The following is a 72,089-nucleotide window of genomic DNA, read 5'->3' as shown; positions in this document are numbered from 1 at the left end:
AAAAAAAAAAGTTGCCTTGTTACATCTCCCTCTGTTCCACGCTGTCAGCTATGGGTTTCCCCGTATTTAAGTCCCAGGCATTCCTCATCAATGTGCTTGCTGAAATGCTTTTACCACGGGAGAAATCCTTTTCCCACATTGCTTCCAGTACAGTAAGGCAGAGCGAGTCCTTGCAGTTAAGGAAAATTCCCTCTGGGGAAAAAGCCTAAGTAAAGTGAAAGACTCAAGACCACCAAATAACTTGCTTTTGAAAATAACTGCGACATTTAAGGTGTGGCTGAAATTCTTCTTGTACATTCTGATCTCAGATATTATATGCACATTTCTGACAACGAAACCTCTAGCTGGCTGTATTTTTGTCTCCTTTGCAGTTATCAAGGAAAGAGTTTGGGTGTTTTGGCAGATCTCTACTGCAGGTTCTACCAGTGAGTTTATTCAAAACGACTGTTTTCTTTACTATGAGTCCTGATCTTGTGGAGAATCTTAGAGCTTCCTGTGCTTCCACCGCAATATTGCTCTACCTTTTATTAACCCTTGGCAGGGAACCGTGGGGTCTGTCTGTTCTTTCCCTGCCTTCTCCTGCTCTTTTCATTAGGAGTATTTGTTACAGACAAACACTCCATTTCAAGGCCGTTCGACTCAATTTACTCTTTTCAAGGTCAAAATGAAACCAGTTTAAAGTAGTTTTTTTGCTTATCAAAGAAACTCCTGCATACTAACAAACGAGAGGAAAATGACACATTGTTATGATGCTTTAATGATGTTAAATGTCTAAATGTGAGTAAGCAGCTGTGTGGGAGGCCTTCCCAGAGCACCCGCGGTCAGCAGGGTGCAGAGCTTCATCGCTGCCTGGTCACCCTTGTGCGCTGCTCCGGCAGCAAAAGGCAAGGGAGACTGCAGCGCCCTTAGGGTAAGTGGTAATACCGAAGCCCCTAAGTCTGCAGCTTGCTTTCTTGAGGCATGAGAGTCCCTTCTCATCATTCTGGCAGGGTGAATGTACTTTAAAGTGAAAACAATTCCATTGTTTCCAAAGTGAAAACAATTCCATAATCAGTCAAGAACTTGCATTACTTAAGATGCTGTGTAGAACAGGTCTGGTAGCGCCCATCTTTGGGCTAAACATGTAATTAACTGCCTTTTGCTGTCCCATATCCCACACTATCCTCAAACTGGGGCTGAATTTCCCATTTGCTGCCCTAACGATGCGTAGGGAGGCTGGCTGCTGTTGAGCAGGCTTTCTGTGGCGATTGAAGAGATCGCATGAGTAATTCACACACCATTTGCTAAAGTGCATGTGGATCTCTGAAGAAGAACATTTATCCTTTTTTATAAATATTGTGTAATTATAAATATGTACAAGTCTTCCCAAATGCAAGGATATATTGCAGTTATCTTTCTAGCTGATTTGCCTGTACAGATTTGGACAGATCTCCAACACTGATAATATCTTCTGACAGTGCCTGAAATTCTCCTTATATTTCCCTATATCCTTACATAGGATAATGGGAGTTGTGCCTGGGGATTCTTCCTCAGCCTCCAGCTCATCTTCTCCAATAGCAATGAGCAAGTACTCAGTCCTGTGGGAGTAACAGTGCATCTTGCTTCATGCAAGATTTAGACTTCAGCTTTGTGCTGAGACTTCTTCAAAGGCGGCCAGGAAGAGCAAGGCTGCCAAACCCCACTGCAACCCTAATGGGATTCAGCCATCCAGTTCCCCGAGGCTGCTGTGCAAATCCCACTCTCAGCTCCATATCTTGCTAATTGCATAATGTTCACACCCCCACGCTGTAGCCTGGCTAGCATCAGTCCCTAGGAGGCAACTTGTCTTTGGCTGTCTTTTAAAGAGCTGCAATTTAGTTGATGTGGCCAAAGAAAACACAGGAAACACATCAGAGTAAAGAAGGAAACCAAGAGAAAATCAGATAACAACACTCATCCTCAGCATCGCCTTGAAAGAAATGAGTTAGTTGTAGAGAACAGAAGGAGCAGCCACCAACTAAATAGGTCGGGTTACCAGCATGAGGCTATTTAGACAGCGATAGTAGGAATGGTGATCAGATATGCAAAGCTTTTGAGATGCAGATTTAAATTCCCCTGGTCAATGGCATTGCTCCAGATGTTCTCTAATGTAATGGGACAAAATTTTTCCACTGTAATCCTGCTTTCTCCTCCAGGTTTCACTGACCATAAACTTCTCATTAGTGCCCTTAACATGAGGCACAAAAGTCTTCGAACTAACACCTGCTGCATCTATTTTTATAAGCCAAGGGACTGGCTGGTTCCACAGGGGATTCAAGAATAAAACGTATTTAGCAGCCACAAAGGTTTTCCATTAACTTTATGTTTCTTTTCCTTTCAAAACTTGGGACTATATAGCCTATATGTGCCACCTGCCGCTGTTCCTTTTTGACGTAAACCTCTCTTTGTTTTGCTCCTTTAAACTCGGTGCCAGATTCTGCTCGCACTTGTGCCCGTGTAGATCAAAAATAACTCCTTGGATGCTAATGATGCAATTCCAGGCTCTCTCTGGGGTAACTGAGAATAGGAGCTGGCCCTTGTCGGTTCAAATTTACTGTTGATGCAACTTCAGTGAGAGTGAAGGAGCTGCCATGAGGATATTTTGGCCTCACCGCCTCATGACACCGTTTCCTGCAGGCTGCAAACAGTTGGAGGGTTGTCCAGCCAAACGTGGTGAGTGCAGCGGGTCACATAAAGCTCTGGAGCTAAACTGGGTCAGTGGAGGCATGACAGACCACATCAGCTACAGTGACCCGCGTTATTTATGTGGAGGAAGAAAAATACGTGCGGGCGCATCTGCCCAAACCTGTAACTGGAAGTGACAGAGGCGAGGGGAGTTGCCTGCTCTGCTCTCTCATCAGAGATCCTCGATAATAACCCCCGACGGAGAGAGCCTCTTCCTGGGCAGCTGCGGATTTAATTTCGGTCTTTGTCCAGCCCAAGCAGCTCAGATCTCTAAAGAAGTGGATTTTCTATACAATAGGGGTGGGATGCACCGAAGCGTGAGGAGGAGGCGGGACACCAGGTGTCTATGAATGAGCTAACGAGGAGCCTGAAATGCCTCCATATCCCTCCCCTGCCCCCTTGTCTGCCCTTGGACGGAGCAGCACAATGAATCAGTATTAGCCCCGGCGCAGCTGCAAGAGGTCAGGCCCTGCATTTTTGTACGGGCGTCTTTAATTTAGGCTCCTCAGGGACTCATTTTTCAATCGAGGAGAGGGCTAATGCTCGGGCTATCAGGGGAAATGACATCAGTCGGTGAGAGGACAGGCATTCAAGAAAGACAGCTTGTACTTTAACCTCTCCTACCACACCCTCAGTGTGATGCTTAGGTAGCCTTTTCTCCCTTGGACTCTTTTTAATAGCCTGTATAAACTCCATAGCTCAAATCTGTTTACCTATTCTGCCACTGCTTTTCAGGAACACAAAACTTAAGGAATAGGGAATTGTTTTGGTGGCATTCAGTGCAAGGTTAAGCCCAGAGGCACAAAGTCTGACAGTAAAAGAGGCAGAGAGAGATGTGTGCTTTTTGCTAACTGCATCGTAGTGAGAGTTAAGATTATCTTCATCCTGGTCTACTCTCCCAACCGCTAAATATTAAGCCCTTTTGATCGGCTCTGATGCTCTATGATGCTGCCTGCTACTTGCACACTATTATTTTCTACCAAATTTTGTTGACATGGCCTGTGTTATTAACCACAAGCTATTTCTCCAGGGAAAATTAGGTTGTCCAGCCAACCCACAGGGAAGAAAAGGGATGCCTCATGCACATGGAGCATGACCCGTCTGTCTCCAGTCTCTGGACAACTAACAAGGAGCATTAATGAACTACTGGAGGGTGCAGCCCTTCCTGGCTGGAACGGTGGTGGCTGTGATGGCAGCAGGAGGGAAATGCCGGTGAAGGCAACAGGGCAATCCTCAGCACCAGGAATGGGATATGCACTAGGGAAAAACATCCACTCTAAGGAGCAGGTAATGGATGTGGGCACTGAAGACCTGGCTGCCTTCTCACTGAGACTAAGGAATTCTGAAGTAAACATAGAAAAATCAGAGAAAATGCACCTGCAGAAAAAATTAAAGTAGGAAACGAAACAGGCTATGGAAGTTGTTATCTAGCATCTGTGCTGAAAAGCAAAATTAAAAATTTCCATAACTTACACCAGTATAAATTAATATTATTCCTACCAAAATAAGTGGAGTTACACTGGCATACACACAAAGGAAAATGAGGTCTCATAAAGAACAACGGTCTCTGGATTAAATCCATCACTGGTGCAAGCAAATACATTCCACAGACCTCAAAGGAGCCATGCCTGCTTGTACCCATGGTGAATTTGGTTCATTTTCCCCAGAGGCCTTTTTCCATTTTAAACATAGCGTGCACGCAGATGGCCAGAGCTACAATGGGGTGCCCAGCTTTGTATTAAAACAGGCAGCTTGACTTCAGCTTGAGCGTAGTGATATGCTTCACCGTGACTGTATTTTTAGAGCTATCAGTGAACAATATTTCAACTCCTTGTCAACTTGGGTTCAGATCCTCAAGCATCAACATAAACATAAAAGGATGTTTAATATTGATGGCTAATATTGACAGGATTCCTAGTATAGGTATTTAAGCAATATGAGCTTGCATGTGTACATACATACATACAGACATTATTGGTTTTATATATATTCATATATATATATGCTGCTGTTTGTTATACCACAGACACACACACAAATGCACAGAGTTGTTATTGATTATAATAATCCCTTGGAAATCAGACACTGCCATGTGTTTTGACTCAATTTATCTACTTTCCCTCAGGGCCAATCCAGCCTTCTCTTCAGGAGTGCTGAGTAGTCACTGCTCCCATTGAACGCTGTGGCAGCCATGCATAATCACCTCCTCTGAAAATCACATTTAGCTCTCACAAGTTTGCTTATGATGGGTCCTGGTCTGCTGGTGCTTCTCTTATTTTCACATAAAAATATTCCCATTATACGTCTGCAGTATCTTCCTGGAGGATGAGTCCGACAACCATACTGCTGCTGCTGTTCTTGAAATGGGACTCTGCAAAGCTTCACCTCAGACTTCACCTCAGGCCCCTTTGAGCTTTGCCTGTTGTGCTAAGAAACGTATTTTTGAAAGCATATCTCTGCCATTAGGAATGCTGGGTCTTCTGCTGCTTTTCCAAACAGTGGCACCTCAGGCATCTCCGGCTGTGTTACAAGTTTGCAGGCAGGCAAACAGAATGGGCACCGAGCACCTGCTTTATTAATTACAGGAGTGTTAGTCAGTACAGAAGAAGGTGGCCTTTTATTCCTCCTGGGGCTCTTTTCACCTGAGGAGCCCCCATGTAGGGCTGAGACACCTTTGGTCCCCCCTGTTCCTGGAGGCAGCAGGGAGCTGATGTTGCTGTGGCACTGCAAAAGGTCAGTGATGAACAGAAGCCTCAGTGTCCTCCTTTTTGGCCAGGAAGCAAGTAGGGGTCATTGGCCGAGACATAATGATACCTACAATTGACGAATGCCGTGATTAAAGGGGGATGTGATAGCTGAGAGACATATTACACAGCATGCCTTTCTAAGGGCTAATTACTGCAAATGCAAGGGCTTTGCTCCTGCATTGAAACCTGCTTAAATCAGTTTTACACAGATGTAGGCTGATGGTCTGGTCCCAGGAGCAGCCCTTTTAGTCCTATGAGTCAGACGTGTGGGTTCAAATAAGCCGTGACCAGGACAATACCAGTGGCCTGGGCAATGTGGATGCCCTCTTAAGCTAGGTGCTTGTGTGCTCCTGAGGACCATGTTGGGAGCTGGGTTTCACAAGGGACATCCCAGGCAATCCCTTTGCCTGCAAATCTCTGTGGCAGGGGTGAGCTTGGGCAGCCAAGCTGTTACAGGCCCCTCTCCATCACAAGAAGACTCGAGGCAAAGGAATCCTCCTTGAGTAGCAACCCTCAAGGTAGGGCAGCAACAGCTTATAACATGTCATCTGAAAAAGTTTCACTGATCATTTATCATATATTTATGGCACAGGGCGATTTGACACCAGGAGCCTTTCATGGAACGAAGAACCAGATCCTGCCTTCATTTCTGATCATATCCCCTTTCATAGCTGTTCAAATCTGATTTAAAAATTCACATAGAATGTTTTTTTCAGGAGATAAAAAGTAAATTCTGCTCAAAAAGCATTAAAAGATCTTGCCTACCACTGATTCCCGATACCACTTCCCAGTGAAAAATTTGTCAAACAAGGACCTGTCTATCATTCTGTGTTTGTAGCACTCCTAATGCAGTCAGGTCCTGGTTCACAGATCAAGACATCTGCTCACCCACAACAACAGATAAGCATTAAGGTTTTGTCAGTCTTCTGACAGCTTTGAGTGCAACACGTCTAATACTGTCTTCACCCACACTCTGGCCGGCTTCAGTGATGTTAATCCCAATTTACATCCAGGTTTGCATGCCGAAAATCATATTTACCACTTAAAATACTGTAAAGTAGTTGAAAAATGCTGCTGTGCAGCACTGCTGCATGCTTGTTGCGCAGGCAGATTTTTTCCTACAGATGCTCAACCACTTGGTGGTGCTACAGAAAGAGGCTGCTTCGCTTTCTAGAGCACAGCAGGTTTCTTGTCTTTCATGAACGGTATCCAGAGATCACATTAGATAAAGCTGTGGCAAGAAGCACCTTTCTTCCTCTCTCTTTTCTCATATGAGTATTGCCTTTGCAATGGTCAGGTTGAAATCTTAGAAATCGAGCTATCATATTTCCCCACTGAATGTGTGTGTAAAGTTACAACCTCGGCTAATTCATTTCCCTCTATCGGAGATTTGATCTGCACATTTCCAATGGAACTGAAAATTGCAGGAGAGGGGGCGTCCCAGGAGAATTCACTCATTTAAAAATGAATGTGCCCCACGCCACCTTTTGCTTGCTTTGCCTGACGATCCAGCGCTAATTTTTCTTTTTCTCTGGCATTATCCCTTGCAGCCAGCAAGCCTTCAGATGGCACATTCAAGAGTTCAAGCCGCAGTGACACAGAGCAGAGGATGTGTGTCACTTGGTGCAAAGCCAGCGAGATCCGGGCACCGACACCCCTTCGGCTCCTTGGAAAGCCCCAGGCACACTCTGTGGGTGCCAGCTGAATGAAAGGTGAAACCCCTCCTTTTTATCAAGCCAGGGCAGAAAGGCGATGAAAGCCCTGATGGAGCAAAGTTTTTGAGCTTCATGTCTAGGTCCTAAGGGGGAAATCCCCACAACAAGCCTGCTGAATCTGCCCCAGCGAGTGAGAGTGGGGTTGGGGACCGAGGGAAGGGAACAGAAGCAGGGAGGGATGAGACAGGAGACTTCAGACAGTATCATGGTGGGGGGGGGGTGAATGGAGAGGGAGAAGATTAGTAATTTCCAGCCATTTTGCAGCAGCGTCTGGTTGATTGTAAGCAGCCTAACTGGTGTCGTCTTTGTAGGCTTCGGTGCCGGCAAAGGCTCCTGTGCATGGAGCCCCCGCAGAGATTAGCACCAGCTGAGGTAAAGTGAGAAGGATTTGGCCTTGCTAAAGCAATGGGAAGTATGCAGAGGTCACGTTGCTCCTCTTATTAAATTTGAATACTTTTTTCATCTTGGTAACAGACTTTCCAACGTGTTCTTTAGAAATGAGTGTCCTGTTCCATTAAAAATAAATCTGTTTCTTTCTTATAACACAATTAGTGTCAGCAAAGCATTCTGCAGATCCTAGAAGATTTATTTTTGTATAATTCTTGGGAGGCAGAAAAGAGTATTCTAGTTCTGGAGGAGAGATAAGGAGACACAAGTTTAAAAGTGTTTTTAGGCCCTGGGCCAGATTTTCTGATTCGCCATAGCTCATGGAGGAGAGGGCAGTATCTCTTCAAGCCTCTGTGGACTCGCTGGGGAAAGTAGCTCTTTCCTACAGTTAGCATTACCCAAAGCGTTGTGCGCTTTGCATTGATACGGGGAGGCTGGCGGCATCAACGTGTTACTTTGCTTCTCCCTGTGGGGTTGTGGCTGCATCTTCTCTTAAGATCTGTGTTGTCTTTTTGGGGTTGTTGAACCCTGACTGCCTGTGGCCTCAGTGCAGGCTGGAGAAGCCTAGGGGTGGCTGTCGCGTGGACCAGCTAGCATCAGCTCTAAAGAAAATGACCTGTCATCTTAGCATAGCAAGAACATCTCTTCCCCACCCCTAAGCCCCCCCCACCCCAGCCCTGGCACTCCCCCTGCTGTGGGCCCGGCCATGAGGACGGCGTTGGGGTCAGAGGGGCTGTCACTGTCCTCCTGGAGGCCAGCGCACGAGGGGGTGGCGTCCTCGGCTCCCCTACGCCTGCTATGGGGGTTTCGGAAATTTGCAATTCCCTTTATACTGCATGAGAAGCACAAAGGAAACACAGAGAGCCACAAAACCTTCCCCCTCACAATTCCCTAGCCAGCGAAATGAAATTTTAATGCATAATGAGGCTTTGATCAAGTTGTCCCTTAGCCAATTTGCTATTGATTTAAAGAGTTCTCTCTGCTAGCAAACAGGCATAAAGGATGGGATTTTAAAAAGATCTAATGGAAAATTATGTCTGGTTCTTGGGCATCTATACGCGAACAGATTCATTTTCCATTGAACTTCTCTTTGTAGTTTGCTGCCCCAGATTTCTGGGTATGTCCTTTTCCTGTGGAAGTCGTACAGCATCGTTGGTACACATCCTAAAGCTGTAATATTCTGTCTACATCTTTCTAATCACTTGCCATAAAATGATTATATTGCTATTAACAGTTTTTATTATTTGACCTAATTTTATTTACAAGTCACAGACAACACCATTTTCTAAAGCCAGGAAGTGGCTGCAGACAAATGAAAAGTAAACAAAATAAAGCTAAAGGAAGCTGGCAGCCTCTGTGCTGGATCTATTTTCTAATTTAGTATTGTTTTGACTTTGACAAACTAATGATCAGTGAAGGAAAAATGCAGCCAGCCTTACAGCTATGAAGGCACGATGCACACTATGCCGAATTCCGGTATTTCAGTGGAAATTTAGAGGGAGGTGGGAGCAGGAGACGATTTCTCAGGGCCAGATTGCATCCCTAGCGTGGAGCCCATGGCAAGGGGTGGAGCTCTCCACCGTTCCCCAAAACACCCCCAGGAGGTGAAAGGGCTGCATTTCGGGAAAGCGTGATTCAGCCCTTGCTCCCCTTTGTCCATGGAGGGAAGGAGGTTGCTGGCCAGTCTGCAGCACATGGAAAGAGGGAATAGAGAGCCCCATTGCCATCTATTCCCCACAGGTTTGTCTCCTAACGGGAGTAAGGTGGCACACAGCGCCCTTTTCTCCTCCGCACTTGAACTGCATACCCACGCTGCCGAGCCAGGGTGGTACCCAGGGAAGTGAGGTGTGTTATCAGTCGAATACAACGAATGCTGTTCTTTCTGAAGAGGTACATTGTATATCTATCATAACATGGTAGATGTTATGTTCTAAGTGTCATGGGGTCCATTTTCAGTAACCAGGCAGGATTTGCTGTCATTGTCCCAGATACCTGCCACTCAGTGATAGTCTTGGGGAAACGCTTGATCAGCGCATCTGAAGGCATGAACATCCAGTAACTCATTCATGCCACATGCAGCATGAGTTTTAGCATAACATCTTGTGCTTAACATTCTTCACTCTAAAAAACATATATATTTAAGAAAAAAAAAAATCTTTTTTACTCCCTATATTATTGGAGTAGCCTTAGTCTTGTATTTCCAAGAAAACTGGTTATGCATCCAATAGCTGTGTGAAAAGAGCGATAAAATCTAGACACAGATCCACAGACCTCGACACGAAAATAAACATCTTGTGCAAAACATACTTTTGGTTTTCTTCATCACAGGCATCAGCGCAACGAACACCACACAAAAGCCACAACTGAGGCTAAAACGCCGCTCCTTGTAGGATCTACCCAGTGGCTGCGATATCTCCATGCGATCGGACAGGGCAGGAAATCCCAGAGTCCTGGAGGGATGTATCTGCCCCGTCTCATCCGTGAGTCATCCAGGATGAAGGGGTCAAAATGGCAAAAGTTCACGCTTCCCCATTATGTTCCCATACAAACGTCTCTGAGCGAGGGCCCCGGCAGCGCGCGGCTCCCTGGCGCGGGCGGGCAGCCCCCAGCAGGACGCTCCCGAGCCCGTCACCACCTCGGCCGCGTTTCGCTTCCCCGTTCTCCGCGCCGGCTGCCTCCCGGCCCCAACCCAACCGGTGGCCGCACAGCTCCACCCTTTCCGCCACAAACCACAGGCACTGCCGAAGTCTGCCCATGTTTACCAGCTAAGGGCTTGGGGCTGCAGCACCGAAAAACCAAGGTTAAGACAGCTCGCTTGCCCCACCACGTGCACTGCTGTGCCAGGGGAGTCAGGGCCAGAGGCTTTGTGAAATGGTGGCCGGGGGCGACTACTCTCGGTGATGCTTCGGAGAAGCTGTGTGTGTATAAGCTACACCGAGAGCGGTTGTTCCACATGTGGGAGCCGGCAGTGGGCAAAATGAGCCGGGCGGAGATCCAGCTGCCTACACGTGGCCTAACGTGTTGATGGTTGAAAGTGATGCGGCCATTCAGCCTCTCAAAATAAGGGCAAAAAACCAGAGGTGGCAGAAGGGAGGCAACCAAAGGCAAAGAAAGGAAGTGATGAGAGGAGGAGAGAGTGTTGTTGAGTGACTTAATTACCTTTTTTACTTCTCTTTTGCAGTTTGCATTGGTGAGATGCGCAATCCAGCGACCGTAGCCCGCCACAACTCCCTGCTCACGATGATGAAAGCTGCAGTGTTGGTTTTCCTGATTACAGCCTGCTGATGTATGTGGACTTTAATCCCGAAAGGATTAATGTGCAGGGGGAGGGAGGGGGGCTGGGAGTTTGGATTGTATGGCTCATTTATTTAATAAAAGTAATATATAAACAACAAAATAAACACACCATCACAGAGTTTTACTGAAAGAATATCTAAGCTGAATGAGAAACAGCAAAGCAACAAAAGAAGAAGGAATTGTGTGTACTCAGTCCTTCTGGAAACCCTGCAACAGAAGAGACCCTGAGCCTCAGCCCCTACATTTCAGTTTTCTCTGCTGTGCGGTTTGGGTTGTTTCTCCTCACTTCTCAGGTGGTGTTGAGTGCCCGAGTTTAGCAATAGTGGTGAGGAGCCCAGGTATCACGCAGAATTGTTGAGTGTAGAAAAACAGATTTTACATGGATAAAATCACGTGACATAAGCATACAGGCACACACATGTATATGTAAATATGTAAATGAATTTTCAGATCTGGAGATGTAAATTCAGCAGGTGATTGGTATCCTCTGTGCTATGGATATTCCAATAAAACATACCAAGCAGGAGAAGAAATAACCAGTATTACAGAAAAAATGATAACGTTCATTGTCTAAATTCTCAGTGAAAACCACTGAAGCAAAGGCTTGAGTCTTGGAAACGGAATTTTAAAAGATGTTTTATGGACATACAGCTCCTCTCCTATTTAAAGTCTTATAGAACCCCAGCCTAAATTCCAGAGTCCTCCCCTAACAGACATTACAAGTATTCCTCAGTTTCTTCATTGCCCATAAAGCTCCATAACGGGTCCAGGATCCAGACTCAGAAGGCTTAACTCCACCTAAGTCTCTGTATTTTCTATTGCATGGACACCTCAAGAGGACTAGAGGCAATCAAATAACAAGATGGATAAATTAATTTAGATGGAAGTTATAACCTGTGAATCTGGGCCCTGGATCCTGATCCAGGGTGTGGGTATTCATTACTTGATTGTAGTATTGTTTTAATAGTGAACTGATATCTGTGGGATGCAAACAAGACACACCTCAAAAGACCACTACTTGTCAAGTTAAAGTTTTTTATACGGCTCACTACAGAGAAAATCAGTGTTACAGTCTTAATCCTGAACTTGCGTGACTCCTGTAATTTTCATAAAGCATGCAATTTCAAGGATTGGATGTGATCTGGCAGGGTAGATAATACACAGATACCTGCTGCAGGGAACAGACGGATGCCAGCCGTCTCTGCCAGCTGCCTCTTTCTAAAGGATAATCCCTGTCATTGAGTGGAACACATTAACGTGCTTTCACTTCATCAGACCAAAAAGCTTTCTCTCAGCAGGTACTTATACAGAGGAGAAAGTTCAATTGAGAGAACATCCTCCGGTTTCGCCTGCCAGCATCTTCCAAATATTTGCAGTCATACCATCTTTAGATTTGCAGACTGGACAATGGTGAGCATTTCAGCTTGGTCCAGCAAATGCGTATGCCTACACTTCGCTTGATCATCAAGCGTAAGCAGTCAAAGCAACTCAACTGACTTTAAGACTATGGTTATATGTTTCTCCACATACAGACTAGAGCTCAGCAGAGAGGACTGAAACCTAAGGCAGCAGCACATTAGTATCAGAGAATACAGGTCTGTTGCATCCAGGAATCCCTTTAGTACTCATGTCTCCTCTTTCCTCTATCTTATGCTGTAGGGAACAGTCCAAGAAGGTATTCCAGCTCTCCAACAGCCCCCTGGAAGCCCGCCTTTATACGGGCAGTAACAATACTGTTCAGCACTTTACAAACACTGAAGAGTGCTTATGGGCAAAAAGTCTGTTTGTGTACAAATGAAACTGTCTCATCAAGGTAAGCTGCAGTATGCGTAAGTGTTGCACGGAAAGTACCTGGCCTCAGTTTGTAAAATAAGTTATTTGTAGCAAATACCTTTGGAATCCAGTGTTTGTCTTTTTTATTTAGCTAAATACATGGAATGAATTAACATCAGCTCTATGAATCTTATGTTTCATTACAAGTGTTTTGTAGAGTTTCTGAAGAGACCCAAACATTTGACTGAGAGCTATTAAGCCAGTGGTTTTTTATCCTGAGTGTCTCTATGCCAGATAACAAATGAGTTGTGCCATTTTGAAAGTTCATTGCAAAAATTAATCCTAAAAATATACTGGATTTTATGATAAATTTATATTCCTAATGTGTTGCAATCTTTCAAGATTGTTTTCCAACTCACACTGACTTCAGGAAGGTAAGCCTACTGAAACCAGTGGCTTTCTGGTTGTTATTTGATTATATCTGTATAGTTTAGATTTGGTACAACATATCCTCCGATACCGTTTTGCAAATTAGAGCCTAATCCTATTTCAGAAGTCTGCTGGCTTCAATGGGAGGATAATTCCTTTTTGTGAATAAGGAAAAGCATTTACATAAAATAATACTGTCAGAAATGAAGAATTCCCTAGTGGTGTCTATAAACTCAGAGAGCTGAAATTCTCACTAAATGTTTATTTCAGAAACAATGAAACACTGCATGTTTTACACGGACATGAACAGCCAGAATGATGCAAATTGCCTACAAAAGTATCATTATTTAAGATTTTCTATGTCCATTCTAACATTGTCTCGCCTTCCCTCTGTGATTTTTACTTCTTGGTATTCTTATACCTGTTGTGAAGGACACTGGTTTACTATTTGCTGTAATGATTTTATTCCTGTAGTGACAAGTATAATACTGATTGCAAAGCTGACAATATGCTAAAAATGAAAAGGAAATATCTCCATTATGTCGGTGATACACTCAATCATGTGTACTTCTATATCATTATTTTCAACTCCCGTTGCTATTTTATACAAGCACAGAAAGTTTCTTGTGTCCAGTTTTAATTCATGTATTTAATTTGCTGAATGCTCTCTGGCTTCACATTTAAGAGCATGGAAATTGAAAAGGAAAAGTGGTATTTCTAATGCTGCATAGTACCTGCGCTTTTTCCATTACAAAATTCATTTTTCATTTTGGAGCTTCTGGTATTTTATTATGCCTTATATCTCTCCAATCACAATACATAGCAATGATTCATGACATATTTCCTTATGGAACTGGTGATGTATGCTTCCAAGCAGCTAGAAGAGAATACTCTTGGGAATATTAACAACGCTCATGAGTATAACATAATGAAACCTATTTTCATCACTGGCATTCATGCTTTTCGGCTGTTCAGGAGGTGTAAAGGACCTGGATATAGGCTATACTGAGTTCCAGCCTGAAGGGAGCCTCCAGACAACTGTAGCTGGACACTCTTCGCTGCTGCCTCTGGGGGGACCGAGCCATTTCTGAGCTGCTCGCGCAGTCCAGCGCGCAGTCAGCTGGCACAGATCTGAGCAGGACCCGGGCTGCTCTCATCTTTGGTGGAAATAGGGCTTGCAGCGGACATGCAAAACCACCAGGCAGTTGTTACTGTCATCTTGACAGACTGCCGCACCCTTGGCACTCAGCAAGATCGAGACTCTGATTTAATCTATTTAAGTGAAGTTGCACTGAGGTGAACACACGCCAGGACAGTTTTTCACCGCTCCCGGCAGTCAAGGGCACCTCTCCTGTTCTCTGTGTTGCCAGCCCCTCTCCAAGCTCCCTCCTGCCTCTCGCTGCTGCTGCATCCCCATCCTGTTCCCACGCCAATCCCTACTTGCAGCAGGTCTCTGCTCCACGTGGATGTTTCTTGGAGTATCCCCCAAGTCTGAGAAGAGCTACGTAAGTAGGTTTCAAACTGGGGGCACAGAAGGCAGCCAATGCAGTAGCAGATCTCCCTCTCCTGTACATTCAGGTAGCCCAGGCACCACTCTATTCTGTGCCAGCTGGCAGGAATGCAATAGCGCTTCAGAGCATTAAAATAAAACCAAAACCCCATGAAAGCTACTGATGTAGTCTTATTTCTTACAAAGAGAAAGCCACAGCATTTTTGTCCTTCCAACAATTAAAATAAAGGATGGGGCTACAGGAGGACATGGCACTCTTTTTTTTTTTTATAGTAACAGAGTGAGGCTTCCCTTACCCTTTCTGCTTTGGAATAGCCAGTTTGCGGTGCACTCTGGAAAAAGATGTTAAATTTTATGCGCCAGGGCTTAAGCCAGTATCTGGCTCCCAAAGATCAAGCACCTAACGTGGGAGGAATTACCTCCCTCTGGCCACTGCAAGATTCTTTCTGTCTTCTTCAACACGTGCGGCGTGGTGCTGGCTCCTGCCAGGAACAGGGTACTGCACTAGACAGACTTGCCTTGAGCCAGTCAGGCACTTCTGCTGATCCTAAAATGAAGGTGCAGAGGTGGTAATTACAGGGGAACTTTCTTTTTTCCAAGTTTCTCAAGTCCGAGGGGCTAAAGCTGCAACCTCACAGCAGTGTGTTCGCTATCTCAGGAAGAAACCTTGAGGAAGTCCAGCCTTACACACCGTCCCGGCAAGCTAGAAGAACCGAACGAGAGTCCTCACCGAAGCCGGTGCCCGGATATCACCCATCACCTTGACACTCCTGAGTTAGCTGTCTCTGACAAACCTGAGCTTTCGCAGGAGGCAGTCATTCAAATCGGCTGAGCACATGGACCAACCTCCGCGTTAACACTCCCCCAGCGAGCCGGAGGGATGGGGTTACTGACTCCCTAAACTCTGTGCCTTGACATCACTGTGGCCACCAAGCTGAAGCCTGGATTTCAAAAATTCTGTGCGTTATCCTTGCAGAGCAGACAATCCCAGCTGTAACCCACACCTTAAGGACAGTCAGTGGGGAGAAGACACCGAGCCAGGACTCTCACATGAAGGCCTTTGGGTCGCTTCAGCAAATTGGCCATACTGGACCAGGCTGAAGTGATTTCACCCCACACAAATTTCCCACTTCTGCTGCAACAGAGACCATCCGCTTCCTCTGGCCCTGGGCTTGGGGATGGCTTCTTTTCCAAAAGAAACATCTGATTCATCTTAACCCTGGCAACAATTTATATGTCTGCATTGGTCTAAGTTTTCAAGATGTTTTTGTGAAAGAAACAACCACCTTACTTTAAAATGAAGAGTAAAACTGATGGATTAATTTGCATTTCAAAGTTCCGGAAAGCAGAGGTGAGGGCTCTGTCAGCTCTAGATCTTGGCGCCGATTTGCACGAACGTCAACCCCGGCAGGACTTGGGCCCAGGAAGGTTTCCTACAGGCAAAAACCTTCTGGAGCCGGCAAACAGCGCCTGCCCATGCCAAGGACGGGCAGGGGCTGGGCGCGCCCATGTTTTTCTGCCAGTTCCAGTGAGATGGAAACCCTACAGGAAACCCTCGCCCGCTTGGTCAGTGGGGAAAATTAAGCGTTTTCGGGAAAAACTTTCCAGACCTGGACTTGGTGCGGGCTCACTCGGGCCCCCCGCGCTTACACCCGGGCTCTGCAGGTGCACTCGCCAGGGGCGCGGGGCCGGCGCCTGCCCTCGGCCTCGCCCCAGCCGGGCCGCGCAGAGGCCGGGGGGCTCAGCCCCGGGGCAGGGGACGGGCCGCCCTCCCCGCCGCGCCGGGGGCCAGCCCCGCTGAGGCCCCTTCTTCCAGCGGCCCGGGAGAGCGGCGGCGGAGCGCCGTCTCCTCCGCGCACAAAGGAGGGCCCGGCCCAGCCCGGCCGCCCGCGGGGCCGCGCTCCCCGCCGCCAGCGCCGGCCCCGCCGAGGCCGCCCCCGCCCGGCCCGGCCCGGCCCGGCCGGGGAGAGGCGGGGCGGGGCGGGGCGGAGCGGCCGCGGGGGCCGCCTCACGCCTGTGCGGCCGCCGGGGAAGGGGAGGGGAGCGCGGGGCGCCGCCGCCCCCCGCCCCGCTCCGCCCCGCCGCGCCCCATGGTGCCGGCGCGGGCGCGGGGCCGAGGCAGAGGCTGCGAGGCCGGCGGGGCGCTCACACGCCGCGCCCGCCGCCGCCGCCGCCGGGCATGGAGGGCGCCGAGGCGGCCGCCCGCGGCAGCAGCAGCCGCAGCAGCAGCAGCCCCCTGCAGCCCCGCTGCTCCTCCTGCGGCTCCGGGCCGGCCGGCGGCGGCGAGGCAGCGGCGGCGGCAGCAGCGGCCATGGAGGAGCCGCTCGGGGAGGCTCCGTCCCCGGAGGTAACGGCGGCGAGGAAGCAGCAGGGGGTGAAGCGGCATCACCACAAGCACAACCTGAAGCACCGCTACGAGCTGCAGGAGACCTTGGGCAAAGGCACCTATGGCAAAGTCAAGCGGGCCATCGAGAGGTTTTCTGGCAGAGTGGTAAGGCAGGCGGAGGGGCTTCCCTTTGCCTTTCTGTTTTACTTGTATGTATAGATCTTATTTTGTATCCGGCACCGGCTTCGGGACGGAGCCGGCTGGGCGCATCCCCTCGGGGCGACCCCTCCGTGCGGGGGGCTGGCGCGGCGGCAGCCGGCGGGGCCGGGTCAGCACCCCCCCCCCGCCGGCGGCCGCTTCGCTCCGGGGCTTTGTCTGGAGCGCGAATCCTGTAGAGAAACTTTTTTTTTTTGGGGGTGTGGTGGTGGTGGTATTGTGGTAACACATCGGTACATTTTAAAAGGATGTGCTATTATTGGAAAAATAGGGTGGCTTATTGTTTTTGTTTTGTTTTTACATGCGGGTCCACTGTGAACAGTTTTTCTTTCCCCACTGGAAATTCACGGTTTAGCAAAACCTGTCACGTCCCCCGGCTAACCAGAGCCGCTCACAGAGTACTGTCAGAATGGCAAACGCTGGTTCTCCGGTTAAAAATGCCGTGATTCAGTCATACTTTTGTGACCTGAACTTTGCTGACACCTAAAAAAATTGCAGGGACTGCAACCCAGCCCCTTTGGTTTTTACAATCCGTTTCACCGCTCAGCGGTGCCGGCTGCCTGGAGACTTCAAGCAGCCCGGAGGTTGTCCAGCAGTAACTCGGCTTCAGCATTTCCTCATTGGTACAGTGCTCCAGCAGGGTGCAGAAATGCAATTGAAGAAATGTACGCATTAGTCAGAGTTATTGTCATTTTTCCTTCCCTGAAATATGTAAGTATTCACAGAGGGCAAGCGAATGAGAGGCAGGCGTTGCATTAAAGGCTGCCCAGAGAACTAGATGCTTTCTAAAGAGGTCTTAGCACTGCTTTTCATGTGAAGTAGACTAATTGAGTTTTCCCTAGACTTCATCTAAAAGCAAAACATTTCCCTAGTGACATTACAGGTTCTGTCTCATTTATCTTTCCCTTTGGGCTGCCTGGAAGCTCAACACGCACCCAGAGGCAGAAGCAACTGTAAAACAGAAAATGAAATTGCAGATGCCATGGCTTTAATAAGGGATACTTACTTTGCAACTAAATATCTTTGCGTCGACAGTGAAAATGAGAGTTTCAGCCAAGTTGTAGAGTCATATCATGTATGCTTTCAGTTTATTAGCTCATTTGGAGGCAGGCTAAAGAGAAACCAGAAATGGACATCTCTGCACATGCTCACTCCCAGTCCATGATTTTTAAAGTTTGCTGGCTTGGCTGTTTTACAATTTCAGGCTAACAAAAGCTCCAGGGCTATGTTATATACTAACTATTATTTTGTAAGTAGATTATTTTTTAGTTGCATTACAAAATGTAGTAAATAAGCCAATACATTGAAAACACCTTTTTTAAAAGACTTGATAAATTAAAAAAAAAAAAGGTGACTGTGTTGTAAATGAGATGTGGTTTTGGGAAGGGCCCTCTCAGAGGAAAGGATGCAGCGTAGATGTGTACCTCCTCTAAGTTAACAACACACCTGGTCTTTCCGTACTTTGCTAACTGTCAAGCACTTCAGCTACACAGATGAGGATACTTGGATGATACGGTCTGAACTGAATTTATACGGCTAATGCCATCTTGAAATGGAGAAGGTTGAAATCAGAATACCCATGCAATCTTAAATGCAGTAAAAATGTTACACTTGCTCTATCGGCTGGTATGCAGAAGCTAAACAAATCCTTACTGGGGTGTGAGTTTTATACTGTAGTAATACAAGCCTTGGCGTGTGGCACTTCATAATTATTAACTAGTCTGCAGGAGAGTTCTGGTGTAAGGTGTCTGTTTGAACTTTAACATATGTGAGCATATGTAAAATATCCGTATTTTGTCTGCTTGCAGAATAAAAGCTAGTTGTTAGGAATCCAGCCAGACCTAAGTGAATGGAAAACGCTTCTTGTTTTCTGACAGTTCCCTTGGCTGGCTGTTGCAGCGAAGGCTGATTGCTTTCCGTGGCTGAGACGAGAGCACCGACAGGATGACTGATCAGAGAGGGGCAGAGTTTTCCTTCAGTTTTTTTCCACCCCCTTTCTTTTCCCTTTCCTCTCCTCAGTTCTTATTAGTGGGCAGTGTTTGCAGCGTTCATGAGCAGGTCGGACTGGATGCTGCCCTGTGTCCAGCAGGGGATGCACGGAGCGAGCGATGTGGCCGGCACCGTCCCTTGCACCACTTCCAATGCAAATCATCTCGCAAGCGGCAGCTAGGTAGCGAGAGTCCCAAGGTCGCTCTAGTCCAGTCTGTTTCCTTCCTATTCTGCTACTGGTTTAGGTAATCATCTTTTTCTTTACTCAGTGGTAAGCAGGTATTTGAAGCTGCATGGTAACAGATTGCAAAGCTGGACCTTGGCAGCGGCATTGTGTTCCCAGTCATCGGCCTTGTCCAAGCGATTCTCCTCTTTGGCCTTTCTGCTTCTCTTGTCCATTAACAATCTCTTTAGCTGTACGGCACTTCATGAAGATACTTGCATGATTAGCCACGCTTTTCATATGAAGCATGAAATCTGGATTTGTCATCGTCTGAATAAATAGAGAGCTCAGGAATGAAATAGAAATTGGCATATTTGAGTTAATGAAGTAAAACCAAGGTGAGAAGACACTTCAATCCAAGCTACAGATGTGCTTTAGTCCTACGCTATTGGAAATCAATAGCAGGATTTCTGTTGACTTGAATGAAAGTAGTATTTGCCACTTATTAACAGGTTGCAGGTTTATTCACGTTGTTGTAGTTTCTTTGTCTTTCCTCTTAACTCAGTGGAACATGATTGTAAAGCTTCCAGCCATAAAGCTCCAGGGTAGATTGTATGATACATTTAGTTTGTTATTGGAAACAACTTACGTGAATTTGTGTATTAGTTACCACAGTGACTACAGACAGTATTGCGTCCTGCACGAAAATATTAATAAGTTAAAATATTGCCCCCTACATGACATATGAGGTGCTTAACTTTGCCAGCAAGATTTCCTTCATTAGTACTGGCGCAGTATACACTGTGTAACTTATGATATTTTAAATTAAGGCACCTGTTAGTAAGTGTAAGGATGAAGAGATGATATCGCAAGCCTGTGAAGTGACACTCATGTTGACGTTTCTGTGGGTGTTTTCTCCACTTGTCATCTTGCACATGTTAAACCAAAGAACCGAGCTTTTGTTCTGTTACATATTCAGTGTTTGTTAGCCAAGAAATCCACAGTTACACTTATGTCAGCCTTAGATAAGCTATGTATTGACTACCTCTGGCCAATCCCATGCATGGTGCATGAAGACAGTAGATGCTGCTGGGTTCTTCTTTGAGTAAATGACTCCACTGGAGTAAATACTCCTTACAACGCAACTTTAAATTACAGATAGGTGTTTTCAGTCTCGTTATCTGTCTTTTCCTGACATTACACAGAAAGTAATGCCTGGATACAAAAATGCATTAATATTAGTTAAATTAATGTTAGTAAAGGAGCATGTAGCTCTCTAAAACATGGAAGACACCAGGTAAACCCTGCTAGCAGCCTGGAACGCTCCCAGCAGAGTTTAACCCCGGGGTTCGATACCCCGGCCGGTTTACAGCTCCCTGCGGGTGCCCTCCTGCGAGGTGCTCTGCTGGGAGTCATTTGTTCTCCCTGCCACCGCTGGACCTGGAGCTTGCTAACGTTGCTGGTGGTTTGTTATAGCCTCTTGTGAAGCATCCTGTGTTATCTGCGCTTCCTTTCAGTTACCATCTCCCCTCGGGAGAGCTTTTGCCCTTTGCAAAAGCCAGGAGCTTTCCTCCCTTTCTCTCCTTGGGCTGCACTTGGGAGGCGATGGGGAGTAGCCGCAGGGGCCTCCCCTTTGCCTTCACCTCCCTCTCTCCGCCTGAGAGCCAGGACATCTTTTCTTCTTCCTCACCAGCAGGTGGAGGAAGCACTATTCTCCTCCAGCCGTTCTTCCAGAAAGTTAATTATTTTGGGAATTGATGACAAGCTGCAGCCCAGCATGAAAAACAGGCATGTGGTGCATGTTTGTGCACACGTGTTATGTGTGGTGGTGTGTGTTATTTATCTCTTTTTGCATAGAAGTGCAGGTAAAAGGATGTTGCTGAATGAAATTGGTTTCAGAATTAAAATCTTGTGAAAAAAATCCCAAAGTTTAGAGCAAGAGAAATATTTTTAGTTGCAACTCCAGTGAAAATCTTTGCTTTGAAACAGCTCTGCTTCATGATGCTTTTGGAGACTCACACAGGGTTTTTGAAACCCTGAAACAGCAACAGATTACATGAAAGGAGGACCTCTGCTTTGCTGATTGTATTTCTCCCTATCATGACAAAACCAAAACATGAATACCAACAATGACAGCTCTGTCATGGCAGTAATTGAGGCCTCATTGGCCACACAACCATTTGTTTGTGGTGTGGTTTTTAAAGGTTCCACATAACAAGATAAAAGCGTGCTTATGGGTCACTGAGGACAGTGAAAGCCAGGTGGGACGTTCGTCCCAATTCTCTTGTCTGCTTTGTGGATATCGTAGAAAATGTCGGTATTCCTCTCTTCCCTCTTGTGCACGTGAATTCTCTTATCATCTTTAATGACATTTCCATATATATTTCTATTTTTTTCCTGAGAACTTCTGCTTCAGTTAGCACCTGGGTCATCACTTCATATTGATTTTTATCTTGATTGCTCAGTGTGCCATCTTCTGCAGGATAATGTCCAAATCTGACACAGAACTGTTTATTTTTTTTGAGGTTCTTTGTTGTTCTTATTAAGATATCTTCCTTTATTGCAGACACCAGTGGAAGTATCTACACAGCGCTGCTGTGATGTGAAGTGCCCGTACAGTACTTCGCACAGCAGGATCCTGATTCGTGAATGTGGCTTCCACAGCTACGATAATACACTTTAATAGTAACAACGGCTTGTATCACTGCTCCATTTTACACATGAGAAAGAAAAACTTGCCGATTAAAGCCAAAATCATCAGAAGTATCAGCTAGTTTTGAGTGCACAACCTAATACCTGATTTTTCCAGACACGCAGAGTACGTAACATCGGAGTCCTATGGATGAGAGCTGCCTCCTGCAGAGCTCAGTCTCTCCTGCCTCCTGGGCTCTCTCTTTACCCTGGGCTTTTGTCCCTGTGTGACGTTCAGCTTTGGTCTCCATTCCTGGCCCTTTTGTACTCCACTTGCGCTGCTGCCTCTCGCTTTGTTCTGCGTGCCAGCGCTGTGACCCGCGCAGAGAGCGCTGCCTTGCTCCCTGCTTCTGAGCTGGCAGCTGCCAGCAGAATTTGTGCAGCCTACGCCTCTCCTGCCATGTAACACTTACGTGGGGCCAGAGGTTCCTCAGTGGAAGAGGGATTCTTGCAAAATGTATTGCCAAAACCTTATTTATTTATCTATCTATCTATCTATTTATTTATTTATTTATACGTGCAAACTGAGTTCTTTTAGGGACTCATAATGTGACTAAATCTGGACAATGTTTTCATGGTGCTGAAGGCATGTTAGTGAAACTCCGGTCCTCCTCTGTAAAAATTGTACCAAAGCATGCATGGAAATTCTAGATCTGGAATGAACAGAAGTTGGAAAGAGTATATGGGCTTGAAAATAGTTTTGCTGTTAATTTGTTATTTGTTCTACCCTTAATTATTAGATGTGTTCTGAGACTCTGGTTTAAAAAAGAGGAAAAAAAAAAAAGGAAAAAAAAACCCCACCAGATTTAATCTAATGTAATTCACATTTGTGAATATTGTGGGCTTATTACAATAGGAGTTACTACCTGATTGTATAAAATTGCTACAGTCTTCACATAAACACTTGTATAACTGAAATGCCAAAGAAGACCTGAACATCAAAGGCTGCAGACAGTAGTAACTGATTACAGCATGCAGGTCACTAGGGGAAAAGGCACTAGTACAAAATACTTGTTTTCTGCACTGAGAATTCTTTTTGGAGAAGCAGATTTGTTCAGGGGAGTATGGTTCAGTGGTATGAAAGTCTGAATTAATGACTAGCCAGTAAGGGGTCATCTGAATACGTTAGCTTGTCCGATCTTTGACCAAATTAAAGAACAGCATGTTCTTTCTGAGCTTTGAGTGGACATCAAGTGATGTTCCTCCAGTGATGTTGGACTCTTACAGGTGAAGAAATTAAAAGTTTCCAAGAGACTGTTGCTTCTTTCCCCTCCCCTCCTCCCCCGCCATTGGATTGAATAATTTTGGGCAGGTCAATTAACTTCCCTGTGTCTCAGTGTATCCCTTTCTGAAGGGATACTACTTAATATAGGGAAGTTAGACTAATTAACAGGGCACATTTTGGCCTGATACATACCTAGTGGGAACCCTCTAAATGTGAAATTCACAACAGAATTTGAGCCAATGTTTATAACGCAGCCTTCAGCTAAAAACCCTATAAAATCCCTAAGCGTTATTACAAATGGTTTCACAGCACCATATGCTAGAGAACAAAACAGAATGGAGCTTGCTTGTACAAAGTCCTTCATTAGATATGGCTAAAATATACTGCATTTTTTGGTGGCATGTGTTCTAAAAATTACTATTATTTTTTAAGAACCGCAATGTGGATTTGCCATGTGGAGACAATTATTGTATATATTGTAGTTTGGGGTCATACATGTTGAATAAAACCGTGTGGAATGTGCAGTTCTTGTCAGCAATTGTTTATTCTTTACAGAACTGTAATCGTAGTTAGTCTGTGTTTTGTCTGGTAAATAAATAACTAGAGAGTCATTGCTGGAGTGAGGAACTGGGAGGAGGCACGTGGTGGTCACGACAGTGCCAAGGAAGAATGCCGAATGTGGGCGGAAAACCAGTTCCAGGTATATCAGCCTTGAACACCGGCAGCTCAATGTGTGTACAGCCATGGTAATCCAAATGTAGAGCATATGGGATGTGTTTCCAAAGCCCACATACCAGGAATTTGGAAATTGGCTGCTGACCTTTGCTTTGATGTGGGCATCTCCCTGGCCCGGGTCTCCTCCTCCTGTACCATGCTTACGTACCCTCTATCTACACAAACCAGGATGCTGACGCCAAAGCATCTCCTTTTACTGTGCCACCATGCTCCTCTCAGCAGGACTCTGTTGTTCTCCTCATTGCCATCTTGTATGCTCTTCCTGTGTAAAGCTGGACCAAACCATATGTTTTCTGCCGCAGCCCTGGACGATGCTCCGAAGCCAGAAGCACAGGTTTGCCTCTGGGCTGGGGTGGGATAGGAGCTTGCAGCATGGATGGCAAGAAGCGGGGGTGGCAGCTGCCAACTCCTCCTCTGCGCAGAGTCGCCAGAGCCTCAGCAGCTCCTGACCTGGGCAGGGGTGGAGGCTGCTGCCAGTGCCCAGCTCTGGCGTACAATTTTGGTTGTTTGCATGCCACCAGTGATAGGCGTGTTGGTGTGGGAATCTCTGACCTACAGAGAGCATTGATCTTGTCTCTTCTTGCCTCCTATGTAAGTCAGGATTTGTCCCTAAATTGCCCAGGTGTGCACCGGGCACTTTATAGAAAAAAGCTCTTGTCATTAGCCCTGATGGGTCGATGTACTTTGGGTAGTTGGCATGTCAGAGGAAATGTCACAGATGAAAAGGTCTCTGACTAAATATGCAAATGGTATTTGTCAGCATTTCCCTCAAATATCTTTCAGCAGATGTGGGTACCATGTGTGCCCATTTAATAAACCAAACTCAAAATAATTTCCACTTTGCCAGATATATGGGGAATAGCTGGGGGGGGCGGGGAGCGAACTACAAAGCAAGGTAAAAACTGCATATGTGTGTTGTTACATTTGATGACCAATTCATTAAAGCCATAAGTGTATCCAGGCTTTCAATAGTGTTCTCCTGCTGTTGCTTCCTGTACTCCCTGGCTACAAAATCAGTCTCTATGGCTCTCATTTGTCTTACCCACATGAAAGACTTTGAGCATCTGCAAGTTATGATTTGAGAAGTATCTGCTTTTAAACAGAATATATTTATCACCATGTCTTCACAGGCAACATAGTGCGTTGTATAAATTAGGGGATCCTAGACCTTTGAACACTAGGGGGCTGGGTGAGATACTCTGTGCACGTATGGTGTCTGGCCATACCCATCAAACATCCTGGACCCACACCAAAAATGCCAGATGTTCAATAGATGTGGAGGCCCTCCGGTAACCTTTGCTGCCTGTTGCAAAAGGGGGAGGGTGGAGGGGGTGAGACTGTAGCTGTCCCTTGTTCTTGCGCCGTTTTAGTACTCTCATTTGAGCTCAGTATTTTTTATATTTTGAACTAAAGACCATGGACCAACCCTCAATTCAGTCTGTTAAACTACTGCATAGTATAAATGCTTAGTGTCCCCTAACTCTCCAAAGACGGATGGGATTTGCTTCTAGCTCTGGTGGTTTATGAGATATCAGTCCTCATAGCTGCCACTGGCCCACAACGGGATGCAAGTCCTGCGTCTTACTCAAGTGTGAACGTTTTCAGGCTCTGTTTTTACCAACGGAGGAAAATAATAAAATACTTTAATGGCTGGTTTCTTCCATTTAAAAACAAACAAACAAACAAACAAACAAACCCCAACAACACAGAAAACAAAACAAAACAAAAACAGCCACACAGCAGCTATGGGAAAAGGGGTTGGCATGGCTGGCACATTCGAAACCATCCCGGCCAGTTGGAGGCGAATGCAAAATCACAAAATAAATGCGGGTCTTGTGGTTTATAAGTATTAAGAAGATAGCTGAAGTCACTTAGGTTAATATGCGACCAACGTAACTGTTAATTTCTGGGTGCCTCCTCAGGCTCCCCCTCTCCCTGCCAGTGTTTCTCGCCTCACCTCAGCCACACCTCCGGCATGGCGCCCAAGGCCCTTTGCCGTTGGGTCCCCTGGGACACCAGCCTGGTGAAGGGGAGGGTCTGCCGTGCCTTGCATGGGGCTGGCTGCCTCCGTGACGAAGCATCGGTGCTTGGCGGGCTGCTCTATCCCTGTTGCCTCGCCTTGCCGGGGGACGTTGGCCTGTGGTAATCCCAGAGCCCCTTGGCTACCCTGGCCCGGCGGCCGGCATGTTGGACAACTTAAGCAGAGAGGCTGGAGGAGCCGAGTGTCTTTGTTCTGAGGTCTGGCAGCTTGAGGGACTAGCAATTATCCTAATGTCTCGCTGTGCCGAGGAGCTGAGTCAGCGTATTTGGGCTTGAGCGCTACTGCCTTGGAATAAAGACACTAGTTAAGGGGTATTAGGCTTAAAAAAAAAAAAAAAAAAGAAATTCATTGTTCCTGTGAAAAGATACCAAAGATACCATGCCAAGTTTGGAGACTAAATTTAGCCATTCATGGGTAGATCAGAAAGATTCGGGTCCTCCTGTCGACGGAGATCTCAAAGCCTCCATATCATGTTTCCCATACACAAAAAGGCATTTCATCTCTGCTACAATTTCTAATTTCCATGAAACGCCTGATGGTGAATGATATCTCCCTTTATTTGAGGTACAAGTGTTATTTTAAAAGTGAGTGTGAATATTTTTTTGATCACAAAAGGTAGCAATGAGGGTTGGATAAAAATACCTGTTTGAGCCATGTGGTAGTGAAACAAATGTTCCTTTTTGTTAAATGGTGTTTTGTTGTGGCTTTTTGTCATTGATGCAAAAAGATTAAGTCTTTTGCACACAAGTTTGACAGGGGAAGATGGCAAAGCATGTTAAAAAAAACAGCTCCTGAGGCACGTGTTTGGAGCTGTTATTTATTTGTGTATTTTTGCCATCGCACTCTGCACAAATCAAATCTCGTAGCTTCCCCATCGGAGTTGGGCTCAGGAAGGAGGAGCGAAGGCCAGCCATCCCTCAGGTGGCCAGGGATGCCGGGGGACGCCTGGCGCAGCGCCGTGCTTGGCAGCAGTTTCGGCAGGGCTGTGCTGCGGGTCGTTGTTTTGGCATGGAGGAAAAAAAAGCCATTGGGAGGAGAAGAGGGGAGAGCGCGACCTTCCCGGCTGGTGCATGCTCTAACGCTACGTGGCCTGGAGCATGAGATAGGTGTGCTCCAGCGCAGGATGAAAATGCCTGTAAAATACCTGCTGGAAGCAATACAGGCTTAGCTGACCTGTGTAGGGATGCAACTGAGAGGCATCCACATTGCCCTCTCAGGAAGACACATTTTTAACCAGGCCCATACATGAGGCATAGCATCCTTCACGTTCCTTTCCTTATCACGTTTTTTTCTCTTTGGGGTGCTGAAATGAGGTGAAATAATGAAATAGTGATCTGTGGGTTTAAGCTCCATCTCCCATAGGAGCTGGCTGTCACAGCTGTGCTCTGGGAGCCCAGGGTGTGAGTGGTTTCCCTGAGGTTGATCGGGAAAGTCTGTGGCGGAGCCGCGGGGAGAGCTGAGGTCGACCACAGCTCCAGCGCTGCGCTGAGCCGAGATGTTCCTTGTATGGCTGTAACCATCTCAGGAAGGTCGCTCATAAAGTGAATGTCTTCTTCATGGCTGTAGTCACACTTTGAAGGGATGGTGCCCATGTTTCAAAAGCTTGCCAGCTGTTGTGTCTCGGAGCCTGGTAGCTACTGCGTACCACTGTTGATCACCAATTGGTACCACTTGGTCACCGTTGTGTCCTCACAGCCTGGGAGGAACGAGGGCCTTCAGCTAGACTGTGCAGTGCATTTACATCCAGGCCAGGGACTAGCTGTCTTTTTCAACAACAGGGTTTTTTTCTGCGTACAGTTTCAGAGTTTTCTACCTGCCTCTCTGTTTTGGTAAAACAAATGTATTCTCCCATCCTCTCTGGCGTCTCATGATGAAAACGTGGTCTAACAGGACCTGTGAAATGCCTCTTTGTGGGTTGCACATTGCTCGTGAGGAATTCATCGGGGAGAGGGATTTCATGCTGTACTTTAACCTTGTTCCAGCCTTTCTTGGATGAAAGGAAAACTCTGCAGCCGTGAATGTAACTGGTTATCGTTATTGGATGTCATTACTCACTCCGAGCGTAAAACAAAAAAAATCGCATCCCCTGTGATGTCCGTGGGTAAAATGCTGCTCTCAGTTACATTAACACTGTTGTAAACCGAAGAGTAGAGTTCGGCCCTTTGTTTCAATTGAAATATTTGTTTAACACAGGCAAGGACTAAACAATACACTTGAAAGCCATTTGTGTTATTGTCTGTAGAGCAGAGCTTGTATTTTATGAACTGGCTGATCATAAAGACAGCATAAATCATGTAAAGCATTCTCATTTACTTTTTCTTTCTTTTTTTCTGTTTGCAGATGGGGCTTGTAGAGTAGAGTTGCAGTCAAATGTCTGCTCCAGGATATTTTAGTTGAACTGTGTGAGTCCATTAAACAAATGTAATGGCTTTTTGGAAAGAAGCGCTGCGTGTCTCAAACCAAATGTTTTACATAGAGAACATCTGGGTAGTTCTGGGTGTTTGTATGTAGAGCACATCAGAGAGCAGCCGTAGTGAGCTCAGCTGGGAGGTTGCCTGGGATGTAGTTGTAGGATATGACAGTTCAGTTGTTATGGGGAATAATTCCTATGAAGTATTGCCATAAACTGAATGTTTGGCACAAACAGCTATATCTTTGTTTTACTGTACACCCAAGTTATTCTTCTTATCTGCCCAGCAAAACTCTAAACGATGTTTAAACAACCCAGTAAATGTTGGGACCTCTGAGCTGCGGCATACATGTTAAAGCAAACTTGAGGAAGCCGTTACCATTAAGGGGAAACGAAGGTTGCTCTATTTTCAACGAAGCGCTATTGATTCCTGCCATGGGCAATGCAGGGCGAGTGAGCGATGAATGCAATATGTGCAAATGGTTTGTGGGGTTGAGTTGGAAATGATCGATGTTCCGGCGGTGTTGCATGTTGTTGCTTTGAGGAATGTGAAAATGCAAAAGCGGTGAAATGCATGTAATTAGCCTGACATTAGAGTTTATTGGGGCTACTGGAAGAACTTTAACCTGGTTAAATTAATAAGCCTGCTTTTACTTCACAGCATCGGAAGTAATATATTTCCAGGAAATGTAGGAAATGTAGAAAAATGTCTTATTTGGGAGTCGGTTCTTAAATTATTTCTGCAGTTTCACTGAGGAATGCGTGGTTCAAATGAGATTAAAGTTGTAATTTCCAGAGTAGCAACGCAGCTTCCCCTTTCAGGATTGTTTAAGTAAAAAGTTAAACAAAGTGGGTTAGGCAGTCTCTTGCTCTAGTCCCTTGTGGACAGCAATTCACGTTGCACAGCACTGCTTTAATAGTCCTGCTCAGTCTGACATGATTTGTGGTATTTGCTGAGATGAATTTCTGGACCGAGCAGCATGAGAGGGAATTGCTCCTCACCCTGAGGAAGGTGGTATGTCCAAGTCTGCGCGAAGGTCACTGGCAGGGTGAAGTGGGAAGCCTGCGCTGCTGCTGTTGCACTACCTAACAGCTTAGCTTTTGGCAAGGGGATCCCAGAAATCTGAGTGCTAACTCTCCCTTGTTCAACTGACCCCGGACAAAACATGTGCCAAAAAAGGTGTCTGTGTGTGTTGAAAAAGGGGGCAACAGTCCTGGAGATCACAGGGTCTGGGGGAGTTCTTTGCCAAAAGCTTTCCATCTAGAAAAAAAATTGCTTTGCTATTTCTTCCCGCCAAAGTTAACCCTCCCCATAACTGCTCGGAACAACTGCCTGCAGTTGTGAACTCTTCTTCTAGCAAGGAAAGCTAGAATTATGCGTTTAAGGCTGCAAAATTGCCTGATCGCCAGCCACTTAATTGTAGGAAAGCGTAATTCATTCCTCACCCTTTCACGTCTATTCCAAGCCCAACTGGCCGCGGGGAGCAAGAGTGTTCCTGTGTTACTCTCTCCACTGAGCCATTAGGGTGGCCCTGGTAATTTACTTTCAGTAAATAGAAGGGAACAACAGGAGGTTCCTCTACCTTCAGGGGTATAAATATTTTTCAGAAATCAGAGACGGATGGGGAAGGAATGTTAGCAAACTCCTTTCCTCCCTCTGTAGCAATTCCACCATGTTCTGTCATAAATTCTAGGACGGTCCCTTCCAAAAAGGGACCATTAAATAGGTAATGTCCAGGCAGAACAATGTAATACTGGAGCAGTGCTTTTACAAAAACAAATTTAATATTGCAAAGTGATCTGCAAGCCCTGGAGCAAAATAACCTGGGTGAGGCTTTGATACGTATGATTGCCAATCTTTTTGTTTTCCAAGAGTATTTTTCCAGATAGGATGTGGGTTTATGGTTCACTAGATTCCCATCAGGAAGTGGTATTTCTATTTTGATCCACCTTAGATCAATTTAGAAAAATACACTCAATACAGGTGCTTCTGATAGTTCTGTGTCATTAACCCTTCCAACTGTGCTGTTCACACACATCTGTGTACCTTCCGTGATAAAATCTCTGTGGCCTACCATCCTTGCGCAATGAATCCCTGCTCATCAATGTTAATCCAAAAGCCTAAACTTTATAAACTCAACTTTAAAATCTCTCCAGGCTTCAAAATTCCACTGGGTTAATTAGGAATTTGAGGTGGTCAAGCAGTATGGTGTTGTGTTTTAATGAGCGTTGTGGTGCCTGAAGGTATGGACGTTTCTTCAAAAGAGGAAAGGCACTTTCCAGGTTTTTCTTGTACTATAGCAATTCTCATAGTGAAATAGCACTTCCTTTTTTCTTTGAAGGACTGCATAACCAGGAGAGCAAAATTAAAAGATCCACATGATACCAGGTGACTTTGCTTTTGTGGCAGAAGAGACATTGTAAAGATGTGCAAAGCTCTCGGCAGTTCTGAGGCTTCTCTGAACTCACAGACTTGAGTGAAAGCGAGAGAATAAGCCAAGTTATGTTTATTTACCCACAACTTCCTCAAGCAGAATGTGCCGATGAATGAAAATGCGCTGTCAGGTGGCTGCTTGGAAAAAAAATAGTTCTAAGAAAGAGTTTAAACAACGTCCAGCACCCTTCCTTGTTTAATGTGAATTACAGCCTTGCACTGATATAGCACCTTTCACCTAAACATGTGCAAAATCACTTTAGAGACTCTGGTAACTGCTGAGGTTACTGTTATTTAGCAATTATTTAGCAGCACATTGCAATAGTTTGCAGCAGTTGCTTAGAGGGTGTGAATAACCCTATTTCCAATTTAAATTATTGGGAGGAATTACGGGAGACGGTGTAATTTTCAAGCTGGAACTAGATCCAGGCACCAGGGCTTTATACCTCTCTTCTTAAGAAAGTCATAAAGCGCTTTTTCTAATGAAGTAGCCAGGATCTTGGTTTTGCGTTTCATCCCCAAATCAATGCCTTGAACAGTGTGCACTCCTACTTCAGAGGATTACTTCAGTGTGGTTCGCTGCTTATTCACAACGAAAAACAACACTGAATTAAAGTCCCTCTGCTGTCCCAGGTTAGCGTTTTGCATTGCATCAGCAGCTGTGGTAGCTGTGAGATCAAGCCTCAAAATTGATGTGAAATCTATCTTCCAGTTTTTGGAGAAGGAATATTTAATACCCATGTAACGCTGAGAACAGCAAACTTGGGGCTTGTGAATTCTTTCACTCCTCTTTAACCCGACTTGCCAGTAATTTAATTAGTGCTAAACAGTCTGCACACAGACTTGCAGAAGTTAAAAGACTGACTGACACAGGATTCGCTTCCAGTGACTTTTCCTCTTTTGCACATGTGCTGGATGGAACTGTGCTGGATTTGGAAGTTTATCAATAAAGATTGCACAATTCTAACCTTACTTAAACTATAATATAAACAGACATGATAGAAACAGATGCTACCAGGTTTTTTCCTACTTAAAAGTGAAGTCAGCTTTTTTTTCTGCTTTTTTTCCCCTCTCCTTTTTTTTTTTTTTTTTTTTTTTTCCTTTTTGGTTCCCACAAAATTGTAACCTGGAAGAAAAGCAGTTAGGCTTTGTGAAATCCCAATTCAGTGTAGCATTTGGCTTCAGTAAATGTGGAAGCCAAAAATAAACATCTGCTTGGCAACTTCACCAGAAGTTAACTGTAAATGCAGTTTTCATCTTTTCAGTGAATATGGCATTCAGTACTGGTTAACATCTATTAAGGAGGAACAATCCATAGTTGAGGTTGTAAAGCATTTTTTTTTTCTTTTAATTACAGTTATGAACCTCCATTGCCCCGGGGAAATCCCCTACCCCAGTTCCTTTCCAGATATAATTTCTTATGTGCCAAAATGTGAACTTCCCTTGAAAGCGTGAAGGTAGTTGGATGGGATATTTGTGAGTTATTAGGCTTTGGAAGAGAGATGGCCTTCCATCGATCTGTGCATGACGGCCCCAAAACTTCAACTTGGACATTTTTTTTCTCTTTTCTTTAGTCCTTGAGAATTAGATCATAAGCCTCTTTTTTTTGCAGGCTGAGTTATGAACATTTTAAAGTATTAGATATTGAATCTTTGGATATTCAGAAGGAGATGGAGTTACATTTAGAAGTGAATTAGGCAAAATGTAAGCAGTCCCACTCTTTTCTCCAGGAAGGTGAAGTCTGCACATGACAGGGACTCTCCCAGGATGCCAGCCTTGGGCTCCAGTCCTGGCAGGCCACGGCTGCAAAACATCTTCAATAACCTTGTCTTGTCAGATCTCTGCTTTTCAGCAAATCCTTTCCAACCTCTGCTGCTACCAGGGCAAATTTGTTTCACTGTGGATCAGGGAGGATTGAAGTGGATGCAGATTTGTGGTAGCGTGCTCTTGGGACAGCTGGGGAGGGGTGAGAAGGAGCAACTTGAGGCAGCACTATGGGTTAGCACTTCGTTATTGCTAGGGATGATGATTACGTGTAGGATCTTTCTTCTAAAACTGAACAGTCCTACGACTTGGGACTTCAGTAATGCTGTATGAAAAACTTTTGTTTTGGGAAGGGAGAAGTTTTTTGCTAGATTTCTAACATATCAGTGGACCGTCCATTTCTGAATTCTGCAGCCCTCCCTTCTCCCTGTTTTCAAAATTCACTGCCTTAAAATGAAGAATCAATAACCAGGTTGCGAACTTGTGTTTTTAAATGCTATTGGAAATCAGATCTATGCTAAACCAGATTAATGCCTTTTTTTATTCCTAGCGGTAAATTAGTCCTGAAATGATTAATATAGAGCTAATCAGTCCTGAAATGATTAATATAGAGCTGTAAGATCCGTCTGGTAGTAAGGATGACTCGAGGCCAGGATTCTCAGCGTTAAATGAAAGGTCTGCCAGGTAGATTTGTCAGAGGACCCATGGTGTAAATATGCCAGGCTTCATATACATAGCTGAGGATGCCGGGTACCAAACAATGAAGGGATTTAAATTTTCCAGTAAGGCAGTAGTTACTCAGGAAATGCGCTCACAAATCCTGTTAACAGGCACCGTATGCGGGGGTGAGGAAAGAGGTGGAGGAAGGGTGTTGTACGTGTTCCTCCTGGCACCCACTTTATATATGTACAGCATAAATATGTTCATCTGGTACCTTCTACTGCTCATTAAAACTTGGTTCCACAGGCGTTTTTATCTGTGAATAAAGGGGTAACTAGAAAGAAGATATAGCCCCGTTGCCTAGTATTTGTGGTTAGTTAATTCCTCTTCACTTGATCAATCATCATTTATGATATGATAACAGCAACTATATCCAGCAGAACCAGAAAAGGAAAATTAAACCCGAGGTAATCGTACCCTGGTTCTCCAAGAGGCACTGACACGTTGTGCCTCAGCTTATACAAATAGAGTTTAGATTTAACATTTATCACAGTGACTTGGGACTTATAGTGCCTTGGTGCAAGAGTGAGTTTCTCTGCAACAGGTAGTGAGTGATAGAGTGGCGGTAAATCAGCTTTGTTTTTTAGAAATACAATCATCTTTTTTATGTGATACGTTGGGAAGAGGGGAATGAAGCAGAGAGGTGCAGGTGTTTGCTTTATGTTTTTACCATACAGAGTGAGGCAGCTGTAAAAAATACCCTTGCCTCTTAAAAGCAAATGAACTTGAAAGGTGCATCTCAGCACGTGCATCCTCGCCCTTTATGTGTGCAGCTGCTGGCTTGCAACAACAACAACAGCGTTTTGTCTTTGGTAACATCCATGACATGAACAAACAGTGGAACAGAGTAAAGGGCAGAAGCCCTGAGATTTAAATCAGCAGAGTCTCACTGGGTGCAGATGGCACCGGTTACGGCTTTGAGCAACTCCCCTGATTACTGCATAGTTTGCCAACATATCAAACAACAGAGTTGGGCCGTTGACACATAATTAATAAGGATTTTGTTGCATGCTTGTCTCCCAAGCAGTATCACCATGGAGGTGATCTGGCTTTTAGGATCTGAAAAGTTGACAGTCTCCAAAGCAATGGCATTGTGTCAACCTTACTCTTTCTCCGAAAGAGAGAACTCTTGGAAATGCATTAGCAAAATGCACAGCGCCAGGCACTAGTTTTCCTTCAAAAATGACCTTTTGTCCAACTTTTCAGTGAGGACATGAAGTGTTTTCTATGACCGTGCAGAAGCTTGTTCTTAGAATTGCACGTCCTGCATGATGCTGTTTATTACTGCATTTGGCCTGGAATTGGAGTCTCAAGATCACTTTTTACCAGCAAGTGGACACAGCAAAGAAATAATCATGTGGGGAGAGGCTTTCAAGAAGAAATCTGCATGAGGATACCTTTGTAGAACCCTCTGGATGCCTGACTTCCCTGTAGGATTATCTGTCCATGGCTCCTTCTTCCCACCTGGAAGGTCCAGAGGCCAGACAGACAGTTATTCAGCCCATCCCCTGCCTTTCCTTTCTCTCCTTTGTGCAACCTCTGGAAGTGCCATTTCAATGCAACTGCATTATCAGCATCCCCCTCCTTATCATTTGATTGCAGCAACCTCAGGGACCACCCAATTTCATAGCTTTGTTTCTCTTCCTCTTGTGTTGGTGATGTCTGGGCCAAGAGCCATAGGCAGAGACTCCCCTGGAAAAAACATAATATGGTGCCAGACTTTATTCTTACTTGCTCAGCTCCGTGGAGTTGGAGAAAGAACAATGTGCTGTTTCTTTCCCCACCCCCAAACATCCTCTGCTCTCCCTTTCTCTTCCCCCCCCCCCGGGTTGATCCACCTATTCTTTACCTCCCCGCCCCTGCTGGCACTCGGCGCGTTGCGCTTCCCACCTCCGAGTCTCAAAGAAAGGAAGCAGAGCTGTGAAACCGGCTGGGCTCACCCACTTCCCATTGCTGGGTGGGGATGGCCTCAGTTCACAGCTTTTGGAAAGGAGAGGTGTATGTGTATTTAACCCTCCCCCTCCTTCTTCACCCAAAGAAAAGAATTTTTAATAATTTTCTTCAAGCTGCATTTCTGACCTATCTCCCGGTGGCAGCAAGCTGGTTTCCCTTCCTCAGGGGCCTGCACTCTCTGTCCTGATGTCATTTTCCCAACTGTCCACAATAGTATTGCAAGAGCCCATTGGAATTTACTCGAGCACGGGTGGTATGCACAAGCGCTGGAACCAGCTTAAAAGTCACAGCCCCCGTGGTGGAAAAAAAAGCAGTTCGTTCATATCTCACCACGGTCCTAAAAATAGCCTCGACAGATAATAAAGAGTGGAAGATTTGTTTTCAATGGGACTGAATGTACTGCATGCAGAAGTTGCTGGGGAAGGTTCATAGGTTTGTGTCATTCAGGTGGTCAGCCTCCGTTACGACACTAGCTGGCTTAAAAATCTGTGACTTTCTGCACTCTGGCTAATTCTGCCTTTGTTTATGTTCACACATCTCGGCTGGAAATGAGGCAAAGGTAGGTTCATTAGATGAAAACAAACACACGAACCAACTTCCTGAAATCAAGACAAACAGCTTTACGCTTTGATGGAAATACAGCTTTGTTGCTCATCCCATAAATGATGGTGCCAGCAGTGACTCAGCAGACACAGAGATTTGATACGGAAATGGGCACCTACTGCCTGCCATGCTCTTTGCCAGACATTTAGACCTTGAGATATTTTTCTGTACGCGATGGTCTTGATCTGCCTCTGCAAAAAGAAAAATTCCATCCGTTTTGCTCTGCCCAGCAGCTGAGAAGCTCGTAAAGGAGGAGAGGTATTTCTCTTACAGATAGGACTGAATGTACAGAAACCTTTGCAACAGTCATCTTTTTGAAGTATTTATAGTTCAATTCAAGTTATTTGTACCAAACAAAAGCAAAGAAGCATGAAGTGTGTTGGAAAATACCTAATAGTCTCTCTACACCAGTTCAGAGAGTATAAATCCTCTTTCCAGCAAATGGAGACAGGTAATTTATTGCAGCCTTGAAGAGAGCAGCTTATTTCTCCACGCTTCCTGCCCAGCAAACTCTGCAAGCTGACTCATGGAGGGATGGGCCGCCAAAAGCTGTCCTCCCTCTTTCCTATCTGCTTCTGGAAGGCAGAGCAGCGGTGGAGCAGGGGCTGTGCTCGTGCAGAGCCGTTTGGAAATACCTGGCAATAGCACAGGTTCACAGCTCCCTGCTTTCTCTCCCCTGTGCCGTACGTTTTGGAGAGGGTAGTCTCTCTACCTGCTTTTGAGCAGAGGCTGGTAGCAGAACTGGCAGGGCAGGTGGATGTTGTTTCAGTCCGTCTCTGGTGCTCCTTTCTCCCCCTCTAACCCCATGTGTGGGACCACGTTGCCATCAGAGCTGCAGAAGAGATACCAAGGATGTTACTGGTGCGTACAACCAGTATCAATCCCCAGAGGGACCATCACATGGCCTAGTTTTGAGCTGCGACCTTGGTGCTTATACATATATTTAACTTTGCATGTGTGAGCTATCCCACGAAAGCCAATGGACTGCTCACGTGTGTGAAGTTAGGCATGTGCTAAAGTGCTTTGCCAGATTGCATACTGTGTCTATAGGGGCTTTGGGTGAACTTGAACCTGTTTTGTTGGGGTGAGAGGCTTTAGATTTCATTATTAAGAATCTGATATGTTACTCTGTCCGAGTGCAAGGTCTTGGAGTTATCTGAAATTCTCATTAAGACAGGAAGCTAGGAAAAATACAAATTCCTCCACTAGTAAAGTTACTAAAAATACTATAATTAAATTTTCTAAGTCTTAAACCCAGTAAAATATATTGAGAAAGTGTGGTAGAGGTATAAGTACAGTGTTCTGAGAGTACCGAAGGGACTAACAGCTCTTTCTTTGCAGATCTTGAGCTGGAGAATTTGGAGTAGTTAATATAGCTGATGTAAAAAAGCACGTTGCGTTTGCCCTGCTCTTGATTCATAGGCTGTGACCCTTAATAAATTTTGATGTTGCACACAGTGGAGCTGTTGCTTTCAGAGAAAGCAAGGAAAGTAAGCAGGCAAGCAAGAAAGAAAAGGACTAAAGAATGAACAAACAAGTTCTTTCATACGGCATTTCTCAATTGAGATTGTTTCTTATTAAGCTTACGTTGTTCAAGTTCATCATGTATCGTATCTGGGCAGTCCTGTAAGTGGGGTTTTGAAAAACAGAGCCAGCTCTATCTGGTGTTAAAAGCATAAGCACACTTTGAAAATGTATTTTCTGGAATGTATTTCTGAGTAAAATACACTTTGTGAAAGAAATTCCATTATTGGTATTTTAGAATACCTGGAAGAGAGACTTGTTTTACAGCCTGATACCATAACATACAGCTAGGGATCTTCTTTTGCTCAGAGAGATGAAAACAATGAAATATATAATAAATACCTAAAATGTGATCATGACTCGTAATGTTTCCATGAAATACTAAAAAAAAAAAAAAAAAGGACTGCTTTCTTGTTTGTGTTGTTTTTTTCACATCAGTAGACTTAAGCCCAAGTACGCTTGCTGACACGGTCTGAACAGACTGATATAGATGAAAGACGCTTGGCTGGCAGAAATCCCTTACTTAGAAGCGAAGAGCTGGAGCGAACACTGTCCTGCTGCTCCACTAATCCTGCTTTGGGATGCTGCCTCTGACAGTGACACCGCTGACAGCGATCGCTTGCTGTTTGGCCTTTTGGACCAGGTCACCGGCAAGGCTGTGCACTCTTGATAGCCTCTGAGACGTGGAGCCTGTCCACTTGGGGATCGTGCAGGCCACCAGGCAGATGGCATGGGGTAAAAAACATTTATTGAGCTGCGTTCGAACCTTTCATTTCACTGAGGCTCTTTTTGAGGGGAAAAATAGCAATTGAACATGGGGAAAGGTATCCGAAGTCAGCCTTTAGTAATGGGACGGTTTGTCGAGCAAGGCAGTCCTGTGATGTGTTGCAGTTTGCGAGGGAGAGGCAGAGATTTCTCTGATCTCAGATTTCTGAGATGCTACTGTCCTCGTTTCCTTTAGGAGTCATGTCGGCTTTCCGTTTCGATTTTCTCATCTCCTAAAACCAGATGAATAGTGCTGTTTCATTACTTGCCTCCCAAGGTTTAATTAATAAATGGCTGCACTGTGCTTTGAGCAGGCTCGCTCGCTGTGCAAACAGACAGTGATGTTATTCCATTAGCGCGTGCGAGCGTCTGCAGCCTTGCTCCAATATGGAGTGCTCGTACTGGTAACGTACCGTGCCCTGGCGAAGGGGCATTGCCTCTGCCACAGCGCTCGTGCTGTTTGTCAGGATTGCAGGCTGTGGGCTGAGCATGGGCAGGCGGACGCTTAGCAGGATCCATTGACACCACTGGAGTTAAGAGAGTTCACACCTGCCGAGTGTCTTTCCCTGTTTCTAAATGCCGCTCACTGTGATCTCAAGTAGCTGAGGGAGGGAAGAGAAAGTCTTGAATATTAAAAGCTGAGAGATGTGTTTGGCATGCGTTCTCTCCTTATGCTGGGATGAGGTCTTGCAGCCTGGATATCACTGACAAAATCCCAAGTACTTCAGCTGGGCTGATGAATTCTACCCCTGCAACTGGGAAGTGATGTTTTCAGGAGAGCTTAAGTACCATCTTCAAAATTCAGTTAAACTTTTAGGAATAGCCTTTATAAATTAAGGCTCCTAGGTGCCTTAACCACTTCTCAGCACAGGTTGTGAGACTGTAAACTCTCTGGTCCTGTTGAAAAATATGTTCCCAGGCAACACATCTGTTTGCATTTGAAGATTAATCCAGTCATATATTTACAGAGTGCCACCACGCTTTTCAATCACATTTGCATTTTTGTATCTAAAAATATGAGTTTTCACATGTGCAATTATTCCACGGAGGCCATTTGTAGTAATTATGTGTAGACTTACAAAAGTCCTGTCTGTGAAGCACAGAGTCAAGTTAGTAGGAGATTGGCATGCCCTCTGGGGTGCCGTTATTACTTTACCAGCCATGAATGGTGAAGAATTTGCTCCCCGTTGTATATTTGACAATGAAACCCTTCTTAAATTCTTCCTCAGAGCCAAGTACAAGGCTGTCTTTTAATAAAAAATGTGTTTTTACCCATGTCTATATTTATTTCTTGCAGGAATGCACATGCTGCTCCAAGAGCCACCCACATCCTTCTTGTATACAGGGTGTATTTGCATTTGCAGACTGTCCCAGTGCAAACATGGGAAGAGGGAAAAATCCAACCTCATCTTTAGCGTTAGTTGCCTTCTCCATCTCTAGAATTACTTGGAGCTTATCTTGATCACTCATTCAATTAAAATCTTGTTGTATTACCTTTTCTAGAAATATGTGCCATGTAGATAAGACCATAGTTATGTTGTTACTTTTAAAATCTCTATACCAAATGTTTGGGTCAAGAGCAAGAAAGTAATTGTTTGGTTTTTGACATGCAAATAGGTTTGTCCCTTGAGTTCTGGTTTTTCTTCTGCTGTCCCAAAGTAGGGTAGCACTTGAGCACGAGCTTAATTTTAAGCATGTGCCGAAATCTTTCGGAATTTGAGGGGATGAGGCATGTGCTTAATGCTTTTTTGAACAATGTTGCTTTTCAGAGTTGAAGGCTTTGTAGGAAACCTGATCCTTTAAACTAGCTCCTGTTTATGTACATTTCAATTTTATAATATTGTAAGTTTTTCCCTTCTTTCTTCAATATCCTTGATGCTACATCATATAATGAAAACAATACCGGTCATGCCACTTGCAATTACTGAAGTAGGCAGTGAAATTATTTTTTTCTGAAGGAGCTAGGGAAATCACATAAATCAGAGTTACAAATGTTTTCCCAGGAGAGGTCTGCAGTAGTTGGCTGCATAGAATGACAAAAGTGTTGTTTACCCATGAAAGGGTGGTCATCTCAGCAGGTCAGTGATGTTTTTCAAAGACTTATTGTTGATTTTAAAGTAGCTGGTAATTTATTCCTTGAACTCTGGCTTACAAAAATAAAGCAGGGTAAATATTGAGTATAATAAGGGCCGTGCTGCCATTCAGTATGCACAATGCCCTCACCTTCTCTCTCCCACCAGCTTCTCTCCATTGTTGGCTTCTGCATTTCTCGCAGGGCATGAGCTGACCTCCGCGATTATTTATGGCGTTGTTCAGATAAGCCCTTTTTTCACAGGCAACACACATACGCACACTCACAAGGGCTGTTATAATTTGCAAGTTCAGCTATCACTTCCTCTGTTCCCACCCTGCCTTTTGGAAAGATACCCAGTCACACGATGTGCTTGAAAAAAGGTTGCTGATTGAGGAAGGATGCAGGAAGGATATGGTTTTGCAGTGATTGCATAAGCGGTGTGTAGGACCTGAAAGCCTTGGGTTTATATGAGGACGAGTTTAGATGTGAATTTCAAAGATTTATTTCGTCTGATTTTTAAATAAGTCATAACTCCTGAGCAGTTTGCCTGCTTTAGAGAACCGTGGAGCAACCTGTGTTAATGTGATCTTCTATGTATTAACATGGAGAAATATAAATTTGCAGTCGGCACCCTGGATTCCCTGCCTACATTCCATCAGAGATCTCAACATTATTTCAGAGAAATTGTCTCCAAAGCTTCTGTTTGAAATTGTCAGATGCAATCATGTCTAAGCAAATGTACTTCCCATCAAAATCTTTAGGGAGTTTTGCCATTTGCCTCAGATGGAGAGTACACAGAGATTCTTCCAAAAGATGCTGTGTTCTCCCTCAGTGAAGTCCTAAGATGTGAAGACCCTAAAACTTCGTGTCACCCATTACTGTAATGAAGGTGTATATATTGCTATAAAATGAGGGAGCTGGGGCATGGAGGTTTGTATTTTAAAGTTTTGTTTTGGTCATTCCATGTTCTGCCAACATCTAACATCTGTATTTATTTTTTGAACTCTCCTTAATGGATTATATGCATCTGTTCAGTTCTAAGAATAATGCTTGATTTCCTGAATTTATAGGTTGCAATAAAATCCATTCGTAAGGACAAAATTAAGGATGAACAAGATATGGTTCACATCAGACGGGAGATTGAGATCATGTCATCCCTCAGCCACCCTCATATCATCACCATATACGAAGGTTAGTGAATGCGATTCTTCTCCCTGACTGCTCTGTTACGTTATTGCAGACCTGATATTCACATTTCTTAAGATCACACACCGAACAAACCTCTACCCCTAGTGTAACCCAACCCTTACCAAAGAGGCTGTTTTGAGCACTACCTTCCCTCTGAACTACCAGTGTTTCACCGATGCATAGCCCTTTGCCTGGAGGAGCTTCTTCACGTGTGACTTGAGCGCTGTGTCCATGGCAAGTGGGAAATCGTTGCATGTATCACCTCATCTCCTTGCTCCTGTTGGACAGTTCCATTTAATTTCACCCTCACTCACCCACCAGCCTGATGTCCACTTATGTCCCCAGCCTCTAAACCAGTCCTTGTATGCTTTATTTTCCCGGGACTGCACAAGACCGGTCTCATCTGCTCTAGGCCTTTGGTCCTTCCTTACCTGCCGGTTAGTCTTGCTGGTTCTGTCATCGCTGCTTTTTTTCCCCTGAATCCCAGTATCCGCTTCCTATCCACCTCTGCACAGTTTCCTGTCAGTCTGGTTGCTGGCTTATCGTTCCTGTTTCCTCATCCTGTCTTCCCCCTCTAACTCCTTTCTTCCTGGGACACAGCCGGGAAGCCTGCTAATTCCTGCCTCTGGGAGCTGCTCCCTGGTCCTACAGGAAGGAGCAGGAAGCCAGGGGCATTCCTCCCTGATCTGCCTCTTTGTTTGTTTATATATTTATAGAGTGTCACTCTGTAGTAAAATCTCCTCCTCCTTCCTTCCTTCCTCAAGTAACATTCTAGCTCTAGCTGGGATGTTTGGGCCGGGTATGTGCTGAAAGACACTGGCCGAGAGGTCTGCTGCCACAAGGAGGGTGGCTGCGTGGTGGACCCCAGGTGTGGGTTCCAGAGGTTTGGAGGGACCTGGGTTGGGCAGCCTCGTCCCCGGGGATCACCTCTTTCCCTGTGTGCAGAACAGGCAGCCGAAATTTAGCCCTTCGCATTTACATACCCGTGAGGCAGATGCGTAAGGTGATGATATGTATATGGCAGCTCCACTCTGAGGGTTGATACGACTGATTAAAACGAGCTGGCTTGGAGTACTGTTACAGTATCGCATATTGAGTTATTCAAAAGCATGTTCTTGTACTTGAAAAGAGATGAATATCTGTCTTTTTATTGAATAAACTCATAACAGGATCTGGGAACAGAAAAGGGGAGGGATGCTGTGTCAGCATGTGGGTTGCAAATGGAACAAAAGTTATTTCAAATGTGCACGGGAACTCGGAAAGAAAAAAGATTAAGCATGCTGCAGTCCTTTGACCAATTGCCCTTCTCGTCCTTACTTTAAATAGTTTTTACTGAGTTAAAACATTTGTAAAAGTTAAAAAGATTACAGCATTTTTAAGAAGCAGACAATAAAGTCCCGTGGGAGCAAAACTTGCCCCTCTGGCCCCGCGGAGGGAGGAGCAATGCTTCTTCAGCAGAGCCAGTCAAGCTCTGCAATGGAGGGTTCATCCTGTCTGCGGGAGGGTGAGCGCCTACGGCAGGTGATGTTGTGGTCCTCTTGTGGTCCATCAGCCAGCAGCAGCGCTTTGCGGTGACAAACCTGGAGGCAGTTTTATCTCTCGTTTCTGGGAAGTCTTCCATTCTGTTACTGGTTGATTTCCTTTTTGTTTTCTAGAAACCAGAGCAGCCTTTCATGGCTTCTTATGTTTAATTCCTGGCCTGAAGGGATGGGCAGTGGAAGTCAGCTTCTTGGTTGGACTGTAGTCCATTGGAGGGAGTTACATAGAGCAGAGCGATAGCAGCTATACAGCTCATCCAGCCTTTCCAAGCAGTCAGAGTCAGTATTTGGCCTTTAGCAGCCAATGCTGTAACTTAGATATTGTAGCACTGGGAAGATGCGTGGTTGTGCAGCTGAATCCAGAGGAGCAGTTACGTACTGCCCAGACATAAGGATGTGAGCTCAGGGATCCTTAAGTGTGCACTTCATTTTAAGCTGAAGAGTACTTGTAATGAAGTTAAGGGACTACATCTAGGACTGAAGTATTTGTATCCTCTTGAAGTTGGATTTTAAACACATGGCTATTCCTCTTGAGTGATGCATAAAGAGTGATAATATTGCTATCCTCTGACACAAAATGTTGAAGCTATTCAGTCTTCAGGGATGGGCTTAATCTTACCAAATTTAAGCCATCCAACATTTAGGCAGTTGGTGTACACTAGAAGTCTATTTTCCCTCCCTAGTCAAGAGACATCAGCATCTACACGGGGTGGTTTGCTTCCTCCTGGGAGATATTTTTTCAGACAGGTAGGATAAATGACATACTGGAGGCTCCTGTTGGCTATAGATGGAGTCTAGCTGACTAACTTAGATCAGATGCTTAATTTTTAAACTGAAGCCACCCCACAGATATTTGTCTCCTCTCTTACTAATTTTTACTGTAGGTTTTCAGACTGCCACTGCATGTCTGACAGTGCTTTCTGTAAGTGCTAGGTTGCACAGATCTACCTAGCATGGACAGTGCTGTATCTCCCTGTGATATCTTTGAAAGCTCTTTGTATTGCATTTACAAACATGTGTTTTCCTTAAGTAGGATCCTTGTTTAGGTATCCTTTTGACCTGCCTGCTTAAAAGCATTTAACCTCTGAATTTGTCAACTTGATGTAAACACAAGCTCATCTTTTTTTTTTTTTTTGATACCGAGCAAATTCGGATGTGTGGAAACAAAGCTTTCCAGTTTAGAGATATTTTTTGTAACCTAATCAAAAGACACATACCTTGCCCGTTACTGCAAGGGCAAATGTACAGTTGTGAGTCCAAAGAAATTCCATCCTCTCAGCAGGGCTGTAATTGGCAATCTGTCGAGCGCGGCTGCGAGGGAAGTGCTCTTTCAAGTGACTTTAAACTCCTTGAAAGGGACTGGATAAATGAAGCTGGCTTTGCTAGCAGTGTTCTGATTTCAGCACATAAATTTTAATTTGTAGAATAATGCCTCTGTCCATTCATCTGTCTGTCTCTGCCCTGCCCCCTGCCCTTCCCCTACCCTTTTTCTTTTTTGCCTTGAAAACTCCAGGATTTGATAATAAAGCCTTTGAGAGCTAGCATATTTTTCCAGGGGTAGCTTGAGTGCAAAATCTATCTCATCTGGCAATACTTTATAAAAAGTAAAACCAGGAAAGAGCATCAGGCCTGATTCTGCAAACATTTAAACATGTGTTGGACCAGTCATGAGAGTGAAGTTACACTTGGTACATTCATGAGTGAGCTCTTGAGTCTTTGTAATGTGAAATACAGTGCCTACATGAGTGTTTCTGTGCTGGAAGAGTTGTCCTTGGTCAGCATAACCATCCAGAAAAGTCTGCCCATTTGCAAAATGCACTTAAAAATCAACAGATGATTAGCTAACATGTTTGTAGAAAAAGTTTAACGAAGATATTCCCTGAAGAACGAATAAATATTAGGATCACAATTCGGTGCCCATGGAACACGATGGCATCAACGTGAACAAGTAACTGAAGGAAAACATGTGCTGAAGTGGTTTGCTGGATTGGGGCCAGGATGCTTAGAACAGTGCTGGACCCTTCACAGCAACAAGGCACAAAAAATGGATTTCCCATGTAAGGCGGACTTCTTACTTTTTTTTCAGGTTGCATTTTTTGTACTCTTAAGAAAAAGCTCAGAGATTCTCCATCGTGTATCTACCAGTCCACAGTGACTTGAGCTAGGTGGCATGCTTTGGTTAATTGGGAAACTGGGTCAGCTCTTCTGTACTTTCAAATCCCAAAGGCAACAGAAGAAGATCTGACAGTGTGTAACAGCGGTGGCAGAGTATTTCACGATACTCATCTTACTTGCCAAATACATGTTCAATCTCACACTTTGTGCCTGACTTCATACAGCTAAAAGCAAACGCACGCTTGGTGTTTCAGGCACACATAAGCCTGTCTCCAAGGCAGGGCTCCTTGAGTTGTGTCAGTAAAGTCACCATGTCGTCAGTGAAAGTGCCTGCATTGCCAAAAATCTGCCTGGGTGGCAGCTGGCAAGGTGTGCAGATGCGAGCCGTAGCTGACGAGCTGCGTCCCCCCAAGGCGCACCAGCTCAGGCAAGTGTCCCCCGCCGCCAGCTGCGATGCGCACCCCTGGATGGGGCAGGCAGCTGGGGACCAAGGTGGCAGCTCACACCATCGGCGGGTTTGTGCGTGGGCAGAGTTATGCGTCTCAGGCTGAGAGTGCTGGGGAGTCAATCCCAGCCTCTGTCCCAGCCTCTGCTATCTCTGGTTTTCAGATGTAATCAAAACAAACTTTAGTGCCTGATGACTTCATCGCTTCTTTGTGCAAAACACCTGAAAAACTCCAAAGTCCCTTAAAACATCATGGAGATGACTGGGCTTTAAACAAGAATGATGAAAGCTGGAATGAGTCTTTTTTTTATTTAGCCAAGAGAAAGTACTTTAGCAGTGACACTATTTAACCACATTTCTAATTGATTTCCTCTAATTATGTAGGCTTTTGACCTTCAAGTGCTTTATTCCCATTGTTTTCAGTTGATAACATCCAATAACATAAAGTAATATTTCAAGAGTCTGGTGATAGTAATGAAACAAGTCTAAACAAACTTAACTCTTTAGTTGCCATACCCCACCTTTATGAATTTCCTGTCATTCAGGATGATTGCCTAAACAACACTTTGTTGGACATGACATGAACTCAAATGTGTGAGGTCACTGGCAGGTCCAATTCAGATGTCAAAATGCAAGCAATGATGAAATTTATTTCTGTCTTTCCATTTACACAGTCCTCCCACTGCAATGTAAATGTTTGCTTATCTGAAGTTCCTCAGCAGTTTGTAATCATAATTAAAAAAAAAAAAGGGTAATTAGTTCTTGTATTCTTTGCTGAAACAAAAGACAATTAGTGTAACATGTTATTGTGGTCGAATTAGCAACTCTCATTTTTCCTTCATTTTTAAAGAGTAGACCATCAAAATCTGCATATCCTCAGTCTCATTCTCTGAGAAACAACCTCAGGAAGGATAATGGTTCTCGTTCTGATTTAATCTCCTCACTGGGGAGTAAATTCTAGCATGCTGTCTGATTTAAAATGATTATTGCAGGATCTTAGCTACATTCCTTTCATTTAAGAAGAGATGCAATTCGGCTGAATAAGGCTGTAATTCAGGAAAACAATTTAACACAAGCTGAGCTTTAAAACACATATCTATATCTCGCTACCTTCAATTATAATTAAGCATATGCATAATTTTATGCATATGTATGGAAGTGGTTTTCTGCATTGGACCTTGGATATTTTCATGTCTGCTGTATGGTCTTTTAAAAAAACAGTCATAAAATAATAACAATAATAATAATAATAATAAAAAAATACGCCGAGGGGCTGTAAAGCTTTCAAAGCAGTCAAGAACACAGAAGATGCATTGGGCTGAATTTCTAAGGTAAAAAACACTTTTCAGTACTCACATGTCTTTTTGAAGAATAATTCAAGCCTTATTACACAAGTGAGGTAATTGGGTCATACATGACTTTTCTGAATGAAAAGGTTATTCTAGTCTGCATCTCCAAAATTAAAAACAAACTTGCTTGTTCTTTTGATTTGGCTGACCTTTAATAAAAGAGCATTTTGTAGCAGTGGAAAGGTACTTCTGTCTGCGGCTGTTAGGAAAGTAATAAAAATACCGCTGAATGGAAAGACACCAGATGGAAGGAATGTCAACATACTGGAACTAATTTAGGAGATTGCTCTGATAGAGAGCAAAGGCATGAGGAGAATTCAGATGGTTCCAGTGCGAAGAGATTGGCCGCCCCTCTTAAACTAACAAACTAAAATCCTTACCCCAGGGTTACATGTAAACCAAATGGAATCAGCCCACAAGGAGGTAGTCCATTAAGGGGGGAAAAAAAATCCACCCCCCTCAGCACTCGCTCTGACTTTAGCATCCTGTAAGCTTGGAGGAAGGGCAAAAGCCTTCTGCTTTGTTTTGCTTTTTGAATTTAGTAGTAAATAAGTCCAAAGCAAACTGTCCTAATAGAGAGGTGTACAATGTACTATTAAATCTTTCTGACTCGTGTTTGCAAACATGCAAGTCATGCTTTCAACACTTTTAGGGTGAATCTTTGAATCTTAGCGTTTAAGAGGGGTAGCGACCATGTTCGTCCAGTGTCAAACTTGTCCCATGGAGTTTCAGTGGAGGTGACTTCAGTGTAGCTAAAGGGAAGACTTTAGCAGTAGGTTTGAAAAGAAAAGAAGGGTAATGATCAGCAAGAGGTCCCTGCGCAACCAGTGCTATTTGGAAAATGGAAAGCTGTAGATAGAAGCTGAGTTCATCATTTCACGGCCTCTAAATATAAATAAGTGGAGAGATTATATCCAAGAATTATTGCTATAGTAGAACAGCCTGTGAAAGAGACAGATTGTTGATGTTACAAAATGTACTTTGTCTCAGATATGTTTTTGGTAGTAAGAAGTGAAGTTCTTCCCCAGTTTCACATTTATATTCTTCAATGAGCTCTGAAGCCAGCAGATTTGGTTTCAATTATCAGCCTAGAAGTAGAGAACTTTCCTTCTGTCATTAAAAAAAAAAAATAAACAAACAAACATGTTACAGTTGGGGGGGGCAGTTAAAAAAAAGCTGTAAGAAATCTTTCTTTGACTGCTGCGTCTTAAACACCCATTGCTGCTTGGATAGATTGCTGCTCTTAGTCTCTGCTAAGGCTCTTGGGGTGAACAGGCCAAGCCCAAGCAAGCTTGTAGCCCACTGAAAAATGCTGTTTCTCCACGTTACTGCAACCCATGTCTTAGTACATTAACACAGTACTCTTGCTCATCTCCTGGGAATACAACCACGTTGTTCCTCGCACCTTGTGGTACATCCCGTTCCTGCTCCCTGGTTCCTGATGTGCTCTCACAGTGCTGTCCCTCCCTTTTTCCCTGTGGCCAGGTGGAAGCGTAGCCGTCTCAGAAGTCAATCCTTCATCCTGCAGGCTCTGTCTGCAAAGGAGTGCTATCATTTCGCAACCACTACCCTGCACTGCTTGACCGCTATGGCTGAGATAGTGCAGCAGCCCTCCCACCACACCGAGGTCTTGCTGCCGCTCTCTCAGTGTAACTCAGCTTGCAGAGTGGTGGAAATAAACACAGTGGCTCAGAAATAAATGACACACGCAGCTTGTAGCAAGCAATTCTCTTGCTGCTGTCTCCTCTAATACGTGGAGCTCATGCCTTGTATCTAAGCAACCCCCATCTCTTGATTTGTGATTGACAGGCCATCTCTCCTGCTACCATGTCTGGGTGTTGATACTGACAGTTCTCCACTTATCTTATTTGGCCAGCTGTTTGCAGAGTATCGATGGTTTGAAAGAAGCAAGAGCAGCCCCACCTTTCCTATACATAACCTCCCTCCTTCCCTTGACCTTGATCCGGGTGCAGGAACAGGCTTGTACGACATGGCCGTCCCAGCAGTAGCAAGCTGCGGGGCGCTCCTGGGGCGCAGTATCCTGCCGAAGCCGCGCTTCTCTGTCGGCAGTAGCTACAACCAGGGTTCAGGCACACTTCTAGGCGGGGGTGAGTTTCGGAATGAATATGCAGTAGGATGGCAGGTAATAAATCATCCGCAACGAAAACAAAGGGTGAACCAAGCAGTCCCAGAAGCTATATGGAGGCAATCCGTCCGTCATCAGCCCGCAGGTTACGGCCCAGGTGTTAACAGGGCAGTATATTTATTACCTCGTTATTATTTGCAATAAGTCAATCCAACCTTTAATTAATGCCCGTCTTTCTTCCCCCAGCCATTGGCCACAATGCTTTCTTGGAGCATATGTTTATAAAACTACATACTGTGCTCAGAAGGGAAATACAGAAGTGTCTGTGTGAAGCCTGCCTGGCATCCTAACTGCTGCTGTGAAAATTCGTGGTGTACATGGCTGATAGTCTGACACTTGCCAGAATACCACCTTGTCACATGCCTGATTGTTTTGACCGCTAAATTCCTCTTTAAGATTGTGCGTGTGTATAGACATAAATCCTACTGCCTTTCTACTCCCTGCTCCTTCAGTGGCAGCTCCCATTTAAGACATTTTTGTCTGCTGTTCAGTTCCCTCTCAGCAGGAAAGTAGCTGCACACCCTCTCATGAGATTCAGCTGATATAAACTGAAATTATGCAGTTGTAAAAAAATACCTCCCACTTTCCTGGAAAAAAAAAGATTCTCCATTCACCTCTGCTCCTTGGTGAAGAGATAAATTGCTGTTCAATTCTGTAATCGTTCAGCTACGATGATGCTGAGGAGGCCTCTGTAATGTCATCTAAGTCCAAGAACAGTGCCCTTCTCATAATGCTCCCTCGTGAAGAAAAAGATGTTCCGATTTGACCTGAGTGTGCTGGTAAACTGAAACCTGAATACAAGTTACTGAGGTGCTTCTGTTCTCATTGATACTAGTGTGGTTTTGTGGCAAAAATTCAAAGTTTGGAACAGTGATTTATGCTTTCCTGAATTAATTTTTAAGGTATTGTCTCAGTTTCCTAGAGGGCATAAAGAGAAAATTTGAAATGCAAAGTACCTTTAAATACATGTTCCTCCAAGCCAAGTGCTTTCCGCTTCATTTCTGTAGAAATGCAGGAAAATGTGTCTGGATCAGGACTTGTATTAGTATGGCAAATTTTAGTCCAGAAAAATTAGATTTTGGAATTTAAAACTTCAGAACATCAAGGATGATTTGAGAAAGCTCTCATGACTGAGTGATGAAGACAAAACTTTAATAAAAACATCGTCTGGAAGAGTGCTCCATCGTAGCAGGGCTGTTATTGCTGTTATTGTCATCATCAGCACTGAACACTTGGTGGGGCATCAGCGGTCGGGAGTGCGGGGCAGGAGGAGCCGAGGGCCCCTTCCCCCCCATCTGTGCCCCTCTGGGGAGGCAAACATCCCCCCGAGCTCAGGGTGGTCCTCGGCTGGTACGGCTTGGAGTGTGCGCTCCCGTGAGAGTCCACTGCGATCAGGGGTGCCATGTGGCGACTTCACCTATATGTGCATGATATAATAACCCCTAACTCATTGAATCAGCTGGATTTTTGGGGGGAGGGCAGGGAATTGTTGGTTTGTTTTTTTTTTTCTAAATCAAATCTCTTGAATAAGAGCATTTTTAATGATTTGTCTCAGCTTACTGAAACTATTTCTTTTTGCCTTCCTAAACAACCCTGTGTCTAACAACTCTTTCCAAGCTTAGAGAAACACGTGTGCGCATTACTGCTTTATTGGTAACACATCACAGCACTTCCCTATATGACACAGGGCATGTTCAGTTTTTCCCAGACAATATCAGTCTGTCATTCTTGGAGAGGATACTGTAAGTATAATCCATCCAGAGACGGCTCTTCCAGTTTCTGAAGTTTATTGCTAATGAGGATGCACATAGGATGTAATCACTGGCAGGAGCCTCTGCTTCAGGGTACAGTGAGGCCAGCAGACAAGGAAGCAGCCAATTTTATCTGGCTGTTTGCTCTCTCTTTTATCAGAGCTGTTTGGCTGGAGTTCAGGGGTGTTAGAGGGAACTGTGGAGGCTTTGGCTTGTAGAGTTGAGTGACAAGGTGTGAGAGGACATGAGACAAAGCCTAAGAGCAGCAAATACCTGCATCTTGAGAGGGGCAGCTTTGCATTTCACTGCAAAAGCTGAAGCTGTTAGCTGTTTGGGTTTTTTTTAAAAACACTAAGGACTACTGGCTGAGCTTTGCTGAAGAGATACAGGAAGGCATCATTCCAGTAGGGCTGGTCAAAACTAGCATCCGTTTGTAATAACCCCTATAACCTCATTAATTTGCTGGCTTTGCTGCCAGCGTGACCTGGCCTCAGCAGACTGCTGCCACAGATAATAAGAGAAGGAAAATCACCATGTTTTAATATGAGCAGTGGTTATTTATGGCAGGTGCAGTCAGTTTCCAGCGGGTTGCAGCCAGTGCATTATGGCAATTCAAGACTACTCACAGCCTGCTTTACTAGATCAAGCGTTTAGTTATCTGCAACTCCCAGTGAAGTCCTTGACAGCATGTGGCACAGAGTACCCTCAGCCCCAAAGAACAGTCAAGTAGTGACGTGCATTAGATGAATGTTCCTTGCACTGCTTACGTGGGAGTTGTGCATTGCTGCCGGCTCTGCGCAAGCGGAAAAGGACCTATCTACAGCATGCAATGGGACATGTGGCAGAGGCAGGAGACAAGTAAGGTCGAGGATGGGTTGAGGGCGTGGGACGGAGTGCAGAGCCATACTGACAAGAGCTGTACAGCTCCAGAGGCATTGCAGCCACTGCTAGCTCAGGTGTCTGTGCCCACCATGCTGTTGCACAGAGTTGGGCTGGAAGAGGATGCATGCATCAATTGACTTGTTGGATTTTGGTGGTGGGAGAAAGCCAACCAACAGTCATTATAAGCCAAATGGCAATTCTGTATCAGCCAGTCGTCGAAGACAAGGGTTATTATGCCTTCTATTAACCCTTTACAAATGATGTCATAGCTCCTGTTTCCTTCTGTCCTCTGGCCTCAAGAGGACTACTGGCAACAGGCAGTCCCTGTTGGAGCCAGGGTTAGTATTCACATGTCGCCGGCACAAGTGTAGACCTCACCTCATTAGGATCAAGTTGACTTTGCCACCCTGGGACCCCATATTATAGAGGCAAAGACCTTCTTTCATGTAGCTGTATGAAAGTGAAGATAGCCTCAACTTCCTTCTCTTGGTCTGAAATGTTGTAATCATCCTCTGGAAAACTTTAGCTTTGGAGCTTGCTTTTTGCAGTGGGGTTGGTAGTACATCTCTTCAGGCTGCAGTGATGACATAGGATGTGTTCAGTTATCCTAAGTCTTCTTCACCCTTTAAAGTGTCAGTTTTCAAGTGTATTGACTCAACTGTCATCTTTTTTTTTTTTTCTTTTATCCCGTGCAGTGTTTGAAAATAAAGATAAGATTGTGATCATCATGGAGTATGCAAGTAAAGGAGAGTTGTATGATTACATTAGTGAGAGGCGGCGATTGAGTGAAAGAGAGACAAGACACTTCTTTCGACAAATAGTCTCTGCTGTACATTACTGCCACAAGGTGAGCAAAGGATTTGATATTAAAAAATGCTATTTGAAGGCTGAGTAGTGACTTATATATTTCAAAGCATGTCTGAGGCAACAGCATTCATTATTAAGTATGACAGCATGTGATTATATCTGTACATCAGGAGATCTTCATTAAAAGTGCTACAGTAGTTCACTGCCTGTTTTTAAAGACTAAGGATGTTTTCTGGTGTTATGGCAGATACCAGCCACTCCCTTACATTAGCCCTACATTGCATTTTTGCCTTGGAAATAATTCTCCTGACATTAAAAAAAAATAATTAACAACATAAACTAGAAAAGGCATCCCATAGAACTGCTACAACATTAATGTTAATACATTCAAACGAATGATAGTTTGCAATTTGAATATACAAGTGAACAACTTTAGAATAGGAGATGAAATATACAAAAGAAAAAAGCCAAGAGAAAGGTACGACTGTTCAAGTATGAGCTTTAGTATGTACTCATTCTGGAGAGGCAAAAGTAACTTTTCCAGATGGAGCAGGAGTACTAGAAAGATACCCTTTGCTAATGACTTTATCCATCATGGTACCCACTAGAATGACAATTTAAGCAATTAAACCCAAGGTAGCTGACTGGCTGTCATCATGGACCCTTTATCCCTGCTTATGAACCAACTGCATAGAGCCAAAACTTGCATGAGGCTAAAGGCGATGAGCAGCTAACACCATTTTTTATTTGAATTCTTAAATGCTTTAATCTCCACTTGAATTCTGATAAACAAGGGCAGTTTTCAAAGTCCTCACTGTGCAGCGCTGAAAAGCTGCAGTGTCCTTCCCTGTGCAGTTAATTTTTCCCCAATTTCTTTAAAGAAGGCTCTGACCTAAACCCAGCTTGTTCGCTTCCATCCCTAACATTTACAGTCCTTTAGGATTATAACTCCCCTGATCCACGTGGCTGCACATTGGAGGAACGAGGGCTTTTGTAAGGACTAACGTCATTGACAGATATTGTTTTCTGGTGCCTGGGAAGAATATATTGCTTTCACGCAGTGGGGGTAGGATCCGGGCTGGAATTAAGTTCCGAAAAGACACCCCCAGCCCCCCACCCCCCACCCCTGCTGTTTTAAAGGCTTTGTGGGAGGACAGATTCCAGTCATTCTTCCCTTAACCACACACCAAGTGACTAATACATTGCCTGTCACTAGTCACTGGGCCGTGAGTGTTATGACAGTGAAGTCAGCCCTGAAATGTAGATGCAAAGACCACCCTGCCAGCTCACCTTTAATTTTCCCAATATTTTCTCATGTTCTTCCCCTTGTTTTTTTCTTCCTTGTTTCAGAACGGTGTTGTTCACAGGGACCTAAAACTGGAAAACATCCTTCTTGATGACAATTTTAATATTAAGGTAGGATTCTTTTTCTCAGCTTCTCAGAATGGATTTGCATGTTTTGTAACATTTTTATCCGAGGTATTAGAAGAGCCAGTGTTATGGCAACAGCTACTAAGCAACAGCATCTGCAAGAGGCTCAGGGGTTTGGAGGTTGGGGAAGGAGCACTACTGGTGAAGAGTCATACACAGTAAATGAAGCTTTGCATAATTTGGGGGAGAAGGTCCTGTCCTGCCACCCATGGGCCATGATTCCCAAAACAGCATCTATTTATTGGTAGGAAACAGCAGAGCATTTCGTGCAGTCGGGTTTATTGTACAAATGATATTATTGCTGGCTGCTGCTGGGGCTAGGAAAAAACTCTGCTGGTCTACAGGGTTCAAGTGCCTCCTACAGAACACTCTGAATGTCCTTTTGATCATGGCTGGAAAATAAGCAAATAGAGTTTCAAAATAAACCTAGTAAAGCACATGTGCTTCATTAGGAAATGGCCTTGGAACTCCAGACACAAACGTATACTTTGGATAGTGATGTCAGTGATGTCATTTCCATGTCATTTCTCCCCAGTGAAAGCATGGGAATGACCTTTTTTCCCTTCTTCTCTTTTTTTTCCTAATAGCTGTAGCACAAAGATAAATAATGCAGAGATGAGTGTAGTTTCCAGGTGGCTGAACCTGTTTCACTTTCCATTTTGTTCCTCCCTGGGTAGCTGGATGTGAGGGTGGCTGGGTCTGCTCATCTATGGGCAAACAGAGGGAGGGACGCCATGGAGTTTGTACTGACGCTTGGGCATCCTTGCTTAATTAACAAAGCAATCGAGGGGCTCCCTGTGTAGCCAAGTATCTAAATAGCCTGGATCTTCATTTTGTCTCCACTGAAAGCCACAGGGCTGCACGCACTGCCTTCTGCGCTTCACACTGGAGAGATTGTCTTCATTTTAAGCTGATGCGCAATGGAAACGGAAAGTAACATATGGTAGCTGCCATCTGTGTAACGCTGATGACAGAAGCTAACTTGGATCAACTAGTGGATTAAAGGCACATAAATATGTGGTTTCTAAAAATAGGTTTTTGCAGAAGGCCCATCCAATGCAATACTTGGGCGTTTTGCTGTTAACATCCAGTGTTAGAGCGAACCTCCCCACTCCTGTTCCTACAGGGAGACTGGCCGCAGCAGCCCGAGCTGTTCTCAGCAGCACTGAAAACAAAAAGTAGCCTTTCTAGGACATTGTATACGAAACAGGCTTCCGCAGGCAGGGTGACCTTTCTTTCCGCATTGCACGCCAAACTATCTTCCCAGCTAATCAGAGAATTCTTGAGAGAAAAGAGGAATTTGGGGAATTTGCTAGCTGCGGTGGCCTGGATCTCCACACTGTGGTCCTCATATGCAAAACCAATCAGTTCCCCAAGCCTCCGGGGAGCTGTGCTTTGTCAGAAGGCTCCGCTCCCTCCCCTCGCTTCTTTATGGGAGTCTAATCGTCCTGCGGGGAGAGCGGGAGGATGGGGCAGGGACGGGTCGTGTTGTGTTCGCCTCCAGACCATGGAGGTGACCCAGGGGCTTCAGAACCACAGATGCATTTCAGCTGCCATAGCGAGTGGCACTGCTGTGGAGGAAAGTCGGGTAGCTGCAACTCCCCACATCCCTTCCAATCATTTTGACATCTTTTTCTTGAAGGCTTCCCTTTCCTGAACTGCACTGTGTTTAAGCTGCCGTGTAGGTATTTTGCATATTTCAAGCCTTTCCTCAGTTACTTCTCTGCCAAGCGTAAGGCACGCCTCTGAACGGGCAAGGCTGCCTCAGCGTGGGTGGGTGGCTGCAAGCTCCCTTCTTGTCCCCTGGGAACTATTTCTGCAAAGGGTGAAAATGAAGCTAAAAAATAGACCGAGGAATTGCATACATCTTACTATCAATAGTGTTTGAATTTGATTTACTTCAAGAGATGACTTTTTGTATTGTTTTCCTTTTTCTCCCTGCTCTCTTTTTTTACACCTCGTGACTAAGATCAGCTTTGAATACTTGATGTTAAGCACACTGCCACTATATCCCTGATGCTGAAGCTTTGAATATGTTACTGTGGTTTCCATATTACACACAGAATTTTACTTCCCACTTTTTCTTTTTTTTCTTCCCTTCTTTTTTTTCTGTTTCAGTAAACAGTAGCCATTGACAAGGAAACACATATGGAGCTGTAAATTATTTATTAGGAGTAAATTTATCAGGTCCTCATTCTGAGAGTATTAGTATATGGTTTATTCAGACGGAAAAAGAGAAATACTCAGTTTGGGGTTTGGTATTGATTGATGGCTTCAAATACTCAGTGGAAGGCATTTTCTAGAAATGGAGTGGTAGTCTTATCTGTACTTTCCCAGTATTTATATTTCATTCAGTGGATTACAAAGCACTTATAAAATTGGCAGTTTGATTTTAAGAATGAGAAAATGAAAGGAATCTCTTTGTTCTTGGGTGCAATGTGCAACTAAATACATGTTTCTGAAGAAGCCAGTGATCTATACATTATGATATACACAAACATGTCATAGTAATGTGAGGAAAAAATAAGATATTGTAAAACTAGAGCCACGTGTAGCAAGTTAAGCAAGACTTTTAGAACAGGAAATGAAGAGGACAAGTAATCCATTAGAAATTATTATCTGACCTAAAAGGGGCCCAAGCCATTTTACTCAATACTACACTAAATCAGAAACCATTCTGAAATTTTAGCTAATTTTAGGTCGTGAAGCAGTGGATGGAGACATAGTCAGCTTTCTTTTAAGAGTTACGATAGTGGGTAAAAGTCTCTGGAAATGGAGTCATGTGTTGGGGTACAGCAACTAGGAAACACCAGTGTCTGAAAGCTGACAAAAAATTACGTGTTTTGAAGAGTTCTGCAGGTCCACAGGCCAGAGGTGGAGGGTGATGAGGGGAAGAAAGTGATCTGATCTGTGGTATATAATTATGTTTTTCAGGGACTTGGTGTATGCAGTAATATTTCCTGCAAGCTATTACTTAAAACCCCTAAATACAGCAAACACAAGTGAATAAAATGAGTTTAAAACTCTTGTGAGAATGAACATGCACGGAGATCTATGGGATACAAGGAGTTCATCCAGCCAATTAATCAAACAGTACCTTGCCTTGCTCCCCAGATACGCACCCAACTATCCAGCAGAAACCCCGAGTGTGAATGTTTCTCCTGGGAGCTAGTCTGTCTGCGGAGGTCAACAGCGGGGCACAATCCTAGAGCTAAACCTCACCAAGGCACCGCAGCCTCCCAGGGTAGAAAAATGTTATTTGCTTTCTTACCTTGTTCATGGTGCCGTATTCTTTAAGGAAATAATGCAGTGATGAAATTAGGGTTTCTGCAGCATGTACAAGCCTCTCCTTAGTCACATTCATGTGCCAGCTGCTAACAGCACAGTTTACCTTAAAATTTACTCTGTTCTCCTTCCAGCTGCCGGCACTCGCTGCCTTCCACCCTCCAGCTCTGGGTAACTCGGAGCTGCCCCCTCTGCTCGCCCCGGGTTCCTGGGGGAGGGTACAGCTGCTGCCCCCGCCGCACAGCGGCAGAGCAGCCTCTTGTTGGCATTTTCATCCCATCGAGAGGATATCTTTGTTCATAATCCTAACACAGCCAGAGGTGGGTAGGGTCAGACAGAGGCAGCAGTGCTAAGGCAACCCCAAAGCACCGAAAGAGCTGCCCTGAGCTGCTGAGTTGGAAAGCTCTTTGTGGGAAGAGATTCGTGATGGCTTTAGGCATCTGCCTTCGGTGGTCTAGAAAAAAGCCTTCTGGTGGTGCCTTCTTTCTCTTCGTTAATTTTAAAAGCACCGAGGATGCTAGATTTTGGTTCAGTGTAGGTATGAATTTACTAGAAGAACTAGCAGCAGGGTGAGGGTGTAGCTGCTTCCATTCTCCCATAGCTCCTGCAGTTTGGCCTGATGAAGACCATGTGTCCCCAAGCACTGCAGCTCTCCCCAGTGCCTAAATCCCCACAACTGTGTACAGGGAGGTGGAGAGAAACTGCTGCCCAGTGCAGCAGCCAGAGAATTAGTGCCTTCTGGTGGTCTATCCAAATACCATGTCCCTGCCCTGTGCCAAAACCTACCCCCAGGGACACCTCTGTCATGCAGCCTGGCACGATGGAGGGGCCTCCTTCTTCACAGTAGGGCTGTGGCGGCTCCTGGGCTGGGAATGGCACCTAAAAGAGATGTCTAGCAGAGGCTGACGTAAACTGTATGATCAACCACAAAATGATAGAAGGAGAGAAAATGCAAGTATAATAGTAACATAATCCTACTAACTGCACTTTCTCTTGGGCCAGTAAGGGGACACCAATCAGACTAACCACTAAAAACCCATGAGGGTTTCATATATACAGAGTAAGTGTATGTAATTGGGATTTACCTTGCTGGAAGTCTCACCCACTGCACATATGTTTCATTTGCTTTAAGAGACCTAATTATTTCTCTGTCTACAGTACAAAGAGATAGATTTTTAAGTGGGATAAAACTGACACTTTCCATGAGTGCGAACTTCATGGAATTTATAGTTCACACTTAAACAATAAATTACATCTGGTTTATCATAGCTAACAGTAAATATGAAAGATATACCTCCTGAAGCGAGGGGAATAAAAGTCCACTTCCCCACTCCTCCCAATTTAGGAAGTTTTTTTGACTTGATGTCTTAGTTCCATTTAAGTGCCAAGAACATGAAGTAATGTTGGCTTCTATTAATCTTGTTTGGGGGGGGGCATGACAGTTTTAATGGGAAAAGCTGATAAACATCAGTCTGTGAGTATGGGAGTGGACTGTAACATAAATACTCTTTTCCTGAATGGTCAAAATGAAAACATGAATGCCCAAGTCTGAGAGTTTCTTAGTGTGAACAATGGTATGTGTATCCCTATATATATATTCATGCACATCCACATGCATTTTATACATTCCATGGTGTTAAGGGAATGTATTTTCTTAAGGAATCACACTGTGCAGTGTTTGTCCTTGTCTTAGCTGCATCCTGAACTAAAATAAAACTCAATGACCAGCATGAAGTTTTAACACTGAAATGATCCCATTCTTACCCTGATTGACAGGGTACACTTCATAAGGCTTAAAACCAACTTCCTGCAAGCCAGGCAGGGTGACTCGATAAGAAAGTGGAATTTAGGGCAATTAAGTGCAATCTGAGCCATGAGAATATGTTTGCAGACTGCAATTGTACACCAGCTGTTTTCAATGACATTCCAGCCATACAATGAAGATTTTACAAACCACATTTATTTAAGGACTGAATTTTCTGCTGTGGGTTGATAATATGCTGTTTGGGGGACTGAGTGAATGCAAACTATGAATGGACATGGTGAGATGAATTAACATTAAAGAACAGGAATCAGGTGCTCTTTGAGCAGTATATTTTGAGTCCAAATTGTCAGTCGAACACCTGCACAAGCAGAACATCAAAATAGGAGAGGGTGAAGCGTGAAATCTCGTATTTGCTCTGTGACTTTAAAAATTTTGTGAAAATGGTATTTTTTTTTAAAGTTTATATTTCTATCATAAAAGTATCTATATCTGTGTATCGATATCTATATATCTATTTATAGATAAAGTGTATATATACATATTTCTGTTTTGGGGTAAAGAAAGAAAATTGGGAACTTCTGTCCATACTTCACCAACTTTGCTCATTTTGGTCTCAACTGTGACATTTTTAGGTGTAGTTTTAGGAGTTCAGATAGTAGAGACAAAGACTTTCTTTCCCAAGAGTTCACTTGACATTGCAATTAAACAAGTGTTAGAGGCACTGATGGTACACATATGAGAAAGCCAGGAGTGAATGATGCTGCTGGTAAATCCTTTTCTTTTCTGTTCACTTTGTGTTTTCTTGAATTTTCTCCTGTGGAAATTCCTGGATTTAGCTTCTTTCTGGTAGAAAAGACACAAATAAGGTGAAGAAAACCCAGGGAAAACTCCCGTCTCTTATAGCTATAATACCTTTTTTATGCGTGTGCTTTATGTCTTTTATGTATGCCTTATGTCGATAGTGGGCAGTAATAAAAGTATCTCTGGGAAACAGAAGCATTTGGGTCTTAAACAAGATAAAAAATGAGATCTGTTGCCTTGTGCTAGAGAAACAAAGGAAATGCAGAGGTTGTGGGAGCATTTAGTGTTGCTATCCTGAGCCTTTGTTCTGTAAGAACAAGAACAGAGAATTGAAGTAAACAAAATATTTGGACCTGATCCTGCAATTCCTACATGGGCAAAATTCCCAACAGTCTCAAGGGAAGTTTTGTTTGTGTTGGAAAAGCCGGATTTGGGCCCATTGTTTCCAGTTAGGAACCAGACTTGTGTTTATTATCTCATGATAGACACCTCGTGTGCTTAACAGCTCAGATTCCTCAGCCGGAGTCCCTGAATCTGGAAGAGTTAGCGAGTGCCTCGCTTTCCCCCTCCTTCAAGCATAGCTAAGTTCCAGATGATTTCAAAAATCACTTTCTTCCATAACGCTTAGTTTCCTGTGACACTCCTGCCTCACTCCTCCTGTTGGATTTAAAAGTCTTGGCTTTCAGCTTGCATGTGCGTGATAAGAACGGTAGTACTTTCTGCTTGCTTTCCTTTGGTATTAATGATTATACAAGATGAAGAGCAATCAGTGGATGGCAGGCCCAGTGCCTCCCAGTGTGAGATTGTCTTTGCAAGCATATGCAATTCATCCAGGATAAAATTACTGACTGAGGGTCATGCAGTCAGTCAGTGACCTGTCTGTGAATGGAACCGAAGCATCCTTGTTCCTAATCTGGAGGATTTAGCCTGGAGACCCTTCTCCTTCTCTGGAGGATCTTTAGAGAGAAGAGTCAAAAATCATAGAATAATGGGTTGCCCAGGGAACTTGAGAGATTATCCGTGTTGAGATCCCTGCCCTACAGCAGGGTCAAATATAGCTAAGTCTTTCCTGAGAAAGGATTTTCTGTTGCATTAAGATATTGTTAATACTACAGATGCCTTGTGCAAATCTATTTGCAGATCGCTGATTTTGGACTCTCCAACCTTTATCATAAAGACAAGTTTCTGCAGACCTTTTGCGGAAGCCCACTGTATGCTTCCCCTGAAATAGTTAATGGACGACCTTACAGAGGCCCAGAGGTAAGAAGCATCAGCTTTTCCGTGGTGGTATGGGGATGTCTTCGATGATAATGTGCTTGAGGGTTAGTCTTAATGCTAGTGTTATTGCACACGTAGGTTCGCTTGGGTCTCTCCCATACTGAAAGTTCTCAAGCTGCCTTTGTTTGCTTTTGTTTGCTTTGCCTGTGGTTAGTCAGATGTTAGATACTGGTTTGCCCATCAGTAGGCACAGCTGGATGTGATGCTGCTCTTGCAGTGCTAATGGCAGGGAGAAGGGTGGGGATCAGCTTTCCTGGGCTTCACATGCGTTGTCTCTGTATTTCAGGTTGACAGCTGGGCCCTTGGTGTATTGCTTTACACTCTGGTTTATGGAACGATGCCCTTTGATGGTTTCGATCACAAAAATCTCATCAGGCAGATCAGCAGTGGAGAATATCGTGAGCCAACACAGACCTCAGGTATAAAAAAGGAGTGAGGGCAATGTATTAAGCTGACAGGATTTCAGAATGGAGGGTTTGCCCGGCCCCTTCCAACATGTTTTGGTGTCATATTAGAATGATGAAGAAAAAAAATCTCTCATTCCCCTACTGACTTCATCTGCTATCAATTCCCATCCGGGTACAGCATTTACCAAAAGCCCTTTTGAAATTAAAGTTTTATAGCAGACAGATTTTATTGCCTTGGGGAAGCTGTAACAGGCTTTTACCTAGATCTATGACAGTGGAAGGTCTGTTAGCTATTGCAAGTGGAATTGTTCAGACAAGCTGTAAACCGATACAACATACTGGTACAAATCAGTCCTCTAACTACAACTGTGGTATATCACAAGCAGAGAGAAGATGAACGGTCAGAGCGACGCAGCCTCTTATCCAAGAAGGCGGGCCAAAATCTGAATTAATGCCACTATGTTCGCATTTACTTCTACTTAGAGGATAACATTAAGCAGTCACCTGACAGAAAAGCATCAACTAAGTCTGGGTCATTGATTATAATGACTCCTTCCAGCCTTAAACATCTATGTATATAATGTATTTAAATTACTGTTTATCTTGTATCGTTTGTTTGCCATCCCTTTCAATTTTCTGCCTTCTTGCTCTCTTTACGAAAATATAACTTTAAAATATACAGAAGACTACACTGTTTATGGAAAAAGTAAATACAAAAGCAATAATGTGTAGATCACTTAAAATATCCCAATTCCCCTTTGTTTTCCTCTAAGTTTTGTAATTATTAGAGTTGATAGGTTGGTGAATTCCTTCAGTAATATGGAACTATTCACTGACTAATACAGTACAAATATTAATTTCTTTGATAACCCAGTGTACATTTCCCAGAGTGAATCATATTCTTCTGGTGAGAAGTAGTACTCAAATGCATTTTCCAACATTGACTGATGGTCAAAGCCTTGCCTCTTTTCACTTCTCCTGTTGTAAGAAGCATTATTTTTGCTCACTTGATTGGCTTCACACTTCACGCATTTTAAACTGACAAAACTAAGAGCGCCCGTATTCTAAATATTTTATATTCCATTCTTTGTCCATAGATGCTCGTGGTCTTATCAGATGGATGCTGATGGTGAACCCTGAACGCCGAGCAACCATTGAAGACATTGCCAACCACTGGTGGGTTAACTGGGGCTACAAGAGTAGCGTTTGTGACTGTGATGCCATGAGGGACTCTGAGTCCCCATTGCTGGCAAGGTTCATTGATTGGCATCACCGTTCTACTGGCCTCCAACCAGAGACTGAAACCAAAATGAAGTGCCTTTCTAAGCCCAAAGGTCCTGAAGTCACACTAGAGAGACAAAGGTCTCTGAAAAAATCAAAAAAGGAAAATGACATTGCACAGTCCATCCAGGAAGGAGGAGCTGAAAATGCGTCCAAACCCACCTCCAAGAGACCCAAAGGCATCCTGAAGAAAAGGAGCAACAGTGAACATCGATCTCACAGTGCAGGTTTCATTGAAGGAGTGGTCAGCCCAGTGTTACCCTCTGCTTTTAAGCTGGAGCAAGAGTTGTGTAGGACTGGCGTAGCCATTAAAAGTGTTGTGGAGGGAGAGGTAGCGGGAAAATATGCCACTAAGCAGTCTTCACTAATGCCAAAAAAAGGAATCTTAAAGAAGACTCAGCAGAGGGAGTCTGGGTATTACTCCTCTCCAGAACGAAGTGAATCTTCTGAACTCTTGGACAATAATGATGAGACAGTAAACAGTGACACTTCTCCGGGGGTCACAGAGCCATCCAGAAATGGGTCTTACAGCCACTCCTGCAGGCGTAAGGGCATCTTGAAACATAACAGCAAGTATTCTACCAGCAGCACTGAATCTGCTTTGATTAGCCCTGACACACCAACGCTGGAGGCCATGGAAGAAGTGGTCCTGCCTGGGGATGCATTACCTCGAAGTTACAGTCGCCCTTCCAGCGTGATTAGTGATGACAGTATTTTGTCCAGTGACTCCTTTGATTTGCTGGATTTGCAAGAGAACAGGCCAAACAGGCAGAGGATACGGAGCTGTGTCTCTGCTGAAAATTTCCTCCAGATCCAAGACTTCGAAGGACTTCAGAACCGCCCACGGCCACAGTATCTAAAACGTTATCGCAACCGTCTGGGGGACAGCAGTTTTTCCCTTCTCACAGACATGGATGATGTGACTCAGGTCTACAAGAAAGCCCTAGAGATCTGCAACAAGCTCAACTAGCAGAGGGAAGATGGAAAGGGAGGGAAGGGAGTTTTTCTGTGTACCTTTATGATGGAGTAAGCCAGGTCACTGATTTGCTGACAATGGTAGGTTTTGCTTCAAAGGACCTGACTGTACTTAGCTGAACTCCTAGTGAAGTAGCCCCAAAGCCATCTCACACTTCTCTAATTTTGTGTCCTCAAAGTATTACCTACCTGACCAGAGAAAAACCTTTGGTCTTTGTATATGTGATGAAAGCACATCAGGATCTAGCAGACAAAAGCATCAAGATTTGATGGCTTGAGGTCAAAGCTAGACAGAATTAAAACTGGAAGTGAGGGACACACCTTTTGAGAGGTTTGTCATTAATATTTGATTAGCTTTATCATGAGATGAGCTGAATTCTTCAAGTCAAATTTGGATGTCTTTTAGAAACTTCCGCCTGAAGTTTTTCATCTCGATACAGTCATTGCACATTCAAAATCTTTACCTGGCATTATGCCAGGCTAGGTGGTCACTGTGGTCCCTTCCACCAGGGTGACCTGAGAGGTTCGGAACGCATTCTGGGATGTAATTTGAGAGACTCACCCCAGAATAACCTCACGAGGTGTATGTGGACAAGCAGTGGAGCAGACATTCAGATCTGGCCCCTCCCGCAGCCATTGCTCTTCGGTGAGCGGGAGGCCCTAAAATGGTTTCCAACTACCACTCCTACCAGCAAAAACAATCACAGAAATGATAATGGGAACTGGAAGGAATGGATGTTATCAGCAGCTAAATGACCTTTTAAGGCATTTCAACCCGTGCGTTCAATTTGTGACTGTTTCAAAATGTCCAGCCAGATGAATGCCCAGACAAAGATGGATCTAACAAAGGGTCTCCAGGGTTAACTGACCCTCCAATCTAGAGTTCAGTTGCTGTCAGCAAATGATGCCACCTTGCTGTTAGCTTGTAGTATTTGAGGGTGACTGGTAGTTTGCGACCAGAATGTTAGGTAAGGAAAAGGTTGTAGCATGTAGGAAATGGATAGAGGTCAGAAAGTTAGTGAGAAGATGCCTTTCTCCAAATGTAAATGTTTCTAGGTAGGTAGTAACGGAGCAGAAAGAACTGAGCGATGAAATGATAATGGTAGATTTGTTAACAAAGTTAGCATAAAAATGCGGGCCTCTCTATATATAGTGTAGCTGGTACTGCGTGTGCAATGATACCAGTTTGAAAAAAACGAGGATATGTGTTTGTGTTCTAAGACATATCTAAATATCCAGACTGAAGGCTTCAACTCCCATAAAGGTACCACATGGGTCTACTGGATTACCTGAATGTAAGCCTATGTCAGAAAGGCACTGTGTGTTTGGCAGGCCTGGGCAAACTGGAATCTTAAGGCCCATTTGAGTCTCATTTCCATGAGCACATAGCCCCTGGCTTTCTTGGAGGTGCACTGGTGCGAGTAAGTGGCAGGTTTCTGCTTATGATGTCAAATGATCCACAGCTGCAAAACTTGTGTCTACACGCATACCCAGAGCAGAGGAGCATGGGGCAACCTCTGTTCTCACTCCAACCCTGTAACTGGAACTGAAAGCAGAATTTGGCCCACTGTGTCCAAAATCCTAGAGATCGTGCGGGAACAGAGTAGAGTTCCTCTGGGGATTCCTTGGGAATCAGGGATAACCCCATAAATCGTTGGCGTCTGGGGCAGGGAGCTATTTCACTTGCAGATTCCTTATTCTGTGTGTCATGGTACTTAAGTCTGCCGGTTCCTCCTAAATATTAACTGGGCTGCCTAGCATAAAGGTGAATGAACTTGAATTTCCTAAATCAGTTAATCTGCCTCTGTGGAGAACCTTTACTTATTGTGAAACACTGGACCAAATTTGGCCCTGGAGCAAACGGCATCAATACCATGAAATCTCTGAGATGTGTTCTCAGGTGGTCAAGTGAAATTTGTCTCACTGTCCATTTGCTCAGGAAGGGCAACTGCAGGTCATTTCTCTACAGATGTGTACCTCTTTATGATATTCAGGCGTCCCATCTTCTCACAGGCCCTGCATGTGCTCTTTTAGCCCATCTGAAATCAACACCCCATTCTGCAGTGTAGTTAGTTAAAAAGTTTGCTGTGGTGCATTTAAAACAACAACTCGATGTAATCTCCACGGCCTTTCTGAAACGAGGATGTGCTTTGCAGCCATGGCTTTTAACTTGTGCCCCGGAGCAGAAGAGCCAGATCCTTAGCTGGTGTAAATCAGCACTGTCCCATTGACATGACGGAGCATCCTGTCGGTGGGGTTACGCTGATTGACACTTTCCCTGCAGATCTGGTGCTAAACCTTGAACGGATTTGTAGAGGTTTCAGGCCGAAGGGAAGGGAACTCGGCCAGCGGTGGCAGGGCAGTGAGGAGCACCCTGAAGGCTCGTATCTCCCGAGGCTTTTGCCCAGGCCTGCTTCCTTGTGTGCAAATGTGAATGAGTGAGTGACTGCTTGCTGCCAAACTGGAAATGTTACGTAGGGATTTACTGGCATGTTACTGGCATGTTACATGTTTACTGGCATGTTATCATTCCTAGAAGAGAAGAAAAAAAAAAACTTGACTGCACATTGTTATTATTAGTGTTGTGATTTTTATTTAATTTTTTTGTAATACAAAGTTGACTTTTTTATTTGAATTTGTCTTTTTTTTTATTTATTGGTCTGAAAGCCATTTCAAAGGTATAATAATATATTTGGTGTAATTTAATTGGTGCAACATTATTTTACAGCTCCGGCCAAAATTGTTTGGTGTTATTTTTTTGGTTTTTTTTTGTTTTTTCTCCCAATCCTTGGTTGGTTTGAGCTCTACGAGGCACACAGGGGAAAACGCTGGATAATCACCCAAAGTGTTTGTATTTTTAATCTGATACTGTTTTTTTATTAAATAAAATAAATTAATGTAACTGTGAAGAGTCTGTCTCTCTCCCTTTTCTTTTTCACTGTACATCAGTGTAAGCCGAGGCCAAATGGTAATGAACTTGTCATGCAGAAATACAGCAGCATCTCAGCACATTGTACCAAGTTGTTTATGCAAAGCTTCTTGGCTCGTTTGTGCATTTGAATATAATGTGGGTGGCCACAGAGACTCCCGTGCTCCGAAGCATTTGGCACCGCAAAACAGCCAGAGCTTTCAGCTAGAGAAATGTTTGGTGGAGAAGAATAGCTGACTGGGGTTTCTCTGCTGGAGATGAATGAGGTTTGTGGGCCGAGTGTGCTGCAGGTGAGATGGAGCAGGCTGGCTGACCAGGCACGGCACGACTCATTTGTAGCCCAGAGACAGATGGTCACAGTCCTTTCCCCTCTCTGTCGGGGAGAAGGACAGTTTATTAACAATGTGAATGTTCCTGTTGGTATAATTTAGGGGTTGTTTGGGCAAAAAAGACTGGTGGCCATCCGCTGCTATCAAATGTGGGATGGTTTCAGTCAGATGGCTTTGAGCAGTCAGTGTAATCAGCTGGTGAGAAGGAAAAAGGGAGTCAATTTTCATTTTTTGGAGTCCCCTTGATGACCAGAAGGCTTTAGATTGTTTTTCTTGGAAAACGGGTGGGCATCATAAGGGTATGCTGTGTGTGCTAGGGACCTGTTAAAATAAAGGAAATGGTTGGCAATGTCCTAACGTTGGCTCTGAGCAAGACGCCGTTAAGCTTCACCCTTGATGCAGTCAGCCAAGATACCTGTGGTGTATATTCCGCTTTTTAAATTACAACTGGTTTGGATTAGGATCCAAGGGTTGGGTATCGTGCAAAAAAGGCTTTCATTTTTCTAATTCATTTGCTCTCTCTTGAGCTTTTTAAAGCAAGAAGGCATGGCTGTAGGTGCTAGATTGATTCATCATCACCACTTAACAACCAGTGGGAATAAAGGGAAAAAGCCAACAATGCAGAAAGGCAAACAGCCGTTAATACATTACAAAGGGAATGATTAGCTGCTGTATGCTAATTGAGTCAGAAATTGTAAGGTATATATTGAAAGTCAGCACACGTGTTCTTGTATCTGAGGTGAATAAGGTTTAACTGTGTGGGTGCTGGGTGGTGGAAAATGTAATGCAAGTCTCTTCTGTAATAGCAATCATGAAATAATTTTTTTTTTAACACACTAGGAAAAAAGTGAAGTTAAGGGCAAGCCATTTGTTTTGTTTTAAAAATAATGACTTTTAGAAAGAAAGTTCTGGATGACTGGGTATGGTGCACGTATGTGGCAAGCACTGAGAAGTAATTACGTACATGTTTGTACAGCTCTGAGAGCGCACACTTATGGGGTGAGGTAGGGAGGTGGGCGTCTAATTTTCCTGTTTATTAAAGGAGATAAGTGTACAGTGATATGCCTTAGCTGATGTTACATAGTAAGTCTGTAGCCAGACCTGGTCTTCTTTTATGCTTCCTCCATGAGGATTCCAGTGTTTCTCAGGAATCGTTGAATTTTTATAGATTGGCCAAGACAGGAGCAAGGAAGCAAGACAGGAGCCTTGGGAGCTACGCAGCTGAGTGACAAAAGCAGTAGTGTGGTTTTTTTTTTTTTACGGCCACAAATAGTCTTGTCCATTATAACCCTTTCTTTACCTCTAAAAGTCAATAATCTCAATTTCTGATCCTGCAAAGCCTGTGCACGTGTGTAACGTGATAATGTCAGGGATCCCTCTGGCTTCTGTGGTAGGCTTGCTGAAGTCCAGGGGCCAGCTCACATGAGCCGCACTGCCTGATGCCGAGCGACGCTTCCATATATCAGTAGAGCACTTGGAGGCCCACACAAAAACTTGCAGGAGAGCCTGATGCCGCTCCTCAAAGCTTGCCAGCCCCAAGTCACTGGTGCAGAGGGAGAGGACTTGTGCCGACACGGCGGGAGGCAGCTCTCTTCCAGTGCTGACACAGTCTCTGAGGTGGTGCCCACAGCCAGCCGTAGTGCTGGCGAGAGAAGAAAAAGTCAGAGCGAAGTGATGGTACAGCACAATTTCTAGCCATAGAAGTTTGCACTTGATTTGTAGTTGTGTCTCTTCTCACAGAAGAGACTGGTCTCCATCTAGAGACTTCAGGGACTGTGAAAGTAAGGCCAGAATGAGGTGGAGAGACAGTGCTTTTAGTATTGCAGACAAATGTATTTACAGATAAATTTGCTAGTGACTCTGTAAGCATGTGTAATAATAAACTTTGCAACACCAGAGCCTCAGTTATAGCTACAGGGTAAGTCGTAACCTGTCCAATGAAGAGAGAAGTCCAATACTCATTTAAATTCAGTGTATATGAGAAGCTTATCAGTTTAGTTAAACGTTTATCTTGGTGATTCACATCTCATTTTAATGAGATGCTTCTGGAGACAAATCTGCAGGAATGCTTTTGTTGGGCCAATAGAAACTCCGGTGTTTGTAGCATCAATCCAGGCTCTCCGGTACCTGTCGCAGGGTTACTGGTTTCAGGGTTTCAACTGGAAGTTTTACCACGGAAGAGAACAAGTCATGTTTCCCCTGGATTAGTGGGATTTAGTATCTAACTAGGCCTTTTTTTTTTTATTATTGTCTGGTGGAGCTGTCTTTTCCTCCTTGCCAAACCAAGACATCTTTCTCATGAAAGACTGAGTAATTTGGCTGGAGAAGAAACTTTTTTGGACAGATGATCTGAGCATTTTGTTCTGGCTATCTCTCTCTAGCCCTTACCCCCCACCCCATATTTCCTGGAATTTCATCAATGCAGAAAACCCTTTGATTTGTGTATCATCTGGCCATACAGAACCCTGCACTTCTAAGGACATTATATGTATTTGCACTGATGATTAATTGTTCCTTAGAAAAGCATTTTACAAGACAATTTTATGCGTCACCAGAAGGCTCCTCATCCCAACTCGTTGTGGGCTTAGAGCTCACACTGAAAAGAAAGGCACCAGGCCCAGGGCCATGAAGGGATTAGATATGCGGCTGTCATCAAAATAAGGAAATCGGCTGTGGGTGTTGGCCATAGGTGCACTTGCAGGTCAGGACATCACCCTACTTCTTTATTCAGCAAAGCAGCTCTACTGCCGGCATGAGCTCAGGTTTTTTTGACACTGAGCACCTCTGAAAACTCAGGCCTGAGCTTTCTCACAAAGCGCACCCAGCGCTGAAGCCTTTGCTGTCAGAGACCGTGTGGAAATGTGGGCGTCGACTCGCCTTGACATTTTCTTTTTGCCCTTTCCCCTTTCACTTTATCCTATTTATTTAACACAAATAATGTCCCTCACTCTCTCACGTAGTCCGAATCTCATTTGCTGTCCTGTTTAGTTTTGCTCTGTAGGTTGCGTAATACCCAGTCACGACGGTGGGCTGAACTTTGCTCGTGAGGTGCTTTTGCAGCACTAACCCTGGCCGTGGCATCGCCTCTGCTTTGGAGGCTGTTTGCATCGCCAGCCGAAGGCACAGTCTCGTTCTGCAGCGGCGGCTCCAGCTCTGGTGCTTTGCAGCAGGTCACTTTTCTTCCTGGATGCAGAAACCATGGACGGGACCTTGAGCTAATAGCAGGGCGCTCTCTGAAAGAGGCACCATGCCGAGGAACAATTAAAAAGCTGGGCTGCCCGGACAAACGAATTAGACTAACCGAATATAAATCCCTGGAAGCTGGTGGTGAGATTATACCCTACCCAGCAGGAATCCACTTAGAAAACTGTGCTCCTTTCATAGGCTGGGGAGATACTATTGCACTTAGAAATATAAGCAAGGAACAGCTGCAGCACTGGCTGAAAAGCCGGGGAGGAGGAAGAGTTTGTCTTGTGGCTCTGCAGTACACAGAATTTATTAACAGACCCCTCCAAATTTCAGCCTCAGAGATAATAGGACAAGACATACTTTAAATAGAACCAAAGGGAAAACAAATTCATAGCAGATGTTAGGAAATATGTAAATATATGTTTATATTTACATATAAAGCCCTAGCTGCCTGCCAGGCGAGTTTGCTAGGACCAGAGTGTGTGTCACATCCCAGCTGCACTGGGAATTATCAAAAATATTTCTTTAAATGTTCCTTCAAATTCTGTTGTTCTCTTTAGCTGCACGTCCCAGAGCTTGACAGTTTAATCGGAAGATTTCTTGAGACGAGGGATCTGCTGCCTGAGAAGAGAGGTTTGCTAAATTCCCATACAACTCAGTGCCACAAGGAATGTTCAGTCAGCTCCGGCCCTTGGAAACCCCAAGGTAGTTAATCCCCTTGCGCTCCCAGGAAAAATTTTTGTCAGAGTGGGAAGAGGCAATGGGTGATGGTTGAGTACTAGATCCCTAGACAGTGCAAACTGATGTTGACCCAACCCGGACAAGCATCCAGCCTTAAAAAATAAATTCATATTATTGTGAAATTCTGATTGGATTCAGTGAGGTTGGCTTCAGGTCCCTCATGCTCACCATTTGATCTCCCATATGAGGAGTTCTGGATTTTCAAAAGTGTTTCTGTTTCTGTTTCTGAGAAGCTAGTTTGAGCGCCCTACCCCTGATTTTTGAAACCGATGGACACCTTCTACTCCCTGTGACCTCAGTGGTCACTTGGTGCTTACAAGGATAAGGATCACTGGACCTCAGGCTGGACATTTCAAGATGGAGACACTCCAAGTGAGCAACTTTGAAATCTTTAGCCTTGCCTTAGCTAGCAGGGGTCTTTCAAATCATTGAGACACCGGGGCATTGTATAACTAAGTCCCTGCTTCCAAGATTTTGGGGAAATTGCACAATTCTTCAGCTGAAATGGGATTTATCATTAGTGGTGTATTTTTTAGGAAATCAGAATGTTTTTAATTTCTCACTATTGGGTGACTTGGAGCACTGCTTAGGGGACAGGGAGCCTCAACCCCTTACAAACAAGACACTTGCAAATCTCTCAACAGCCTAGAGCTTGTGTTATAGTTCAATAAATCTGTCGTTTCCTAAGGGAAGTGAAGTGGTGCTGTTGGTCAAGTTTCTAACGTGGTCTTAACTCAGTGTATCCCACCAGATCAGTGGCAATAGCAGGCAGATCAATCCGTGTCTGGATGGGCATGGAAATTGCCCTCCTTTAACATTAATAGAGAAGGCAGAAACAGCCCAGATGATAGATAGTACATGATCAAAGTCACCTGGTCTATGAAGAAATAACTGCAGTGGCCACCATAGTTGTTTTTTACCAGAGCCAAAATGCTATTTCCTGAAAAGTTCCAAATTAAGGCCCTGATCTGGCAATGACTTAGGGAGGTAACTCTGGAAGAAACAAAACTATTGACAATTACAGAAAATGAGGCAGAGTAGGGGCTACATTTCATCTTGGTGAAATAACAGAGGGATAGTCTTTTCCTGCACTGGAGACAAGTGAATAAATCGATTTCCTCTTGATGTTCCATTCCAAAATTGGAGCAGATTTACTGGAGCCTCCCTCATTACTTTTGCCATGGCAAGTATAAGCGGTTAGGTTTGTTCACAAGAGTTGCAAGTTTGCACCTTGTCACCATTTGCAGCAGAACTGCAATATTC

At 44.4% G+C, this 72,089-nt stretch overlaps 1 protein-coding gene across 1 annotated transcript; it reads left to right on the top strand.

Moving 5' to 3' along the window:
- Positions 1-16,740: 16,740 nt before the first annotated feature.
- Positions 16,741-66,461, top strand: NUAK1 (NUAK family kinase 1; the record flags this gene model as incomplete). Its single annotated transcript, XM_082309588.1, has 7 exons — positions 16,741-17,052; positions 41,265-41,385; positions 52,304-52,455; positions 53,766-53,831; positions 60,838-60,957; positions 61,262-61,394; positions 62,480-66,461. 7 exons carry the CDS (start codon positions 16,741-16,743, stop codon positions 63,631-63,633), a joined length of 2,058 nt encoding a protein of 685 aa, XP_082165714.1. The 3' UTR covers positions 63,634-66,461.
- Positions 66,462-72,089: the final 5,628 nt, after the last annotated feature.

This window comes from Platalea leucorodia (genome assembly GCF_965183815.1).
Source record: "Platalea leucorodia genome assembly, chromosome: 4".
Lineage (NCBI taxonomy): Eukaryota > Metazoa > Chordata > Aves > Pelecaniformes > Threskiornithidae > Platalea > Platalea leucorodia.
This window is presented reverse-complemented; position numbering and strand designations above follow the sequence as displayed.